We start from the raw sequence: 72089 nt of genomic DNA on the forward strand, positions 1-72089 counted from the left end.
AGATTGGGCAGAGTCAACATGGATTTATGAAATGGAAAACCTTTTTGACAAAACTATTGGTGTTCTTTGAGGATGTAACTAGTGGAGTAGACAAAGGGGAACTGGTAAATGTGGTGTATCTGGATTTTCAGAAGGTCTCACACAAGAGTTTGGTGAACAAAATTATGGCACATGGAATTGAACGTAATATACTAGCATGGATTGAGAATTGGTTAACAGACAGAAAACAAAGAGTAGGGATAAATGGGACATTTTCAGGATGGCAGGCTGTGACTAGTGGGGGACCGCAATGATCAATGCTTGGACTCCAGCTATTCACAATCTATATCAATGATTTGGATGAGGGGACTAAATGTATCTTTTCCAAAATTGCTGATGATACAAAGCTAGGTGGGAGTATCAATTGTGAAGAGGATGTGAAGAGGCTTCAGGGGGATCTCGACAGGCTCAGTGAATGGGCGATGAAGTAATCAAATTACGATTATACTTTAGTTTTGTATGTTAGAATATGTATAATGTTGCACCAATGTACAAGGTGGAGGTAATGAGTTAATTTAGACCCTGAGTTAAAATGATATATAGGTCTGTATATAGCATTTACCCAGCTAAGCTGCAAGAACATGATTAAGTGACTTCAAATTCTGAGAAATTATACTGCAGAGCAACTCGTGGGAAGATTGGGGAGGATGTCTGTTTGGCCAAGCAAGGCAACACATATACAAGAAAACATACCTAAGCATTAGATTGTTGTAAACTCACAACAGGGTTCCATTCTTCAAAGTATGTTGGGACTAATCAGAATGTGCTTGCTTTGCTGAAGTAACCCAAGAACAAGGCCAAAAGTCTGTGCTTTGAACAGACTTAACGAGGACTGTTATCTTAAAGAAAACATGTAACAAGTAAACCACCTGGTCAGAGACGAATGGATGGTTGTAAAGTCATAGATTAAGATGAGGCCCCAGTCACAGAAGGTGACAGGACCAACTGATAACAGAACTGCGAGTTTGTAGGCGGCAGGAAGGATTAAATGTCACGGTTTATAACTGCCATTTAGCTATAACTCTGTATATGCTGATAAGCTTTGCACCCACCCCACGGCAGGGGTTTGATTTTTGTATAACTGTTAATGTTGCTAGGATATCGGTGGAGTCGGATTCAGACAGCAATCTGAAAGGTTCTCCCCAGGCCTGCGAGTAAAGACCGTTTTGAACCATAACGCTGAGTCTGTCATCTTTTCCGGGGATGGTGTGCGCGTCGTCTTTGCATATCACTTGGTCCGCAAAACACTAACAACAATTGGCGTAGTTGGCAGGATCAGCAACCATCTCTGAGTCGCAGTATCGTCGGGTTGAGAAGGGTAAGTACATTTTACCTTACCACCCCTTGGTAGAGTTCAGACATGCTGTAAGATTCAGAAAGGCGGTGAAATAAGAACTAAAAGAAACAGACGAGGAGGAACTGGTGCGATCTCGTAAAAGGTTGGCGGGGGCGGCAAAATCCCTAACCTGGAGGGCGGGAAATCCTCTTACGCCAGGAGGCTGCAAATCCTCAGTAAAGGAAAAGGTCAGCGGGGGTGGCAAATCCACTAACCCGGAGGGCGGGAAATCCTCTTAAGCCGGGAGGCGGCAAATCCTCAGTGAAGGAAAAGGTTGGCAGGGGCGGCAAATCCCCTAACCCGGAGGGCGCGAAATCCTCATAAGCCAGGAGGCGGCAAATCCTCAGTAAAGGAATGAATGATTTTACAATCGTGAGTGAATGAAATAACCCAATAGTCACAAAGATACAGACCCCACAGAATTAGAACCTCGTGACTAAAGGGTTGGTGTGTGTGTTCAACGTAACGGAGTGATTGACAGGAAGTAAAGAAGGAAATCTGAGAAGAGATATATAAAGTGAGACGAGTGAATTTAGAATCATGGAAACAACAGGAGATGGAAAGAAGGATTCCCCACTGTGGGGGGATCTGGATTCTATAACCCGATTCCTGGCAGATAAAAATAAAAAAATAATTGAATCAATGAAAAGGAAAGGATGGGACCCAGAAGACAGTGCCGGAAAGCAAAGGGCTTGGTGGAAACGACAAACAAAGGATAAGGAAGAAAAGGGGGAATCGTAATCTTAGCTTGTTACCAGAAACAATGTAAGGAGTTGAAACAGAAGGGAGAAATAAAGAATGAGAAAGATCTAATTTGCAGGCTAACCAATTTGAAAACTCTGCGAAGGAAGGAAAAAAAACAGGGATTTGGAAAGCCAGGGAAAGCTGCTCAGTCACCGATTTAAAAAGGAAAAAAAGATAAACTTAAAGCGTTACCAACATGGAAGTTATGAACATCTGTAACGAGACAAATAAAACACAAGATTTGCTGAGTGAAAGGAACCTTAAAAATATGCTCGTTTTCAGGTTGTATGAAATTGTGTGTTAAAGTGTGAATGTATTCCTGACTATGAATGTTTAAGAAGTTACAATATTCCTTTGTCTGAAATTCTGTCCTGAAAAAAGGAAAAATGTCTGTTGTGTGTTTTAGCTCCACCCACTTCTCTGTGATAAAAAAAGACATTTATCCCTTTTGTCTTGTCTTGGATTTTGGAAGTTTTAAGAATGTGCGAAATAGTTGTGCCCCCAGAATGAAAAAAAAGCGACTACAATTTAAGTTAAGCTGGTGTGTAAAAACTGAGAAGAGCAACAAAAAGTGTGTTTAAGAAAAGATTAAGTTTCAGTCTAAGATTTAACCTTGGAGTTATGAGGTAAATTAACCTATTAAAACCAGACTTTCATTGTGGCCACAGTGAAATTCTGGTTGGTGTAAATTGGTTTAGTCTGAATTGAATAAGATAACTCCGCTCTACAAGAACGTCTGATAGTGGCAGGTCCCGCTAGAATATTTAATTGACTGTGGTACTGGGAGCCCTACAGAATGCGGGACTAAAGTTAAACCCTAGAAAGGTACAGGTAGGGAAGGATGAAGAAATCTACCTAGGATACATACTAACACAAGGGAAGAGACAAATGCCCGAAAACAGATGGTAGTGGCATTAGGACCAAAGGGAACAGCACGCAATCACTGGCTGCGTGCTTTGATTTATCACAGTCCCGTACTTACAAGCAGCTAGAGATGGCAGCAGGAAGGGAGCGTGGCAGAGAGGGGAGGGGGACAAGCAGGTATTAGGATTATTTAATTATTGCCGGAACTTTATACCAGAATATGCAGAAATGGCCCAGCCTATACAGGATTTTATCAATGTGGGGGTACCCTTACAAATAGATTCCGACCAAGGAACGCACTTCACGGGCAGCTGAGAAAGGGAATCTGACCAAAGAAGCCCAAGTGTTTGTGTTTAGTTAAAGTGTGAAAACACAACTGTCTTTTTCGATCGGGAATGTTTTTTATTTACGTGAAGTGACACAATATTTTGCTCCACCTATTACTGAATAAAATTTAAAGATATTCGACATTATTAAATTTAAGTTTCTTAATGTTAAGTTAATATTTCCCCACAGTGATAGAAGGCAAATTATAATTCGATAAATGGAAGTTATCTTGTAAACTAATTGCAGCACCATCTCAAACGGCCGGAAGGCTGCTTGGGAGGCTGTCCTGTTACCCAAAGATAAATCTATACAGATAGTTAGAGACATGAGCCAAAACCCCGCAGCTATGATGGAAATGGAAGGGGAAGCACACTGTTGCACCAGTGAAGAGGAATTAGAGTATGGAGACAGGATCAGGGAATTATCTTTGACAGAGGCAGACCTAGAGCTATATATGGACGGGTCCCGTAAATATGTTAACGGAACACCACAAACAGGTTGGGCTGTGGTGAAGGGAGCCGGCATCGTCCAGAGGAAAGGAAGATTACCAGGGGATAGTCCAGCTCAAGTTGCCGAGCTAACGGCATTGACAGAGGCGTTGAAATTGGCAGCAGGGAAACGGGTGAATATCTGTACCGATAGCCGCTATGCCTTTGGCATAGTACATGATTATATGGCAGCTTGGAGTAGAAGGGGGTATATTGCCTCGGGGGGGGGGAGGGGACAAACACATACAGCATGAGGATTTAGTAAATCAATTGGTAGCCACCTCGGGGCTACCCATGGAAACAGCAGTAGTAAAGGTAAAAGCCTATCAGCGAGGGGATTCCCCCACAGAAAAGGGAATTAGAGCCACAGATCGTGCAGCCAGAAAAGTGGTAGAGCAACAGATTGCAGCGGCAAAGAAGAGCAACACAGAACCAGAAACACAGATAGACATAGCTGCTATAGCTGCATTGCCAGAAGATATAGATATATCCAAATTACATAAGGAAGTATCCCAGGAGAAGAAACAGCTGTGGGAACGAGGGGGCACAAGAGAAAGGGCGGGGGGAATATGGAGGAAAGAGCAGCAAATATGTACACCAAGCTGTATACAACAAGAAATAATGAAAATGTACCATGGTAGACAACACACAGGTAGATCCAATATGTTAAACAACCTCCAGCGATGCTGGTGGTGTCCCGGAATGAAACAAGCTGTGGACAGATTCTGTCGACATTACTCCATATGTGCACAGTATAACATCGGGAAACCTGTCAAGGTAAAGTCGGGACATCAGCCGAGACCAAGAGGCCCATGGGAGAAGTTGCAGATAGACTTTACTGGACCTCTACCGAAATCAAAGGGGAAAATGTACTGTTTGGTAATAATAGATCACTTTACTAGATGGGTTGAAGCATTCACCACTAGAGATTGTACGGCAACAACAGTAGCACGAATAATGGCAGAGGAGGTCGTACCATGATGGGGGGTCCCGCTGCAGATTGATTCAGACCAGGGAACACACTTTACAGGGAAGGTTATAAAGGAAACATGTCCATTATTAGGTTTCAGACAAAGGTTCCAGATACCATACCACCATCACAGTTCAGGGATAGTGGAGAAGATGAACCAGACTTTGAAATTATCCTTAGCTAAAGCAATAGAAGACACGGGGAAGGGATGGGCAGAGCTACTCCCGAGTATACCGATGAGACTTAGATCAACTCTGAATGGAACCACAGGGCTGATACCTTTCGAACTGATGACCAGACGAGCAATGACACTGCCGGAAGGAGTCGCTACCGGGGGTGAGGATGTAGTGCCCCTGAAGGATAGAATTAGGAAATTTATTAAACAATTGTGTATGCAATTACACTCTCTCAGACATGAGGCCAAATACCAACAGATTATACGGGATCTAGAACAGGATAAACAGGATGACCAGAAGGAGGTCCCAGCAATAGGTAGCAAGGTGATGGCAAAAATAATACCAGCCAAACCAGGGCTAGCACCCAGATGGTCAGGAACTTACGAAGTATTAATGAACAGTGACACATATAGATGAGTCCGGAACAGGTAAAGGAAGATGGAAGCACTGGACTCAGTTAAAAATATATAACAAAGACAATGAGTAAGCCAGAGATGGTGCCTTTTGAGGAGAGTGAGGTGTATGCTAGAAGGTATAAAGAATGGGAAGGGGAGCTTCTACATATATCAATGATAGGGCTGTGTATGATGATAATGTTATATGCCATAGTTTGTATCTTCAGGTATGTCTGGAGACAGAGCCACAGACCAAGAAATGAACAAGGTGTACAGCAGTTTGAACTGATAGAACGGATAAGAATAGAATAATTCTAATTGGCTGGTGATGACCAGCCCCCTTTTTGTAATTACAGAAACACTGGATGTCCGGAATGAGGTTGAACGTCCTCGCCTTGATCCTAGGGATGAACATAAGTGTTGTAGCTAATTTGGGGCTAAGTGGACCAGGTGATATTCTAGTTCGACACGATCCCAACAGAAGCTTTTTCGAGTCAATTAAAACTCTGACCACGATTGAATGGCAAAGTAAAAGAATACTTTATTACAGAGCTCTGGGAGAAGCTGCTGTGCACCCCGTGTGCAATCGCCTCACTTCTCGTTTTGTACATGCAAAGCACCTGCCTTTATACAGGGGTCAAAACAAATGACCTCATATTACTAATCACCGTGACAGTTATAACGGTTAACTATTTTAAGCAAGCGACAGACCCTATGTCTAAAAGACCTTGGGACCTTTGACCGCAGACAGGATAAGCAGAAGTAAAACGATTGTTTCCAGACTGTCCGTCCTTGCAAGGTAATCACAATCGTTCAAAAACAAGATGCAGTTGGCAATTACCTCATCCTGCGTACGTGCGAACCCAAGCCCCTGGTTTAGCCAGTTTTAATGTCAAGTATCCCGACAGTCTTTGCAAAGTCCTTAGTCTTGAAATTCTCCTTAACAATCCCTCCTTTTGGTCATGGATCACGATCTTCTTGGTCCAGCTGACCATCAATCTTCTTTCTTCACAGTGTTGTTCCTACAACCACTGCCTCCTCCCGGGGACATCAGGCGGCTCGGATTCGTCCGCCTTGTCCTTTTCCATAAGCGATAATTCATCCGCCTGAATCGCACTGACTGGCATTGTCGATGTCATTGCCATGTTGCAACAAGCTCGCACTATAGTTAGCAAACAGCATATCGCAACACATATCGCGACAATGATAACCAATGCATGCATTTTCCAGGGACCCCATCCCGTTAGTCCTAGCCACTCCAACCATCCTTCTCCCGGATTGGTATGGAATCTTTTCACTTCATCCTTCATGTGGTCTACTAAGTTTGTGATATTTTCCGAACTATCAGGGATATAAGTACAGCTCTCACTTCCTATCAAGGCACAGGTTCCTCCTTGTGCTGCAAGGAGGTAATCTAAGGCCAATCGATTCTGGAGGGTTACTGTTCTGATGGCTACCATTTCGGCACTCATTTCTGTTAAAGCTTCCCCAATAACATTGGCAACTACCTCTATTAGCCTTGCCAACTTCCGTGTTTCATCCATTAAGTTCATTATTCCATAGGGAGGGTTTATTACACCAAAAAATCTTTGATAAGCTCCTAGCTCTCTTTTAGTCCGGTATTTCTTAAATTCGTGGTGTTCCCGAATCTCATTCAAGAGGTGAATGTAGGGTACTACATAACCTAAGTAACACGAACCCGTCCAATTCTGGGGTAACCATGGATAGGTTCGGTGGCCACATATAAAATATGTACCATTATAGGCCTTTAGACTATCTAGCCCAGGACTTGGGTTACTTGGATCCTGCTCTTGGTTGAATGTGCTGGGTCCCGTTAGGATAACGGGCTCCGTGTACCCTGGCCGGGGGGGAATCAGAATCCTATTTGCTTGGGACGTCCCATTCAACCCGGTGGTACAGTTAATGATCTTATAGCAACTACTGTTTCCTACCGGGACCCCACCGTTCTTTAGGTTATGCATAATACACACTCCCGTACGTGGGTTTCCCATTCCACTGGATTGGTTAATATCAGATAAGGGGGGTTTACACTGGTATTATAGGATGGATAATACCATTCCTCAAACTCGGTTGTTTCATAACCCGCCGTCCTGAGGGTGGAACAATTCATTCCAGTGAAAGGGTTCTGTCGGATCGCACCCCTGGTGGCAGTACGGTTTCCGACTGCCTCCTCACATGGTACGTTAGTTTGGTTCTGGTGGTGCATCCATAGCAGCATTTGAGTCACATTAAAGGCCACCGGACGAAGGGGTATTCCACCCCTACTATGTATCGGGATGTGGATACAGACCCAAAAACTGGACTGCCCCCTTTTCTTAGCATACTCATAAGACATATAGACAAAGGTATTTACGTGTAAATCACGCTTACATCACGGTCTGCCCCGGGTTACCGTAACAATGCATATTATCGCAACTAAACATATTACGGTCTTCATCCTCAATTTTAAGTAAGTACTGCCTGTCTGAAACTGGCTTATGTTTTCTCTGGCCCTCCCGATAACACTCTTGTATTAACACATTTAAGTAAAAGCACACAAGCACAACCGATGCAATAAGCCACAAAATAAATGCCCACACAGGCAAACAGATCAAAGTATCAGGCATTAATCAGCTGATGTTGACCTGGAAGATAATACAAGGGTGTATCATTAGTAACTTCTATGCACACCCCTTTTTAGATAGATTCAAGCTTAAAACTTAAAATGGGTGTTGGATGTCAGCAGGCCAGAACGATCCAAACACCATACCAGATCTCGCATAACCGCAGTCACCTTTCCAAGGCCAAGTACGAGTTCTGTAACCCCGAGGCGTAATCCTTATGCTTTAACTAAACAGTATCAATTCTCAATCTGCGTTGTACGCCCCTACAGATTGAGTCCTTAACACAATAATTTAACAACTTTAATCTTAATTTTATGCCGGTTACATTCATTTAGTCAGTCTCTTCTTTCGTGGTTACACTCTCCCCGGTAGTCTCCATCTCAGGAGGCTCCAGGGGTGACTTTGGCTCATATATCTTTAGCTGTGTCCAATGTTTCCACACTCCCTTTCCCCGTATGTCTAGACAGGCGCAAGTATCTCCGCTAATAATAACTTCGTAAGGCCCATTCCATTTGGGCGCAAAGCCTGATTTGGTTGGTAATACCTTTAGCATTACCCTAGTTCCCGCTGTAGGGACTTCTGGTAACGGGAAGGGGAATTCCTTCTCATCCTGCTCCCTCTGGCGGTACCTTACCTGCGTCCGCATTTTTTTAATGGTTTACTCATTTCTTGGACATATCGCCGTAGCTTGTCCTTTAAGGGGCCTTCATCCACCCCTCCCGTAATTATGCCTTCTGGCAATTGCATTGCTCGTCCTGTCATAAGTTCATACGGGGCAAGGCCTGTGGTGCGATTACAGGTGGCTCGTAACTTCATCAGAATAATAGGTAATACTTCCACCCATGTTTTTCCCGATTCCTGTATGGCCTTGGCCAACGCATTTTTTAGTGTTCGGTTCATTCTTTCTACCATCCCTGAGCTCTGGGGATGGTAGGGTATATGAAACTTTTGCTTAATTCCCATTAACTGGCACATATGTTTGACCACACCTCCGGTGAAGTGGGTCCCTTGATCGGAATCTATCTGGAGCGGCATTCCCCAACGTCGGATTACCTCCTCCGCCAAGATACGAGCGACCGTAGTGGCAGTACAATTTCTGGTGGGGAATGCCTCCACCCATCTTGTGAATTGATCAATAATTACCAAGCAATACGTCTTACCCTTTGACATGGGTAGGGGCCCCGTAAAATCAATTTGCAAGTGCTGCCATGGCCCTCGGGGCCTGGGTTGGTGTCCTAGTCTAATTTTAACTGGTCTTCCTGGGTTATGCTGAGCGCACACGATGCATCGTTGACAATACTTAGCAATATCCCGTCCCATACCCTTCCACCACCACTCCTTACCTAAGGTCTGTTGCATCGCCTCCTTTCCAGAGTGGCTTAATCCATGGTGTATTTCGAGTAGGGTATTCTGCATACACTCGGGGGCCATTACCTTGTTATTTATTCACCATACTCCGTCTGCTGTTGGTCTGGCTCCTTGTTTTTTCCATCTTTGCCTTTCACTAGGTAATATATCCTCGTGTAGCTCGGCAATACTAATTTCATTTCCTGGGCTATCCACACTGGCTACAGGTTCCTCGGGTTCCCATTCGAAGGCTAACTCTGCAGATTGTTTCGCTATCTGTTTTCCTTCCTTCCGTTCTAGGTTTGCTTCTTTCCGTTCCAAGATCAGGGCTGCCTGAGCTGCCCTGTCAGCTGCCTGATTGCCCATATAACCCGTCCATTCTGGACTGTCCCTGGCTGGTTCTTTTTGGTGCGCTTTAATCTTTATTACTGCGACCTGTTTAGGCTTATTACTAGCTTCCAGGAGGGCTTCGATCCTTTCCTGATGTTTTATGGGGGTTCCTCCGGTCGTTGTAAATCCCCGTCTGCCCCATGCAGTCATGTAGTCATGGACTACTCCGAACGCATATCGGCTATCCGTATATATATTTACAATTTTATTCTCGGACTCTTCTAGTGCTACTGTCAGAGCCACTAGTTCTGCTACTTGGGTTGACAAGCCTCCTTCAAGTCTCCCTGATCGTACAGTCCTCATCTGACTATTTACTACAGCCCAGCCCGTACGAGGCTGTCCGTCTATATATTTTCGGGACCCGTCCACGTACAGGGTCTCTTCAGCCCCTGGTAATGGAGTGTCTTTTATCTTTTCTCCCTCTAAGTCAGCATCTACATCTCCACAATCATGGGAAATTCCCGACCCCAATACTCCTTCAACTGTTTCATTTGCTTACAGTCTCTAATAAAGTGTCCTACCTTACCACAATTGTGGCAAGCGCCTTTAGGTTTTGTCCCTGACCCAACATTGCTGGATTGGGCTGCACTTACTCTTTCCTTCTTCACTTGCACCTCCTCTTTCTCCTTATTTTGGTGTCCATCGACACCACATGCCCATTCAACTATCTCGTCATATACTCTGGTAGTCAGTACTCCAAGTTTTAGGATTGCCTGATGGGGGGGAGACAGCCCATCTTTAAATGCCTGGACAAAGGCTGGGTCTGTTCTCACCGCATTTGGCTGGCCAGAGGATTCTTCATTGACGGTGAACAATCGTTCCCTGTATTCTGAGGAGCCCTCGCCTTTTCTTTGTTTACAGGATGTTATTTTATTCCAATTCGTGGGGGCCTCTCGTTACACCCCTTGTACTGCTATTTTATATAACTGGAAGACGGCAATCATTTCTTCCTTATTCATTTTTAGTGGACATTGATTCACCCATCTCCCATTGCGGTAGTCTGTGTTGGCATTGCCAGCGCCTGGGTTTTCAGGCACCAGTCGCCATCTGTCTACGGGGCATGCTGCCTGCACTAATTGGTGTATGTCCCTAAGGTGGAGGGAGTGGCCCTGCCAGACTGAATCCAGCTCCGCCCAAAATTTAGTGTTAAAACTCCGGGTCTGTAGTTTACCCAGACGACTCATAACGGCTTCCTTCTCCCCTGGGGTGAATGCTTTCCAATTCGCTGCCCCTCTTTGAGCAAGCGCTCCATCTAATGGGTCTTGCCTCGTTACTGGTGCCACATTATATTCTGGGGGTGCGCTGGGGTTGATATATGGGGGCAGAACTTCTTCTCTCCCTGTCTCTCCCCAGTTTTATCGGTTATAGTCTCTCAGACATTGCTGTTGTTCTTCATTAACTCCTTTGAGGACTTCTATTGCTTTTAACATCCCTCACACTCTGTCCGGAGGTTATCTATCTGAAGTTGTTTTCCCTTAAGACTTATCGCTGCCTTTTCTGCCTGTTCTATCAATCCTGCCAATTGATGAACCAACAGTACTCCTGCTTTCTTAGTTCTTCCCTTTTTCTGTGTGCCCCACCATGACCGCTGTTGGTCCAAACCTTTTGATACGTCCCAACCCGTCTTTCTGCATTTTCTCAATTAGGGCACTTCTATCCGTCATAAAAGTATCGATAAGGGAGCCCGGGGGCCCCCACTTCAGATCCTTACTCGACATTATGTCCCTTGGCCACTGTCTTCGGCCCCCGATTCTGAGAACACAATACCTTTCTCTTGGGGTCCGTCACGTGTAAGTAAAGGTTGGTCCGGCTCCTTCACCTCTCCTCCAGTTCTCCTCCTAGGCTATACCTAGTTTCCCTGGAATCTCCAGTTCTCCTCCTAGGCTATACCTAGGTTCCCTGGAATCACAAGAAATAATGCAGTCTCACGGTTGTTAGTATCCTAGCACAATTTTACATATGCCATCTCACCTCTCTTTTGTTCTTTTAGATCACTCGAGCAAGAGTCTGCTTGATCAGAACAGCCGCTCACTCGGTGACCCTGCTCGCAGCGCCAATTTGTTGTAGCTAATTTGGGGCTAAGTGGACCAGGTGATATTCTAGGTCGACACGATCCCAACAGAAGCTTTTTAGAGTCAATTAAAACTCTGACCACGAGTGAATGGCAAAGTAAAAGAATACTTTATTACAGAGCTCTGGGAGAAGCGGCTGTGCACCCCGTGTGCAATCGCCTCACTTCTCGTTTTGTACATGCAAAGCCCCTGCCTTTATACAGGGGTCAAAACAAATTACCTCATATTACTAATCACCGTGACAGTTATAACGGTTAACTATTTTAAGCAAGCGACAGACCCTATGTCTAAAAGACCTTGGGACCTTTGACCGTAGACAGGATAAGCAGAAGTAAAACCATTGTTTCCAGACTGTCCGCCCTTGCAAGGTAATCACAATCGTTCAAAAACAAGATGCAGATGGCAATTACCTCATCCTGCGTACGTGCGAACACAAGTAACTGGTTTAGCCAGTTTTAATGTCAAGTATCCCGACAGTCTTTGCAAAGTCCTTAGTCCTGAAATTCTCCTTAACATAAGTATTGCTGTTGTCAAGCAAGCTAAGCTTGAATAAAGGAGACTATGAAGGCATGAGAGCGGAATTGAGTAGAGTGGATTGCGAAAATAGATTAAAGGGTAAGACGATACATGATCAGTGGTGTACATTTAAGGAGTTATTTTACAACTTCCAAAAAAAAAATATTCCACTGAGAAGAAAAGGGTGTAAAAGAAATGACAGCCATCCGTGGCTAAGTAAAGAAATTGAGGATAGTATTTGACTAAAAACAAGGGCAAAAAAGGTTGCCAACTCTAGTGGGAGGGTAGAGGATTGGGAAAACTTTAAAAGACAGTAAAAAATAACAAAAAGATTGAATAAGAAAAGGAAGATAGATTATGAAAGTAAATTAGCAAAAAATATAAAAACAGACAGCAAGAGATTTTATAGTTAGATAGAAAGAAAAAGGGTGGCTAAAGTAAATGTTGGTCCCTTAGAGGATGAGACTGGGAGATTAATGGTGGGAAATATGGAGATGGCAAAAACACTGAATGAATATTTTGTATCAGTCTTTATAGTAGAAGACACTAAGAATATCCCAACACTGGACAAACAGGGGGCTATAGGGGGGGAGGAGCTAAACACGATCAAAATCACTAAGGAAGTGGTACTCGGTAAAATAATGGGACTCAAGGCGGTTAAATCACCTGGAACTGATGGCTTACATCCTAGGGTCTTGAGGGAAGTGGCGGTAGGGATTGTGGATGCATTGGTAATAATTTTCCAAAACTCCCTGGACTCAGCAAAGCTCCTGGCAGACTGGAAAACTGCTAATGCAAAGCCCTTATTTAAAAAGGGTAGTAGACACAAGGCTGGAAACGATAGACTGGTTAGCCTAACATCTGTGGTAGGTAAAATATTGTAGTCCATTATTAAGGAGACAGTAACAGGACATTTGGATAATCATAATTTAATAGGACAAAGTCAGCATGGTTTTATGAAGGGGAAGTCATGTTTGACAAATGTCCTGGAGCTCTTTGAGGAAGGAAAATATAGGGTGGATAAAGGGGAACCAGTGGGTGTAGTGTATTTTGACTTCCAAAATGCATTTGACAAGGTGCCACACAAAATATTATTGCTTAAGATAAAAAATCACGGGATTGGAGGTAATATTCTGGCATGGATAGAGGATTGGCTATCTAACAGAAGGCAGATAGTTGGGATAAATGGTTCATTCTCAGACTGGCAATCAGTAACTAGTGGTGTTCCGCAGGGGTCAGTGCTGGGTCTCCAACTCTTTACAATCTATATTAACGATTTGGAGGAGGGGACCGAGTGTAAAATACCAAAGTTTGCAGATGATACTAAGATGGGAGGGAAAGTAGTGAGTGAGGAGGGCATAAAAAACCTGCAAGGGGACATAGACAGGCTAAATAAGTGGGAAGAGGTTTGGCAGATGGAATACAATACTGGAAAGTATGAGGTTATGCACTTTGGCAGGAAAATCGTAGAGCAAGTTATTATCTTAATGGCAAGAAACTGGAAAGTACTGAAGTGCAAAGGGATCTGGGGGTCCTGGTGCACGAAACTCAAAAGGTTAGTATGCAGGTGCAGCAAGTGATTAAGAAGGCCAATGGAATGTTGGCTTTCATTGCTAGGGGGATAGAATATAAAAATAGGGAGGTATTGCTTCAGTTGTACAAGGCATTGGTGAGACCGCACCTGGAATACTGCATATAGTTTTGGTGTCCATAATTAAGAAAATACATACTTGCTCTCGAGTCAGTACAAAGAAGGTTCACTCGGTTAATCACGGGGATGAGGGGATGGACATATGAAGAGAGGTTGAGTGGATTGGGACTCTATTCATTGGAGTTCAGAAGAATGAGAAGCGATCTTATTGAAACATATAAGATTGTGAAGGGGTTGGATCGGGTGGATGCGGGGAGGATGTTCCCGATGATGGGTGAAACTAGAACTAGGGGGCATAGTCTTAGAATAAGGGGCTGCTCTTTCAAAACTGAGATGAGGAGGAACTACTTCACTCAGAGGGTGGTAGGTCCATGGAATATGCTGCCCCAAAAAGCTGTAGAAGCTACATCATTACATAAATTTAAAACAGAAATAGACAGTTTCCTAGAAGTAAAGGGAAAAAAGGGTTATGGGGAGCGGCAGGAATTTGGACATGAGTCTAGGTTCGAATCGGTCATGGCCCTGTGGGTAGTGGAGCTGGCCCAGGGGCCGTGTAGCCTGATCCTGCTCCTATTTCGTGTGTCTAATTCTGTTAGATTTAGGCGATGGTTCTATGATAGTAGATTGGCGGTTAGGATCAGATCAGCCGTGATCTTATTGAATGGCGGAGCAGGCTCGAGGGGCCGATTGGCCTACTCCTGTTCCTATTTCTTATGTTCTTATGTTCTTATGTAGTAATAAGGAAAAGACAGGATGAGGTGTATTTTAATGTGGCACATAGAGTTATTAAGCTTGCCATTAATTACGAGTACTTTTGGGATGCCCGCAATATGTAACAATCATACGAATCAAATATGGAACTCCCTGTGGGTAAAAATTTAGAGGGTCCACAGGGAAAATCTATCTTACAGAGACATAAGAAACAGGGAGTATTGAAAACGACCAGAGCAGGGTATGCGGCTGGGTTAGCAACAGTTAATAGCTTGGACATAGAAGGAGTAAACGAAAGAGAAGAAGAACTACAAGCAAAAATAGAGAAGTTACCAAAACAAGCCACTGGAAATAGCCAGCAATTGGCACTGGCAGGAAAAGAAACAATAATGCAATTGTTGGGGGTGGAAGAGATAGTAGTCCCTCATGCAGAAACAATCAATACAATTATTGATCGACTTAACAATGCTTCTCGCCAAACCCATAAAGAATTAATATGTGCCATGTATGGCTCATGGCTATGGTCGAATTCTCAGCATAACATGAGGCAAATAAATAATGGACAGATCCCTGATTGGATTACTAATAAGGATCTGGAACCTTGGATTGACACAAATAAAAGCTTAGGTAAGGGGCATAAAATGGGACAAGTATACTGGGCAGGCAATTGTCTGACCCCATGGACTAAGGTGATTGGCTTTGTACTGGCTATCCCACAAATCCCAGAAGAGGGACAGCCCCTATACGACGTGATTAATATAGGAGAGATACAAAGGGAAAGTGGGGTTAATTATCATGATGTCCCCACCAAGGCACTTTGGGAAAAGGATGAAGACAATAACCAGAGGAATGGAACCATATGGGGGGTGGTAATGGATGGGTGCCACCACAAGGGAAGGACATGGGCGTGCACACACCCACTCCCCCCACTGAGGGAGACATCCAAGTGTGGATTTACAAAAATCACCAATTGCACCCTTGAGGTACACCGGACAAGGGAAGCACCAAGGAACAATGGGACATTTTTTGCCACCACAACTGAACAGAAATATCAAATCAAAATCAAATCAAATCAATCAAATCAACTTTTATTTTAATTGTTAGTGCACAAGTGCAGTACAACGAAATGTAGGCTTGCGGCTCCCGAGAGTGTACATTTGGATTAAGACATTTAAACATTCAACATACATTTGGCTTGTAGTATATTAACATAAACATAACCGTAATAAAGTGCATTGGCAGATGTGCAGGCTTTAGAGTTTATTTGTGGAGTTCAGTAGGATGACAGCCCTGGGAAAGAAGCTGTTCCTAAATCTGGTCGTATGGGTGCGAATGCATCTGTAGCATCTCCCAGATGGCAGGAGGGCGAACAGACAGTGGCTGGGGTGGGTAGGGTCTTTGATGATGGACCGTGACCTCCGTAGACAGCGTTTCTGGTATATGTGCTCTATGGTCGGTAGCCGGGTGCCGGTAATGCATTGGGCAGTTTTGACTACCCGCTGCAGGGCTTTCCGGTCATACTAGCTACAGCTGCCATATCATACTGTGATACAGTTTGTCAGGATACTCTCTATAGTGCAGCGGTAAAAGTTAGAGAGGATCAGGGGTGACAGGTTACATCCCTTCAGCGTCCTTACGAAATATAGGCGCTTCTGGGCTTTCTTCACCAGAGAGGAGGTGTTGAGGGACCAGGCGGCGTCTTCCATGATGTGGACTCCGAGGAACTTAATATGAATATCAAGATCTGATTTGTCCCATTCCCCAACCAAACTTTTGTTTTGATCCAAATTATCTACACTGATAGGACACCAATATATACACCCACCATGACCACAGGAAACAAAAACCTAGTCACTTGATAATATGGGACATAATAAAGAGGTTGAAACTTATGTCACACCAGAGGCCAAGGCAATTTCTAAGTTAGAGTAAGAGGAAGCTTGGAAGAAATTATGGCAGGAAATGAAGGATGTTTTAAAGTATTATCATAAAATAGAGGAAGAATTAAAGAAACAACAAAAAGACATTGGTACAACATTAATGCAAACTCCTTGGTCCAATAAGTTCTGGAACTGGGGGCTAAATGTTGATATACACCCCTGGATAAGGATCATGTCACACGTGTTGGTAGTTGTGCAAGGCGTTGTATTAATGACCTTTTGTTCTTACGTTGTGGATATTGATAGAACCAGAACCTAGCACAAGCCATAACCAAACAAATAAAGAAGGAAGTAGAGAAATAAATACTGTTGCTAACCACCAAAAAACAAAGGGTAGGGCATGAGAAGCATTATTATGAAAACTGTGTTTAGGATTGTGGAAGTATGAGCACTAGACACCATGGCTTGGTACAACTAGGGCGACGGTACTCATAGCAACCAATCCTAAACTGTAGCATATTGGCCATATTGGATCAAAGTGACCAATGGGCCATAAGGGGGGACTGAAGTAACCAAATTACTATTATAGTTTAGATTTGTATGTTAGAATACATATAATGAAGCACGAATGTACAAGATGGAGGTAATGAGTTAATCCATACCCTGAGTTAAACGATATCTAGGTCTGTATATTGCGTTTACCCAGCTAAGCTTTAAGAACATGATTAAGTGACTTCAAATGCTGAGAAATTAAAATGCAGAGCAACTCGTGGGAAGATTGGGGAGGATGTCTGTTCAGCCAAGCAAGGCAACACATATACAAGATAACATACCTAAGCATTAGTATGTTGTAAACTCACAACAGGCTTCCATTCTTCAAAGTATGGTGGGACTAATCAGAATGTGCTTGTTTTGCAGAAGTAACCCGAGAACAAGGCCAAAAGCCTGTGCTTTGAACAGGCTTATGAGGACTGTTATCTTAAAGAAAACATGTAACAAGCAAACCACCTGGTCAGAGACAAATGGATGGTTGTAAAGTAACAGATTAAGATTAGGCCCCAGTCACAGAAGGTGACAGGACCAACCGATAACAGAACTGCGAGTTTGTAGGCGGCAGGAAGGATTAAATGTCATGGTTTATAATTGCCATTTAGCTATAACTCTGTATATGCTGAGAAGCTTTGCACCTGCCCCCAGGGGAGGGGTTTGATTTTTGTGTAATTGTGAATGTTGCTCAGATATCGGTGGAGTTGGATTCAGACATTAATCTGAAAGGTTCTCCCCAGGCCTGCGAGTAAAGACCGTTTTGAACCATAACTCTGAGTCTGTCATCTTTTCCAGGGATGGTGTGTGCATCGATCTTGCATATCACTTGGTCCGCAAAACACCTACAACAGGCGAGAACATAGCAGATGAAATATAACGTGGGTAAATGTGAAATTATCCAGTTTGTTAGAAAAAACAGAAAGACAGAATATTTCCTAAATGGTGAAAGATTGGGAAATGCAAATGCTGAAAGGGACCTGGGTGTCCTTGTACATGAGTCACTAAAAGTGAATGTGCAGGTGCAGCAAGCCATTAGGAAGGCAAGTGGTATGCTGACCTTCATTACAAGAGGATTTGAGTCCAGGACTAAAGATGTCTTACTCCAATTATATAGGGCTTTGGTGAGACCACACCTGGAGTACTGTGTACAATTTTGGTCTCCTTACCTAAGGAAGGATATACTTGCCATAGAGGGAGTGCAATGCAGGTTCACGAGGTTGATTCCTGGGATGGCGGGACTGTCGTATGAGAAGAGATTGAATAAACTAGGCCTGTATTCTCTTGAATTCAGAAGAATGAGAGGGGTTCTCATTGAAGCATACAAAATTATTACAGGGCTTGTTAGGATGGATGCTGGGAGAATGTTTCCCTTGGCTGCTGAGTCTAGATCCAGGAGCCACAGCCTCAGGATAAAGAGTAGGCCATTCAGAACTGAGATGAGAAGAAATGTCTTCACACAGAGGGTGGTGAATCTTTGGAATTCCCTACCCCAGAGGGCAGTGGAGGCTCAGTCATTGGGTATATTCAAAACAGAAGTCGATATATTTCTGACTAGTAAGGGCATCAAGGGATATGGAGATTGGGCCAGTGAATGGAGTTGAGGTCGTTGATCAGCCATGATCTTATTGAATGGTGGAGCAGACTCAAAGGGCCGAATGGCCTACGCCTGCTCCTATTTCTTATGTTCTTACATTCTAACAGAAGACAAACTTCAAACTGGAACTGGACAATAAACAAGAGCAGAAAATGGAATGGCTGCAGCCCCACCCCCCTCCTCCGTTTTCTCCAGAGAAATTGAAATAAATTCACGCGGAAAAAGCAAAGTCAAAGCAGAAATAGTTCAACACGGACAGTGATGTCCAATCCCCCTCTCCCCATTCAGTCAATTGCAGAAACCTCTTATGGTGCAGTGAGCTATTTACTTCATGTGTAGGTAATTAATTACAGATCTCGAGCACAATTATCCAGGATTTTCAGAATGCTGAATATTGCATTATTATTCTCAAATTTCAGGTCCGTATTTAATCTGGTCATTTACCAAAAAAGATGCACTGGTTAGTTTGATGTAGCTCTCCTCCTGTTTGTTGATTTGAATCGCATTGTAGGCATGGAGTCAGTGCAGGTTTTTTGATTTACTTTGCACGTCAACTTACATTGATATTTCATCTTAAATGTAATTTTACCTCCCAAGGCGCTTCAGAGTAGAGACCGTCGAAGAAAATTTGACACTGAACCACATAAGGAGACATTAGGACACGTTTTAAAAAGCTTTATTAAAGAAGTAGGTTTAAAGGAGCATCTTGAAAGAGAAGAGAGAGGTGGAGAGGTTTAGACATAGAGACATAGAAAAAAAGAAGCAGGAGTAGGCCATTCGGCCTTTCGAGCGTGCTCTGTCATTCAATATGATAATGGCTGATCCTCTATCTCAATACCATATTCCTGCTCTCTCCCCATACCCCTTGATGCCTTTTGTGTCTAGAAATCTATCTATCTCCTTCTGAAATATATTCAGTGACCTGGTCTCCACAGCCTTCTGTGGTAGAGAATTCCAGAAGTTCACCACCCTCTGTATGAAGAAAGTTCTACTCATCTCAGTCCAAAATGTCCTACCCTATATCCTGAGACTGTGACCCCTCGTTCTAGACCCCCCAGACTGGGGAAACATCCTCCCTGCATCCAGTCTGTCTAGCCCTGTCAGGATTATATACGTTTCAATGAGACCCCCTCTCATTCTAAACCTAACCCTAACCCTAACCCTAATGCTAACCCTAACCCTAACTCTAAACTCTAGTGAATATAGGCCGAGTCGACCCAATCTCTCTTCTTTCGACAGCCCTACCATCCCAGGAATCAGTCTGGTGAATCTTCGCTGCACTCCCTCTATGGCAAGTATAACCTTTCTTAGGCAAGGAGACCAACATTGCACACAATCCTACAGGTGTGGTCTCACCAAGGCCCTGTATAACTGTGGTAAGACATCCTTGCTGTTTGATGCGCTATCAACAACTCAAAAGACTGAGATTAAGCGAGTAACTAACAGGCTTTTATTAACAAGAGAATGAAGGTGTGCCTCGAGTGGTCGACCAGTCCAGAATACAGAGGGACTGTGGAGCAGTCACCTTTATACCTGGACTCTTGGGAGGAGTCAGCCGAGGCATGTACAGGCATGTACACAGTGGAATACAAACAAGGTTTACCACATTCACCCCTTGTTTAAAAATGAGTCCGGCGGGGTGAAGTGAATTAAAAGTTAGTGTATTGTAGTCTCTCCGGAGGTCTTGTCTGCCGCTGTGATCGACGTGGCGACGGCTGGGGTAGTGAAGCTTCCGGCGTTGAGTCCCGCGTAGGCTGGGGCACTGGTATGTAGTCCTTGTGGGTGTCGAGCGGGTCGCAGGGACCAGGCCTGCCGTCTGCTGGGGCTGGATATTGGATCGTGGTGGTGGTTGGTAGTGGGTTGTGGGTTACTGCGGCCCCCGAGGGTGCGAGGTCTCGTATAGAGACTGTGTCCTCCCGCCCGTCCGGGTACGCAATGTAAGCATACTGGGGGTTGGCGTGGAGGAGGTCGACCCTCTCGACCAGGTGGTCCATTTTATGGGTCCTCACGTGTCTTCTCAGTAGGACCGGCCCTGGGGACGTCAGCCATGGTGGTAGCGATGTCCCCGATGTGGACTTCCTTGGGAAGACAAACATTTTCTCATGAGGGGTGGTGTTAGTGGCAGTGCAGAGCAGTGACCGAATAGAGTGGATTGCATCGGGGAGCACATCCTGCCAGCGGGAGGTCAGAAGGCCCCTAGACTTTAAGGCTAGCAGGGCGGCCTTCCAAACTGTCGCAGTCTCTCTTTCCACCTGTCCGTTCCCCCGGGGGTTGTAACTGGTGGTCCTGCTTGTGGCAATACCCCTAGCGAGCAGGTACTGGCGGAGTTCATCGCTCATAAACGATGAGCCCCGGTCGCTATGGATATAGTTGGGGAAACCGAACAGGGTGAAGAGGTTGTTCAGACATTTAATGACCGTGGCACTGGTCATGTCCGGGCAGGGGATGGCGAACGGGAAACGGGAGTACTCATCAATAATGTTGAGGAAGTACACATTGCGGTCGGAGGAGGGGAGAGGCCCTTTAAAATCGACGCTCAGGCGCTCGAAGGGGCGAGTGGCTTTTATCAGGTGAGCCCTGTCTGGTCTATAAAAGTGCGGTTTGCACTCAGCGCAGACTTGGCAGTTCCTGGTCATGGTCCTGACCTCCTCAATGGAGTAAGGCAGGTTGTGGGCCTTGAGGAAGTGGAAGAACCTGGTGACCCCCGGGTGGCAGAGGTCATTGTGGAGGGCCCGCAGTCTATCGGTCTGCACGCTGGCGCATGTGCCACGCGATAGAGCATCCGGGGGTTCATTGAGCTTCCCGGGTCAGTACAAGATCTCAAAATTGTAGGTGGAAAGTTCGATTCTTCACCTCAAGATCTTGTCGTTTTTGATTTTGCCCCTCTGCTTGTTGTTAAACATAAAAGCAACTGAATGCTGGTCAGTGAGCAGGGTAGATCGTTTTCCGGCCAGGTAGTGCCTCCAATGACGCACGGCCTCCACAATAGCCTGGGCCTCCTTCTCAACAGCGGAGTGTCTGGTCTCCGGGCCCTGGAGGGTTCGTGAAAAGAAGGCCACGGGTCTCCCCGCCTGATTAAGGGTAGCGGCCAGGGCAAAGTTGGACGTGTCGCTTTCCACCTGGAAGGTGATGGATTCGTCCACTGCATGCATGGTGGCTTTGGCAATGTCTTCCTTGATACGGTGGAAGGCTAAGCGGGCCTCTGCCGTCACGGGAAAGGAGGTGGACTTGATCAGCGGACGGGCCTTGTCCGCATAGTGGGGGACCCACTGGGCGTAATAGGAGAAAACCCCTAGACACCTCTTCAGGGCCTTGAGGCAGTGGGGCAGTGGGAGTTCCATAAGGGGATGCATCTGGTCGGGGTCGGGACCGATGACTCTGTGTTCCACAACACAGCCAAGGATGGCGAGGCGGGTTGTGCGGAATATGCACTTCTCCTTGTTGTACGTCAGGTTCAGGAGTTGGGCGGTGCGGACGAATTTTTCGAGGTATGCGTCATGGTCCTGCAAGTCATGGCCGCAGATGGTCACATTGTCCAGATATGGGAAAGTGGCCTGCAACGCATTTTGATCGACCATCCGGTCCATCTCCCTTTGGAAGACGGTGATCCCATTGGTGACGCCAAAGGGAACCCTAAGGAAGTGATAGAGGCGGCCGTTTGCCTCAAAGGCAGTATACTGGCGGTCTTCAGGGCGGATAGGGAGCTGGTGGTATGCTGATTTCAGGTCAGTGGTCCAGAAGACGCGGTATTGCGCGATATGGTTGACCATATCATCTATGCGGGGGAGTGGGTAAGCATCCAGCAGGGTGTAGCGATTTATTGTCTGGCCGTAGTTGATGACCAGGCGCTGCTTCTCGCCAGTCTTAACGACCACAGGCTGGGCTCGCCAGGGGCTCGTGCTGCCCTCAATAATCCCCTCCTTCAGGAGCCGCTCCACTTCGGTTTTGATGAAAACCCTGTCCCCGGCACTGTATTGCCTGCTCTTTGTGGCGATGGGCTTACAGTCGGGGCTGAGGTTAGCAAACAGTCGGGGGGGGGTGACTCTGAGTGTGGAGAGGTTGCACCTGGTGCGCGGCGGGCAATTTTGTTGCTGCTGGCTGTGGACTGTGAGTGGGGGGAGGGGTCCACCATACGCCATCGTAAAACTTTTAAGGTGGCACTGAAAATCTAACCCCAGTAGAACGGCAGTGCAGAGGTGGGGCAGGACCAGAAGTTTAAAAGTATCGTACACAGTCCCGTCTACTACGAGTGTCATCACGCAGTAGCCGCCAATGTCCGCCGACTGGGACTCGAGGCCATGGAAATCCGCTGGTGTGCAGGCAAGACTGGGAGAGAGCAACGCCGCACCGTGTCAGGGTGGATGAAGCTCTCCGTGCTCCCAGAGTCAAAAAGGCAGATTGTTCTGTGACCATTTACCTTAATGTCCATTGTGGACCGGGCCAGTTGGTGCATAGCGGAGGCCAGCGTAGGGGTCGGTGTGTCACTGCGGGTATCAGATGACGCGGTGTTGGGGGCCTGTTGTGTCCCGGCTGTCATCCAAGATGGCGGTGTCCATGATCCCCATGTGGCTGGAGGCGTCCAAAATGGCTGCTGTTCCGGTGGTTCGCACATGGCTGGGGAGGCCCAAGATGGCAGCCCACACGGCTCACACGCGGTGCTGCTGGGGTTCGGGATGGCTTTGGCTCTGCAGATGCTGGCGTAGTGACCCTTCTTCCCGCAGCCCGAGCAGATCACACTTTTCGCTGGGTAGCGCGCTCTGGGGTGATTGGCCTGGCCACAGAAGCAGCATTTCTGGCCTTGGGGCACTGCTGTCTGGCCTTGGGACACTGCTGCGGCAGTTAGGCCGTTGCTGGGATGTGGCTGGGGTGGCACGGCGCTATGAGACGGTCCTACCGTGTCCCAGGCTGTCGTTCCCCGTGGCATCCACGGTGCAGAGGTGTAGGCATCCATGCCCCGGTAGGCTGTGTCCAATGATAGTGCGAGTTCAGAGGCCTTGTTGAGATCGAGGTCACTCTGCTCCAACAGTCGCTCTCGGGTGTAATTGGACCTGTGGCCTGCTACAAAAGCATCCCGGATAAGTTCCTCTGTGTACACGGTGGCCTTTACATCCTTACAACCACAGGCCCGGCCAAGCACAGACAGTGCCTGAAGGTATTCCTCGGTCGATTCCCCAGGTTGTTGTTTACGACTCCCCAGGAGGTGCCTAGCGTACACCTCGTTCACTGGGCATGTGTACTTGTCCTTGAGGAGCTTGATAGCATCCACGTACGAGGTCGCATCCTGGATGACCGAGTACACTCGGTGGTTCACTTTGTAGGTCAGGACATCCAGTTTGTCCTCGTCCGATTTGACCGTTGCAGCGGAGGCGATCAGGAATTTTTCAAAACACCTAAGCCAGTGAGTAAACTTGGTGGATGAGTCCGCCTCCCGATGATCTAAGTCCAGGCATGCTGGTGTGAGGATCGTCTCCATTATAAAAATCCTGTTAATAAAATTGATGCGCTATCAATAACTCAAAAGACTGAGATTAAGCGAGTAACCAACAGGCTTTTATTAACAAGAGAATGAAGGTGTGCCTCGAGTGGTCGACCGGTCCAGAATGCAGAGGGACTGTGGAGCAGTCACCTTTATACCTGGACTCGTGGGAGGAGTCAGCCGAGGCATGTACAGGCATGTACACAGTGGAATACAAACAGTGGTTTACCACACTGTTGTACTCAAATTCTCTTGCAATGAAGGCCAACATACCATTTGCCTTCCTAATTGCTTGCTGCACCTGCATGTTTGCTTTCAATGACTGGTTTACAAGGACACCCAGGTCCCTCTCTACATGAACATTTCCCAATCTATCACCATTTAAATAATACTCTGCCTTTCTGTTTTTCCAGCCAAAGTTGTTTCCTCCCACAGTCCAAAGATGTGCGGGTTAGGATGATTGGCTATGTTAAATTGACCCTTAGTGTTAGGGGGATTAAATACGTGGGGATAGGGAGGGATATGTGTCGGTGCAGGCTCGATGGGCCGAAATGGCCTCTATCTGCATTGTGGGGTTTCTGTGATTCTGTGATTCTGTGAACGTCACATTCATCCTTGTTATATTGCATCTGCCATGTATTTGCCCACTCACTCAACTTGTCTAAATCGCCTTGAAGCCTCTTTGCATCCTCCTCACAACTCACAATCCCACCTAATTTCTTGTGATCAGCAAACTTGGAAATATTACATTTGGTTCCCACATCGAAATCATTGATATATATTGGCCCAGAAATTTGGGTCGGGGGCTTCCCACGTGTTCAAGCCCCCGATCTGCACTTATCTTGCGCGCTGGCTGTTGAGCTGTGGGCCCCCATGGAATTCCGATCCTGGACCTGGTCCAGCTGCCGGCGTGCAGTGCTTGCATATCCCAGGGGCGCAGTTAGTTCGATGCGTCCCCTGGGATCATGTGGGCCATGGGGAGTCAATCGGAGCAGGGAATGCTCCATTCATAAGTCTGACAGGAAGTGCTGTCAAGACTTTTAAATACTACGGCCCCAAAGCAGCACTAAATCTTCAAATAATTTGTTTTTAAATCACATTTTTTAAATAACCTATAAATTACATGAAATAACTATTTTAAACAATAATTTAAATTTTTGAATAAAATAATTTTATTTTCTAACGGGGCTAAAAATAAAGTTACCTTGCTTTAAAGTATTTAAAAATAATAAACCTGTGGAAAAAATGTTTTAATTTTAATTAATTCACCACTTACCTTGTAAAAAGCAGGCCTTATGCCTGCATTTTGCATTTCTAAATTCTGCAGGCTTACCATCCCGGAGAAACCTGGAAAAACCGAAGTTCGATGCGCACACGGAGCCTCCACTGTGCAAGCATTCGATCTCTTAACCCCTCCTTTCAGGGGAACAGATTAACCGGTTTTCCGCGCATGCGCAAGTGCATGCAGGAAACCGGCCCTTCCATTGGGCCAACGGGTGAGTACCCCGTGCATACTCACCCGTGGAGACCTGAATTTCTGGTCCATTGTGAATAGCTGGGGCCCAAGCACTGATCCCTGCAATACCGCACTAGTCACCCACCTGATACCCCAAAAAAGCCCCATTTATTCCTACTCTTTGTTTAGAGAGGGAAGTCCAGAGCTTAGGGACCAGACAGATGAAGTCACTGCTACCAATGTTGGGGCGATTGAAATCAGGGATGCTCAAGGGGCCTGAACTGGAGGGGACAGAGATATCGGGGGTTTATCGAGCTGGAAGAGGTTACAGAGGTAGGGAGGGGTGAGGTTGCAGAGGGATTTTTAAACAAGGATATGAATTTTACAAGCGAGGCATTGCCAGACTGGGAGCTGATTTATCTGAACTCGCACAAGGGCAATGGGTGAACGGGACTTGATGCTGGACATGATGCAGGCTGCAGAGCTTTGGATGAGCTTAATTTATGTAGGGTGCAAGGTGGGATTGCGGCCAGGAGAGCATTGGAATGGTCCTGCCTGGAGGTTGAAAAAAATGCCTGGATGATGGTTTCAGCAGCAGATGAGCTGAGGCAGGGGCAGAGTCGGGCGATGTTACAGAGGTGGAAGTAGGCGGTCTTGATGATGGAGAGGATATAAGGTCGGAAGCTGTGCTCAGGCTCAAATATGACACCAAGAGTGGTTCAGCCTCAGACAGATGGCAGGAGAGAGATGGAGGCAGTGGCAAGGGAATAGAGTTTGTGGCGGGGATTGAAGACAACGACCTCAGTGTTCTCGTTATTTAATTGGAGGAAATTTTTGCTCATCCACTCCCGGATGTCAGAAAAGCAGGGTGACAGATCAGAGGCAGTGGAGGGATCTAGACAGGTGGTGGTGAGGTAGAGCTGGTTGTCATTGGCATGCATTTGGAATCAGAAGATTTTCTCAGATGATGTCGTTGAGGGGCAGCATGTACCTGAGAAATACGAGGGGCCAAATGTCTTGGGGGACTCAAAGCTAATGCTGCAGTCATGGGATGAATCATAGAATCATAGAAATTTACAGCACGGAAGGAGGCCATTTCAGGCCATCGTGTCCATGCCGGCCGACAAAAAATTATCCAGCCTAACCCCACCTTCCAGCTCTTGGCCCATAGCCCTGTAAGTTACAGCACTTCAAGTGCACATCCAAGCACTTTTTAAATGTGTTGAGGATTTCTGCCTCTACCACCCTTTCAGGAAGTGGGTTCCAGATGCCCACCTACCTCCCGGTGAAGAAATTTCTCCTCATCTCCCCATTAAACTTCCTACCAATTACTTTAAATCTATGATGCCATGGTTGTTGACCTGTCTGCTAAGGGAAATAGGTCCTTCATATCCACTCTATCTAGGCTCCTCAAAATTTTATACAACTCATTAAAGTCTGCCCTCAGCCTTCTCTCTTCCAAATAAAACAAACCCAGCCTATGCAATCTTTTCTCATAGCTAGAATTCTCCAGTCCAGGCAACATCCTCATAAATTTCCTCTGTACCGTCTCTAGTGCAGTCACATATTTCCTATAATGTGGTGACCAGAGCTCTAGCTATGGCCTTTGCCACAAGTGTTTCTCTGGCTATGACTGGATTGATAGGAATGGAACAAGAGGAGAGCAGTCCCACCCAGCTGGGCAATGGAGCAGAGGCATTGGAGGAGAATGGTGTGGTGCACCCTGTCAAAGGTTGCTGATACGTCGAGAAGGATGAGGAGGGATAGTTTACCACAGTCACAATCACATATGAATTTATGCATTTAGAAACAGTCATTTATGTAATGTGGCAGGGGTGGGCATCTGATTGGAGGGATTCAAACTTGGAGTTGTAGGAAAAATAGGCACGGATTTGGGAGGTGACAAGACTTTCAAGGATTTTGGAGAGGAAAGGGAGATCGGAGATGGTGCAGTAGTTTGTAAGGACGGAGAGGTCAAAGGTTGTTTTTTGAGGCTGGGGATGATGCTGGCAGATTTGAGGGAAAGGGGGCCAGTGCCTGAGGAGAGAGAGCCATTAACAATATCCACTAACATTGGAGCCAGGAAGGGAAGTTGGGTGGTCAGCAGTTTGATGGTAATAGGATCGAGGGAGCGGGAGTTGGGTCTCAGAGATAAGATGAACTCGGTGTAAGGAATGACCAAGACTCTGCCTCGCCTCGCCACCAGAGGGCTCCATGAACTCTCTTAATTGTGTCCATCTTTATTCATTATTGTATTCACCTGTGCATTGTTAGATGCCTACTATTTAAGTGGTGTTCACTTTATGTTCTTTGCTCAGTCTTGAGTTGCACTGCCTGGTGATACCTCTTGTTGGCTTGCTAGTCTGTTTTCTGTACTGTTGTTATTTTGTTCATGTCAAGTAAAGTCTACCTTTGTTTTGCAACCTAACCTCTGCCTCAGTTTGCCTTACTGCAGTTGGGTCCACCGAGTTCCGGTTCTTACAGCAAGACTGAGCCAAAACATGGACCCAGCAGAGAAGGACCAATGGCCAAGGCAAGTTTCTGAACAACTACAAATTATCTTGAACGAACTGCAGTGTCTCGCCACGGCAGTCTCCCGAAGCCAGATTCTGCTGGAGGGCCTCGTCATCACTTTCCATCAGAGCCAGAAACAGAGTCAGGTGATCCACACGCTCCTGCACCGTTACCCGCTCCTACGGTTTCGCCTTCTCCTCTGATGGAACCCCGATTACCTGCACCCGAGCGCTACGACGGTAACCCAGGAGGATGTCGAGGTTTCCTAATCCAGTGTTCCCTGGTTTTCCAACTGCAGGGTTCATTATTTCCCAGTTACTGTTCCCGAGTGGCCTACATAATTTCGCTACTTACCGGCAAGGCGCTTACCTGGGCTACAGCCATCTGGGAACAGCAAACGGCGGCATGTTCAAACTACCAACTTTTCTCGGAAGAAATGAGAAGGGTCTTTGATCACCCTGTCAGTGGTAGAGAGGCATCTAACAAACTGCTTTGGCTTCACCAGGGGGTTCGTAGCGTTGCACTCTCGCTGCAGAAAGCCAATGGAATTCGGAGTCGCTCATCGCCACCTTTCGCCACGGTCTCATGGATGAGATCAACGATGAACTGGCTTCCAGGGATCCGGTGAGTGATCTGGAGTCTCTTTTTGATATCTACGTTCATGTGGATAATCGTCTCCGTGAGAGGCGAAGAGAACGTCACTCCTTTTTCACTCCGTTTCCAGAGACCAGAGCTTTTCCTGCTTCGAAGCCATCTGAGAACCTCTGAGCCATCCCGAGTCCATCTTTGACCGATCCAGAGGAGCCCATGCAGGTGGGAGTAACCCGCCTCTCGCAGCCCGAACATGATCGCCGATTGAGAGAGGGATCTTGCCTCTATTGTGGGGAAGCTGGCCACTTTCGCTCTTCCTGTCCAGAGTTGGTGGGAAAAGCCAGGGCTCATCCAGGACAGAGGGACCTGAGATGAGCATAACCATTCCTTCCGACCCCACTGTTTCTAGGGTTTTGCTGGCATCCTCCCTTTTCTGGGACAATCAACAATATGGCTTTAAGGCCATGGTGGATTCGGGGTCTGATGGTAACTTCATAGATCTGGGGCTAGCCAAACAGCTCAAGATTCCCCTGACCCATCCTGATCACCCCCTCACTGTTGTTGCTCTGGATGGAAGACCCCTGGGCTCTGTAACCGTTCACCATCATACTGCCCCTCTGTGTTTGGGCGTGGAAGGACAACATTTCGAGACCATCCAATTCTCCCTTATCCACTCTTCCCAGTTTCCATTAATTCTGGGTTACCCTTGGCTGGCCTGCCATAATCCTCACTTGGATTGGGCCACCGGCCGGCTTACGGAATGGAGCTCCGCCTGCCATACTACCTGTTTTCGTGCTAAGTCTCCTTCCCAGCCGCAGGAGTCCCCATCACGCTCTGAATTGTCCCGAGTGCCACCCGAGTATGAGGATCTAAAAGAGGTCTTCAGTAAGGTTCGAGCCACATCACTTCCCCCTCATAGGCCATATGACTGTGCCGTTGACCTCCTGCCTGGGACATGCCCACCTAGGGGTAGGATCTTTTCCCTTTCTGCTCCTAAGACCGCCGCCATGGAGGAGTACATCCGTGACGCCCTCGCCGCTGGCTTCATCCGTCCGTCCACCTCTCCTGCTGGTGCCGGTTTTTCCTTCGTGAGTAAGAAAGATGGAGGTCTCCGTCCCTGTATCGACTACCGTGGCCTTAACCGGATTACTGTAAAGAACCGTTATCCTCTTCCACTCATGTCGACGGCCTTCGAGCTACTTCTGGGAGCCACGGTCTTCACAAAATTGGACCTCCGCAACGCCTACAACCTCATCTGCGTCCGCGAAGGGGACGAGTGGAAGACAGCATTCAACACACCCACTGGGCACTGTGTGTGCCTTTTGGATTGACCAACGCCCCTGCTGTGTTCCAGGCGCTCATCAACGACATTCTCCATGACATGCTGAATCACTTTGTTTTTGTCGACCTGGATGACATTCTCATTTTCGCCAAAACTCTTCATGATCATGTCCAGCATGTAAGACAAGTCCTGCAACTTTTGTTCAATCAACCTCTTGTTTATCAAGGCGGAGAAGTGTGAATTTCACGTTTCCACAGTTTCATTTCTGGGCTTCATCATCTCCAGCGGCAACATTCAAATGGACCCTGGCAAGACCCAAGCTGTCCGAGATTGGCCACCACCCACCTCTCTCAAACAGGTGCAACGTTTCTTGGGGTTTGCTAACTTCTATCTGAGGTTCATCAGAAACTTCAGCATCATTGCTGCCCCTCTTAACACCCTCACCAGGATCGCCTCTACATGGTTCAATTGGTCCACTGAGGCTGCGCAGGCTTTCGAAGATCTCAAGCAGCGCTTCACGTCTGCTCCTGTCCTCGTTATTCCGGATCCCTCACTCTCCTTCATTGTCGAGGTGGATGCCTCAGATATAGGAGTGGGCGCCGTTTTATCCCAACGGTCTAACGACAACAAACTGCACCCTTGCACTTTTTTTTCTTGCCGACTCACTCCCGCTGAACGAAACTACGATATTGGGAACAGGGAGTTACTGGCAGTTAAGTTGGCACTGGAGGAGTGGAGACATTGGTTAGAGGGGTGTAAACACCCGTTCATTGTCTGGACTGACCATAAGAATCTGGCCTATATCCAGGAGGCCAAACGACTTAACTCTCGTCAAGCTCGATGGGCACTGTTTTTTAATCGTTTTGACTTTGTCCTGTCATATCGTCCAGGTTCCAAGAATCTCAAGCCTGATGCTCTCTCCAGGCAATTTGATCCACCCGAGCGGGAGATACAACCAGAACCTATTATTTCTACTTCCCGAATTGTAGCACCGGTTTGCTGGGGAATCGAGACGCTAGTCATAAAGGCGCAACAGAGGGAGGCAGACCCTGGCAACGGCCCACCCGGTCGCCTTTTTGTCCCCAACACGACTCGCTCACAAGTCCTGCAGTGGGGGCATTCGTCGCGACTCACCGGTCATCCAGGCGCATCCAGGACACTGGAGTTTCTTCGCAGAAGGTTCTGGTGGCCCACCATGGAGAAGGACGTGAAGGCGTTCGTGGCAGCTTGTGCCATTTGTGCACGAAACAAGAACCCTCGATCTCGCCCCCAGAGTTTGCTGCATCCTCTCCCCATTCCCACTCGCCCCTGGTCCCACCTCTCGGTGGATTTCATCACAGGCCTTCCACCATCTCAAGGCAACACTGTCATTCTGGTATTCGTAGATCGCTTCTCCAAAGCCTGTCGTTTTCTGCCCTTGCCCAAGCTTCCCTCAGCCCAAGAGACAGCTGAGCTCATGGTCCAGCATGTTTTCAGGTTATTCGGTTTACCCCTTGACATCGTTTCTGACCGTGGTCCACAATTCACCTCCCGGTTTTGGAAAGCCTTCTACAAGCTCATTGGAGCTACTGTCAGTCTTTCCTCGGGTTTACACCCTCAGTCGAACGGTCAAAGAGAAAGGATCAACCAAGACCTGGAGACGACCCTGAGGTGTCTCATGCCTGCTAACCCTGCGACCTGGAGTCGTCACATCATCTGGGCTGAGTACGCGCACAACACGTTGCGCTGCTCCCCCACAGGACTGTCGCTGTTCGATTGCCAGTTCGGTTTTCAACCTCCACTGTTCCAGGAGCAGGAGCTCGAGGTGGGGGTTCCGTCCGCGGAGGGGTTTGTCCAGCATTGTCGGCGGACTTGGAGGAGAGCGCGGCTGGCCTTGCAATGAGCTTCTCGTCAACGGCAGATCCAGGCCAACAAGCGGCGCAGACCGGCTCCTTCATTCCATCCTGGTCAGAGAGTCTGGCTTTCTATGCAGGATCTCCCGCTGCGAGTGGAGTCCCACAAGCTGGCGCCCCGTTTCATCGGCCCCTTCATGGTGTTGAGGAAGGTCAACCCGGTGTCCTACCGTCTCCAGCTACCCCGCTCCATGCGGATTCATCCTACCTTCCATGTCTCCCGGCTTCGGCCAGTGGCCAGCAATTCCCTGGTTCCCACCACGAGGCCTCCTCCTGCTCCCCGCATCATCGACGGCCAGCCTGCTTACACGTTCCATCGCCGAATGGACTCTCGCCAGGTTCGCGGGGGCCTCCAGTTCCTGGTGGACTGGGAGGGATATGGTCCAGAGGAATGCCCTTGGGTCCCGGACCGGGACATCCTGTATCGCGATTTAGTACGGAACTTTTTTCGTCGTCACCATGGACCTTCTGGGGGAGCGTCAGGGGCCGTTCCTAGCGGGGGGTGTCCTGTAAGGAATGACCCAGACTCTGCCTCGCCTCGCCACCAGAGGGCTCCATGAACTCTCTTAATTGTGTCCTTCTTTATTCATTATTGTATTCAACTGTGCATTGTTAGATGCCTACTATTTAAGTGGTCACTTTATGTTCTTTGCTCAGTCTTGAGTTGCACTGCCTGGTGATACCTCTTGTCGGCTTGCTAGTCTGTATTCTGTACTGTTGTTATTTTGTTCATGTCAAGTAAAGTCTATCTTTGTTTTGCAACCTAACCTCTGCCTCAGTTTGCCTTACTGCAGTTATGTCCACCGAGTTCCGGTTCTTACACTCGGAGCGGGCATGAGGCTAGATAAGAGAGAAACGAGAGAGAGCTGCGAGTTCAGGGCTAGGCAGGGGGAGAGCCTTGGGGGAAGTTTGGCTTGGTGGGCCAGGGGAAAGGAGGGTAGCGACAGAGGCATCTGAAGAGATGGTCTCAATCTTCATCACAAAGAAGTCCATGAGCTCCATGTATTTGTTATTGAAGGTGAGGCTGCAGATCATTAGCCTTTAGGTACAGTGCATTTTAAAAAGATATTGATCAAATAACCATTCGGGGAACGACGGTGACCAATGTTCGCTCAATGGTCGGCCGTGCTCCGCTGGTCTCTTCTTCTTAGGCAGTCCCGCAGAACCAGGATGACTTGCTTCCACACTAAAAATGAGTTCTCAGGTGACTGATGACTGATGAGTTCATTGCGGGACCTACAGTCTCTGTCACAGGTGGGGCAGACGGTGGTTGAAGGGGCGGATGGCTGTGGTGCTTGGATTATGGCTCATTAATGGCTCTTGCACTTGAATGAAAGATGCAGCCTTTGTTTTAATTCCCCTCCCAACTTCGATATTGTCCCTCCTGAAGTCAATGCGATGTGCTCTATCACTTTCAGGTTTTTGTCTGGTTACCATGTACACTTTGACCGTGTAGTGCTAATGGACGGGGTCATATTTTATTCCCCCTTTTCCTTTATTTCACCTTTTAATTTAATAAGTGAAGCGGTGGAGCCTTTGGGGAATGAGTGAAAGCACCGTATCACCAACATGCGGCATGTATAACAGAGTGAGAGAGCGAGGGAATTAATTAACCTGGGCGCCCAGTGCCGCCCCGGATTTTGCTTTGCTTGAATCAAACAATCGTGGAGTGCACTTTTTTCATTGGTTTGGAAAAAATATATGTTGTAATGTGTTTGTTCGAAGGCCCGTAGCTAACGTGAGCCCTTATGTAAGAGCATGATCTCCCCGGGGGGATTGGCTCGTGTATAAAACACGACCGTTTCGATGCAGTGTCTTTGTGGCCATACCCAGAACTTTGCTTCCACGATTCTCTGGTTCATGCAGGAAATGGGACTCTCCGCCGTTCTCGACGAATCAGTGATTTGTTATCCCATTCTTGTGATTGTTGGTGTTCCTGGTAAGTATATATTATTAAGTGGACCGTCATTTGAATGTATTGCTGCTTTCTCCATGTGCGGTTTGTCTCCGTGTCTTCGTTCCTTGCTTTGCCAATTAATGGTCGCAATTTATTGAATAAAAATCTCTCACTTTTCCTCATTTGCTTTAAAATGACAACGTTGGTGCTAATCGAGTGCTCCCTGAAAGCGAGTTTTCTCCTTTGTGAGATGCCTTGCAATCTGCTGCCTGGACTAAGAGTGATGATCAGATCTAAGACGCCTGGGCCCACCACGCAAAACTTTAACCTGTCTTTTTTCTCTTACAGATGTGGACACAAATGTCATGCCTCTCTCCCAAGATTTGGTTTCCCCTGACTCACTAAACTTTTCTCACGCTGTGAATTGACTTTGTGGGCAACTTTAACATAACCCGGCCTTGGGGAAACAGACGGGAGCGGGTGCAACGCTGGTCTGACTCCCCGACCGATTGTACTCTTCATTGAAGTCGATGGGCTATAACACCTGCTCTCCAATCGATCCTTAGGTTAAAATTACACCTTCTGTGTCTGAATTTGAAATCAAAGAAGCGGCTTAGGGTCTTTTTTAATCAACGGTGTTCTCTACCTTAACACAATGATAAGGCTTCTGATCAGTAATGGGTCTCCCAAAAGATCATTGAACAAATCTTGAAGCTGTCACTCAAATCATGTGTGACAAATGAGCGGGCCAATTTCCAGCAACTCGTAAGCTGCAGTCATGGTTTTTTCTCTCGACTGAGGCCAGTTAAATGAGCAGAGAGCAGCGAGTGAACTTGGTTCTGACGAAGGGTCATCGACCTGAAACCTTAACTCTGTTTCTCTCTCCACAGATGCTGCCTGATCTGCTGAGTATTTCCAGCATTTTCTGTTTTTATTTTTGGTTCTTGTTGACTCAGAAACGCACCCAGGGAGACCCAGGGAGGGATCGGTTTCAGTAACCTGCCTTCGGTCTCATGATTCGACACAATCCAGGACAAAGCATCCCATTTGATTGGCACTCCATCCACCACCTTAATCATTCACTCCGTCCTCCAGCAGCGCACCATGGCTGCAGTGTGTACCATCTACAAGATGCACTGCAGCAACTCGCCAAGGCTTTTTCGACAGCTCCTCCCAAACCCGCAACCTCTTCCACCTAGAAAGACAAGGGCAGCAGGCACATGGGAACACCACTACCTCCAAATTCCCCTCCAAGTCACACGCCATTTAAAGAATCAAGGAGGTTGGGAAAGAGCGGGAATATGGTACTGCGATAGAGGATCAGCCATGATAAATTGAATGGTGGAGCAGGCTCGAGGGGCCGAATGGCCGACTCCTGCTCCTATTTTTCTCTGTTTCTTTCAGTGTTTCTGTGTTTCTACCATATTGACTTCGAAGTATATCGCCGATCCTTCATTGTCGCTGAGTCAAAATCCTAGAACGCCCGCCCTAACAACACTGTGGGAGTACCTTCACCATACGGACTGCAGCAGTTCAAGAAGGCGGCTCACCACCACCTTCTCAAGGGCAATAAGGAATGGGCAATAAATGCCGGCCTTGCCAGTGATGCCCAGATCCCATAAGTGAATAAATTCGAAAAATACACAATTCCGAGCGGGTGTGATTTTCTTTGAGTCCTCTGTTTTGATTTTCCATTGTTTACAGCGAACCTGATGTCAATTGTGATCCTGTCCTGGGGAAAGTGCGGCCTCTCCAAAGGAATCACTCGTTACATGGCGGCTATGGCAATAGCAGATCTCATGGTCTGTCTCTTCAATGTAAGCGTGGAAAGCATCTTTCATTATCATTTCCTGCATTCATTCTTGAGCTACAACATAACGTGTCATCTTATTGCCTTTATAGAAGTAGTTAGTAGCCAACTCTCTGTCTGGTCCACACTGTCGTTCACCTTTGACTGCTTCATAGCCATTTGTTGTCAGAAAGTAAAAGTAAAATTTTGCACCGAAAGAATTGCCACTGTGGTTCTAACTGTGGTGTGTTTGCTCAGCTTTTTGATAAACATTTCAGTTTATTTCCGTTATGAACCCTACTATATTGTTGGGGATATAGAGTGGGGCTGTCGTACAGTAACGGGATATGTCTCTTCGCCGAGATGGATAGCTTACAAGTCGATTAGCACCTTAGCTTCCCCATTACTTCCATACCCTGCGATGTTACTGTTGAACTCTCTCACTGCCAGGCACATCTTAGTGGCCAGTAGAGCTCGCAGAGCCCTGAAGAGCCGCAACACTGGGGAGAGCAGCAGTGATCCCGAGCTGAAGGACTGAAGAACATCCATCATTCTGCTCTTCACTATCTCGGGGAGCTTTATTGTGTTGACGACGCCAATTACTATAATACACTTTTTTGTCAGTGTCACGGAGACAATTACATTCACTGGTTCAAACTCACTTTATTTGGTGATCAGAATCACCATTCTGTTGAATTATTTGAGTTCCTGCACAAACACCTGCATTTATGCGTTGACCCAGAGGAGATTCCGGGAGGAGGTGAACAATATGGTGAAATACCCGTTTATTCTCATTCTTAAATTATGCAAGTAATGAAAGTAACTGCACATAAAATAAACCCTATTTCCCGGTATCCAGCTTGTTGTTGCTTGATCAGTTTGGCTGAGGCATGTTCTGCACGTTCTTTCTCATCCCACCACATCACCAGTTGTCCCACTTCCCTTATTTGCAAGGAGACAGTAGTTCTGCTGCTGTTGTGAAACACGCCACGGCGACTTCACAACCTTTCGCCATTCTTCATCTTGAGAGGAAAGCACAGCAGACAAGGATCCCCATTGGCCCTTGACATAATGTAGAAAATCCATTACAGACCCGATGGCCGAAGCTTTCAGAGATACAATGGGAACTTGCCGTCAGCCTCGTGTGTGAGGACATCAGGGATTCATTGTGAACATTGCTTCTGCATCCAGTCTGTAAGGAAACCAGTATGGTCTCTGTGTGTGTGAAGATATCAGAAACACGACGATAGGATATGTATTTCTCAAAGTGTAAGGAACAAAAAGTGTTTTTTATTCTCACAAAGCTCCAGACCATTGTCCTGACTGGAAATTGACAGACATAGGAAGTCACATCAATGGGTGCGCGCAACCATGTAGGAATTGAACCATGTTGTAAAATAATGGGAATCTGGACTATCTTTTAATTGAATTTATTCTTAGATTGTGGGCTTCGCTGAAAAGTGTTGGCTATCTTGTTGAGTTAAGGGTTAACAATCGAACCCCCTTGTATCTTAGAGCAAAAGACTTTCCACCATAAATAGGATTACGGTAGCATGGTGGTTATGTTACCAGACTAGTGAATCAAATGCCTGGAGTTATGACCTGGATTAGGTGTGTTCCAATCCCACCACAGATGCTCTTCTTTCCTCCTGCAGCTCAGAGCAAGCCTGAGGCAAGCTGCAGCACTCAGAGCAAGCCAGAGACAACCTGCAGCACTCAGAGCAAGCCAGAGAATGATTCCAGGCCTTTGGATTGCTAGTTCAGTATGGGTTCTGGCATCCTCTTTTGGTGAAACCATAAATTTAGACAGATAAAAACTGTAAATAAAACATTAAAACTGTAAATAAACCAATAAAACTGTAATAAACCAATAAAACTTCAAATAAATCTTAATAATCAAATTAAAATTTGGTTCTCCAGCCCAATTATGCACTCCAGTCCCCGCGGTGCCCACCAGTCACGAAAGTGATCTAGCGCGCCGGCGGACACCGCGTGCTCCAGCTCTAGCCAAGAGCGTGGGACTGAAGTGCAACCAAAATTTGAGGAGCAGCCCCTTCAAAGAATGAAAGAGGGGCTGCAACCTCTCACACTCGATATAAATATGAAATACGGACTCCTCCAGACCGCAGAACAAACATGCAGTCTGGGAGTCCGTGAACCTACTTAAATACCTATTGCACGGGACTGCCCTGTGCAACACCCTCCAGGCCAAGTCCCCAATAGAACAAGGGAGGACTCCCGCATAGAGAGCCCCCCATTGGGGACCTCCGCCTCCGTCGGAAGGTAAAACGGCACGCCACGGCGTGTCCGGATGGCAGGCGAAGATGGCAAAGTGGAAGGTGTGCAGGAGCAGCCCGTACAGGAAACCCCTCCGTGCGGAATGAAAAGGCACGGAGGGTATTTCCTCGAGACGGCTCAAGTTGTGAGGCGCCGGCTCCCGAGGGGGGGTTTGGGGCTGGGCGCCGACAAGGAATTCCGTCCGAAAGGGGGAAAGCTCAGACGGGATCGCCCCACATGCCTGAGCCGCCTTGATACATCTAGTGGTGCCGGGGTGCACTTTTGCCTTTATCGACTCGGTGGCATCGGCCGCGAGCCGGACGTTTACCCAAGACATGCGCCTTGCCAACTCCTCCGGCGCCATCCAGCCCACCCCTCCACCATCGAGCAGGTCCCCGACTCGAGTCACATTGCCAGCCACAGCTCTGCGCTCCGCCAGCCACCCGAACCTGCGGACGTGGAGGTGCGGATTCCTGAACAGTGGCTCCCGAAGGACAGCCACCATTCCTGTCGGGGGAGAGCTGCGCCTGGAAGCGACCCGGTTCCAAACCCATAGCATTTCCTGGTAGAAGACAGGCAGCTCTTGCAGGCTGGCACGCGTGCCACCCACTTCCACAAATAGGAGCTGCGTGTCATAATTGAGGCCACGCAGCTGGCGGAAAAAATACGTCGCCAGCGCGCACCATCTTGGAGTAATCTCAACGTACAGGTATCTCTGCAGCGTCTGAAGACGGAAAGTCGCAGCCTGGGTGCGAAGGCACACCAGCGCCTGACCGCCCTCCCTAAGCAGGAGACTCAGAACCGCGGCAGAGACCCAGTGCATCCTGTTGTTCCAGAAGAAGTCGACGAGCTTCTTCTGTATCTTGGCGACAAACGCAGGGGGAGGGATCAGAGTAACCAACCGGTACCACAACATGGCGGCCAACAGTTGGTTTATGACCAACGCCCGACCCCTGTAGGACAACACTCGGAGCAATCCCGTCCAGCGTCCTAAGCGAGTGGCGACTTTGGCCTCCAACTCGTGCCAGTTCGCCGGCCAGGCGTCCTCGGCCGGGCTGAGGTAGACTCCCAAGTAGAGGAGGTGCGTAGTGATCCAGGCGAAGGGCCTGAACTCCTCCGGCAGGGAGTCCACCTGCCACTGACCCACCAGGAGTCCAGAACATTTCCCCCAGCTGATCCTGGCGGAGGATGCGTCCGAGTAAATCTGCTGGCATTCCCGCATCCTCCGCAAGTCAACGGGATCCGTGACCATGAGGAGCACATCATCGGCGTAAGCCGAGAGGACCACCTCCACGCCCGGCCCTTGCAGGGCCAGTCCCGTCAACCTCTTCCGCAAGAGGCGCTGGAAAGGCTCCACGCAAATGGCATATAACTGGCCGGACATGGGGCATCCCTGACGCACCCCCCTCCCGAAGCGAAGGGGCGCCGTCGAGGACCCGTTAACGTTAAACAGACACTCCGCTGCAGCGTACAGGAGTCGGATCCGGGCGACAAAATGCATCCCGAACCCGAATGCACGCAGAGTCCCGAAAAGATACTCGTGATCCACCCTGTCGAACACCTTCTCCTGATCCAGGGAAAGGAAGGCGACCGACAGACCAGCCCTCTGGGAATGGTGGACCAGGTCCTGGACCAGATGGATGTTATCATGGGTGGTCCGGCCCGGGACCGTGTAGGGCTGGTCGGGGTGGATCATGTGGGCCAGCACGGTGCCAAGGCGAGCAGACATGGCCCTGGCAAACATTTTGTAATCTGTGCTGAGGAGGGAGACCGGGCGCCAGTTCTTAAGGAGGCGGAGATCACCCCTCTTAGGCAGCAGGACAATCACCGCCCTGCGCCAAGAGAGGGGCATCTCCCCGTTCGCCAAACATTCCCCCAGGACCCGCGTGTAGTCGCCCACCAGGACGCCTCAGAACGCCCTGTGGAACTCCACGGTCAGCCCGTCCAGCCCCGGGGACTTCCCCCTAGAGAGCTGGCGGAGGGCGCCGGACAGCTCCTCCAAACTCAGAGGAGCGTCCAATTTTTAGCGCCCTCCAGGCCGACCTTCGGCAGGTCCTCCCACAAAACTCTGCGCGCGTCCTCGCTGGACGGATCCGATGAGAACAGAGCCACATAATAGGCGCGGATTCCCTCCGCATCCGAGACCAGAGATCCGTCGTCGGCCAGCAGCTCCAAGAGCTGCTTACGGACATCCCGTCTTTTGTCCAGCGAGTAGAAGAAGGGGGAGTCACGGTCCAGGTCCCGCAGGAACTGGATCCGCGACCTCACGTACGCGCCTCGGGACCTGATGAGCTGCAGGTCCTTCAGCGCGCCCTTCTTCTCTTCGTACACCAACCGCAAGGCCGGGTCCTGGACGATTTGACCGAGACGGGACTCCAGGTCGAGCACCACCTTCTCCAACTGCCCGACACGGGCCTCCCGCCCCTTGGTCGACCCCTTCGCGTACTCCTGACAGAAGAGATGGATATGAGCCTTGCCCACATCCCACCATAGCCTCAAGGAGGGGAAGCCCCACCGCTTCCTTCTCCAGCCGGCCCAGAACCGACTAAATGAATCCCGGAACCGTGCATCCTCCAGCAGCAGATTGTTAAAGTGCCAATACGCGGACCCCCCCTCTCGTGCGCGCGGCAGAACGAGCTCCGCCCACACCAGGTGGTGGTCCGTGCATGGCACCGGCCGCATGGAAGCCGCCGGAACGCAGGAGACGTATGCCCAGGAAATGTAGAGGCAGTCGATCCTGGACGCTCCTGCCCCAGACCTCACCCAAGTGAAGGCGCTGGAGTCGGGATGGAGATTTCGCCAGACGTCCACCAAGTCGAGGGAGCCGACCAGGTCCCTCAACTTCCCCGTCGCCGCCGGGCATGGCAGGGCGCCCGTGCAGTCCCTCTCCTCGAGGGTACAATTAAAATCCCCCCCAAGGATAACGCACTCGCCCGCGTCGATGGAGACCAAAAGAGTGGCACGGTGGCATAGTGGTTAGCACTGTTGCCTCACAGTGCCAGGGACCCAGGTTCAAATTTGGCCTCGGGCGACTGTCTGTGTGGAGTTTGCACATTCCCCCTGTGTCTGCGTGGGTTTCCTCCGGGTGCTCCGGTTTCCTCCCACAGTCCAAAGATGTGCAGGTTAGGTTGATTTGGCTATGATAAATTGACCCTTAGTGTTAGGGGATTAAATACATGGGGTTACGGGGATAGGGTGGGATATGTGTCGGTGCAGGCTCGATGGGCCGAAATGGCCTCTATCTGCAATGTAGATTCTGTGATTCTGTGATTCTGTGATTCTTCAAAGAAGCACGCATGCTGCGCACCGGCCCCAGGGGCGTACACGTTCACTAGATGGAGCGACACGCCCCCCAGGCGAACAGTGACCTGGAGCAAGTGGCCCGGCACGAGATCCTTGACCCCCAAGATCTCCGGCTGAAAATGCGGGGCCAGCAAGATAGCCACCCCACTGGAAACACTGGAGAGGTGACTCATGTTGACCCCTCCTTACCATTCCAGGAGCCACGTGGCCTCATCTCCCGGAATGGTGTGGGTTTCTTGCAGGAAGCACACCGCATACTTCCCATCCCGAAGGACCGAAAAGTTATTAAATCAGCGGCTAGCTTCCCTGCTGCTGTTGATGTTGAGGCTGGCTATGGTTATCTTCATTTCAGAACCATAAACCAACCCCTACTTATATCTAACGGGGGAAGGGAGGGGGGCCGCTAGTCAACCGTCACTTCCTTAGCAGCCCAGTGAGGAAGGACCGGAACTGACGCAGCTCGAGCGGGTTCACGCCCACGTCCGCGTCCATGGTCTTGAGGGCGACGCGGGCCGACCCGAAGAACAGCGCCAGCCCCGACCATCTATCGAGGGCCTGCTGGGTCCTGTGACGACCCTGGCACGTGGCCACAAAATCCCAGAGTTCCTTACTGGGAATGAGAATGAGGGGGGTCCCGGCGTGGGGCGCGAGGTCATCCATCGCCTCATCAGCGATGGAATCCAAGTCCTCCTCCGCCCCCATCACCAAGTCCCCGTCCTCCTCCGGGGGTCGCCACCGGCGGCCGACCCGTCCACCTCGCAATGCGCAGCGAGCGGTCCGGCCGCGACGGCCGGCCCCGCCTCCACCCGGATCCCAACCCCAGGATCGGTAGCAGAGGATCCCTCCCTGGGCTCCTCTAGGGGGGCCGGGCAAGAAGACGGTGGCGGTTCAGAGACCCCCTCCGCCCCAGGCACCAGAACGACCGGAGAGACTGGAGAGACTGGAGATTATGAAAATCCGAACTCCTCCAAGTCATCCGGCGCCAGGGACACAGACAGAGGGCCCTCTTCTACCACGCCACCGGCCTCCGACCCAGCAGAAGGGGTATTTCTTGTGCAAACCTCGACGAAGTCGAGCAGCAGCTGGGAAAGGTCCGGGCCGCTTTGGCGAGCTTATCATCCGTGAGCTCGCCCGACCCAGACTCCAAGCCGCCCGACTCATCGAGTGGTAAAGCCACCGATAAGGGATCAATTTCCGCCGTGGGTTGTTCCGCGACCCCCCCCACGGGCAGGATCTCATCCCCATCCTCGGGAGGCACGAGCTGGGCAGACACCTCTGCCTCAGCCTCCCCAGGGACAGGCGACCCCTGCCGATCGCTAATGAGGTTAACAGCGGTGGGGTGGGGCGCAGTACCCGTGGTGGGCGACGACTCCCCCTGACCAGAGGGTCCTTCCTCCACCCGGTCCTCCTCCTCTTCCAGGGGGTCGCGCCTTCTTTTAAGTGCGGAGGGGTAGAGGGAGACCTCCATTTCTGCAGAGGCCTCCCCCGCTCCCTCCGGTGGAGCGGGTTCTTCGGGTCCCTCAGGCCCAAGCCCGGCCGCAGGTTCTGGCGCTACCGCCTCGGCGGTCATGGCCACAGGCTCGGGCACGAGGTCCTCCCCGCCGCCGCACTCCACGATTAACGCGGCGACGCTCTCGGGCGTCAGGGGCTCCATGTTATGGGGCACACCCTCCACGGGGGCCGTGCCCTACGGTTTTTGGTTTTCCACCGCGCCTTCTTCCCGACCGGACACCCTTCCTCCCCCCCACCGGAGGCTTGGATGGCATTGACCTCCGACGACGACCGCACCCCGGTAGTATTTGTGTGGGGGGGGCACAGCTAGAACCGGGGGCAGGAGCGGTGGCGGCGCCAGCCTCGGCCCTGCCAGACGACCTGGCGGCCTTGGAGGCGGGGCAGTTTTTTCGTACATGCCCCACCTCCTTACAGACGTGGCACCGCACGCCGTCCGTCGTCCAGAAGATGCGGTATGGGGTCCCCTTGTGGAGGACCGTAAAGGCCCCGTCTGTCTCCCCCTCCCGCGCCAGCTGAATAAAGGCCTGGCGCCAGAAGGAGAAGATATGGCGAAGGCTGGCCTCCCGGAATCCAAGCGGGATCGGCGAAATCCCTGACCTCACCTCCCCAAGTTGGTGCAAGTGGGGGAGGAGGAGCTCACCGGAGATAAAGGGTGGGACGTTGGATAGTACGACCCTCTGTGCGGTGGCCTCAAGAGGGTCCACCGGCAGGCAGGTCCCGCCCACGGTGAGCCCCACGGCGATGGCCAGGGCCACCGCCCGCTCGGACTCCAGGAAGAACACAGCCTTCCCATACATCTTCGAGGCGGCGAGGATGCCTGAAGGGCCGACAACCCCAGCCATCGCCTTCACACAAGCCTCGATGGTCATGTTGGGGTGGGTGTAGCTCTTCACCCCATGCTTCTTCATTATCAGGCGGAACGGCGACGGGGCAGCAGAAGCGGGAGCAGCCGCGGCTTTCGTTGCCACTGCCGCATACGTTCTCGCCGGCCCCGCTACCGCCGCAGATGTGGATGCCATAATGGGGTGGATCATCAAAGAGCTACACACACCCCAAAAGTCACAGGCCTAAAGGTGTTAATGGCCTTGGTTATATAAGTCTTCCCCTGAGCAGAGGGAGTGTAAAATAACTGGCCCGCCTCTCCCCTTGATGGCATTAATTGGGAGAGGGGCCTTCCTTCCCTCTGCTCAATTGGCAATTAGTAAGTATAAAAAGAGGTGCCTTTTAGAGAGGCAGAGAGAGGACAAGGAGAGAGAGAGAGAGAGAGAGGGGGTGGGAAGGAGGGGGGGCCGCAAAGGCAGGGTCCCCACTCAAGATGTTATTCGGTGGGTGGGTGTCGGCAGGGTGCACTTCCCCGATGGAAAACAAAGTCTTAAGATGGCCTTCGGGCAGGGGGAGAAGATGTCTTCGCCTGGGTAGGCTGGAAAAACCCCAGGCTCAGCCCACACCAGGTCTTCTCGATGTGAAGGAAACAAGCTTCACCTGGGCAGGCTCCAGCCAACCCAGGCCAGGCTTTCCGGCCCGTCTTCTTTCCTCCCCCCGCCTAGAATGCAAAGTCTTTAGGGGGAATGCACAAAGACACCCACCTGCAGATGTTGAAGATGCAGCAGCTCCTCCCCTCCTTCCAAGTTGTAGTGGAGTGGTATTCTCTCCCCTCTCTCCTTCTCCTGGGCTGGAGGCCAAGTTGGGAGGCAGTGCTGGAAGGCCTCTCCAGTTGAATGCTGGCCTCCTCCTCTGTCCTCTACTCCTCCCTCTACAGGCACCTCTGTAGATGATGTTGGTTGGTTGGTTGTAGGTAGCTAGTAGTGGTGGCCTGGGGTCACTCCTTCTCCCAACTCCCAGGCCAAGGCAACCACACACTCTCCCCACAGCAGCAACAGCAGCTCAGCAGCACAACCTGCTCCTCTGAGATCAAGGTCCAAACTGAGGTCCTGTGACGGTGCCAGTCAGTTCTTTCCCTAGCCTCTAGATAGCACCTTCACTTGTTTGGATCTCTTTTTGTAAGACCAAAAAACAAGTTAAACAAGAAAAGTGTAACTAAAACTCTAATAAACTTTTAAATAAAATTCAACAATCAAATTAAAATTTGGTCATTTAAACTGATTATGCACTCCAGTCTCCGCGGCGCCCACCGGTCACGAAATTGCTCGAGCGCGCCGGCGGACACCACGTGCTCCATCTCCAGGGGCACTCGGGCGTGAACATGGCCGCGGAAGCGAGGGAGGCAATCTGGCTGGATGACCCCCTCGACCGCCCGCTGCCTGGACCAATTAATGGTTTTTTTCGCCAGGCCCAGGAGCAGACCCACGAGGAGGTCCTCCAACCTGCCAGCTCCCCTCCGCACTGGGTGACCATAGATCAGGAGCACGGGACTGATGTGCAACTAAAACTTGAGGAGCAGCCCCTTCAAATAATGGAAGAGTGGCTGCAACCTCTCACACTCAACATATACATGATATATGGACTCCTCCAGACCGCAAAACAAACAGGCGTTCTGGGAGTCCGTAAACCTATTTAAGAAACTATTGCACGGGACTGCCCTGTGCAACACCCTCCAGGCCAAGTCCCCAATAGAACAAGGGAGGACTCCCGCATAGAGAGCCCCCCATTGGGGACCTCCGCCTCCATCGGAAGGTAAAACGGCACGCCACGGCGTGTCCGGACGGCAGACGAAGATGGCAAAGGGGAAGGTGTGCAGGAGCAGCCCGTACAGGAAACCCCTCCGTGCGGAATGAAAAGGCACGGAGGGTATTTCCTCGAGACGGCTCAAGTTGTGAGGCGCCGATCCCCGATGGGTGTTTCGGGGCAGGGCGCCGATAAGGAATTCCGTCCGAACGGGGGTAAGCTCGGACGAGATCGCCCCACGCACTTGAGCCACCTCGATACACCTCGTGGCGCCGGGGGGCAGCATCGCTTTCACCGCCCCGATGGCATCGACCGTGAGCCGGACATTGTCCCAGGACATGCGCCGCGCGAAACCCTCCGGCGCCATCCAGCCCGGTCCCCCGCCATCGAGTAGGTCCCCGACTCCAGTCACCCTGCCAGGCACAGCCCTGCGTTCCGCCAGCCACCTGAACTCGCAGACGTGGAGGTGCGGATTCATGAACAGCGGCTCCCGGAGGACAGCCGCCATTCCTGATGGGGGAGAGCTCCGCCTGGAGGCGACGTAGTTCCAAACCCATAGTAGTTCCTGGTAGAAGACAGGCAGCTCCCGCAGGCTCTCACGCCTGCCGCTCACTTCCAAAAACAAGAGCTGCATGTCGTAATTGAGGCCGTGCAGCTGGTGGAAAAAATACGTTGCCAGCGCACACCATCTCGGAGGATTCTCGGCGTACAGGTTTCTCTGCAGCGTCTGAAGACGGAAAGCCACAGCCTGGGTGCGGAGGCACACCAACGCCTGACCGCCCTCCCTAAGCGGGAGACTCAGAACCGCGGCAGAGACCCAGTGCTTCCTTTTGTCCCAGAAGAAGTCGACGAGCTTCTTCTGTATCTTGGCGACAAATGCAGGGGGAGGGATCAAAGAGACGAACCGGTACCACAACATGGCGGCCACCAGCTGGTTTATGACCATCGCTCGACCCCTGTAGGAAAACACTCAGAGCAATCCTGTCCAGCGTCCTAAGCGTGCGGCGATTTTGGCCTCCAACTCTTGCCAGTTTGCCGGCCAGGCGTCCTCGGCAGGGCTAAGGTAGACTCCGAAGTAGAGGAGGTGCGTAGTGCTCCAGGCAAAGGGCCTGAACTCCTCCGGCAGGGAGTCCACCCGCCACTGACCCACCAGGAGTCCGGAACATTTCTCCCAGTTGATCCTGGCGGAGGATGCGTCCGAGTAAGTCTGCTGGCATTCCCGCATGCTCCGCAAGTCAACGGGATCCGTGACCATGAGGAGCACATCATCGGCGTAAGCCGAGAGGACCACTTCCACGTCCGGCCCTTGCAGAGCCAGTCCCGCCAACCTCTTCCGCAAGAGGTGCAGGAAAGGCTCTACGCAAATGGCATATAACTGGCCGGACATGGGGCATCCCTGACGCACCCCCCTTCCGAAGCGAAGGGGCGCCGTCAAGGACCCGCTAACTTTAATCAGACACTCCGTGGCAGCGTACAGAAGTCGGATCCGGGCGACAAAATGCGTCCCGAACCCGAATGCGCGCAGAGTCCCGAAAAGATACTTGTGATCCACCCTGTCGAACACCTTGTCCTGATCCAGGGAAAGGAAGGCGACCGACAGACCAGCCCTCTGGGAATTGTGGAGCAGGTCCCGGACCAGATGGATGTTATCATGGATGGTCCGGCCCGGGACCGTGTAGGGCTGGTCGGGGTGGATCATATGGGCCAGCACGGCGCCAAGGCGAGCAGACATGGCCCTGGCAAAGATTTTGTAATCCGTGCTGAGGATGGAGACCGGGCGCCAGTTCTTAAGGAGGTGGAGATCAACCCTCTTAGGCAGCAGGACAATCACCGCCCTGCGCCAAGAGAGGGGCATCTCCCCGGTCGCCAAACATTCCCCCAGGACCCGCGCATAGTCGCCCCCCAGGATGCCCCAGAACGCCCTGTGGAACTCCACGGTCAGCCCGTCCAGCCCCGGGGACTTCCCCCTAGAGAGCTGGCGGAGGGCGCCGGACAGCCCCTCCAAACTCAGAGGAGCGTCCAATTTTTCAGCGCCCTCCAAGCCGGCCTTCGGCAGGTCCTCCCACAAAACTCCGCGCGCGTCCTCGCTGGACGGATCCGGAGAGAACAGAGCCCCGTAATAGGCGCGAGTCTCCACGCGGATTCCCTCCGGATCCGAGACCAGAGATCCGTCGTCGGCCAGCAGCTCCAAGAGTTGCTTACGGACCCCCCGTTTTTTTCCAGCGAGTAGAATAAGGGGGAGCCGCAGTCCAGGCCCCGCAGGAACTGGATCCGTGACCTCACGTACGCGCCTCGGGACTCGACGAGCTGCAGGTCCTTCAGCGCGCCCTTCTTCTCTTCGTACACCAACCGCAGGGCCGTGTCCTCGACGACTTGACCGAGACGGGACTCCAGGTCGAGCACCTCCTTCTCCAACTGCCCGACCCGGGCCTCCCGCCTCTTGGTCGACCCCTTCGCGTACTCCTGACAGAAGAGACGGATGTGAGCCTTGCCCACATCCCACCATAGCCTCAAGGAGGGGAAGCCCCCCCGCTTCCTTCTCCAGCCGGCCCAGAACCGACTAAATGAATCCCGGAACCGTGCGTCCTCCAGCAGCAGATTGTTAAAGTGCCAATACGCGGACACCCCCGTGCATGCGGCAGAATGAGCTCCGCCCACACCAGTTGGTGGTCTGTGCATGGCACCAGCCGCATGGAAGCCGCCGGAACGCAGGAGACGTATGCCCGGGATATGTAGAGGCAGTCGATCCTGGACGCTCCTCCCCCAGACCTCACCCAAGTGAAGGCGCTGGAGTCGGGATGGAGATTTCGCCAGACATCCACCAAGTCGAGGGACTCGACCAGGCCCCTCAACTACCCCGTCGCCGCCGGTCATGGCAGTGTGCCCGTGCGGTCCCTCGCCTCGAGGGTACAATTAAAATCCACCCCGAGGATAACGCACTCGCCCGCTTCGATGGAGCCCAAAAGAGTGGACACTTCTTCAAAGAAGCGCGCTTGCTGCACACTGGCCCCAGGGGCGTACACGTTCACTAGATGGAGCGGCACACCCCCCAGGCGAACAGTGACCTGGAGCAAGCAGCCCGGCACGAGCTCCTTGACCCCCAAGATCTCCGGCTGAAAATGCGGGGCCAGCAAGATAGCCACCCCACTGGAAACACTGGAGAGGTGACTCATGTTGACCCCTCCTTGCCATTCCAGGAGCCACGTGGCCTCGTCTCCCGGAATGGTGTGGGTTTCTTGCAGGAAGCACACCGCATACTTCCCGTCCCGAAGGACCGAAAAGTTATTAAATCTGCGGCTAGCTTCCCTGCTGCCGTTGATGTTGAGGCTGGCTATGGTTATCTTCATTTCAGAAGCATAAACCAACCCCTACTTATAACTAACTGGGGAAGGAAGGGCGGCCGCTAGTCAACCGTCACTTCCTTAGCAGCCCAGTGAGGAAGGACCGGAACTGACGCAGCTCGAGCGGGTTCACGCCCGTGTACGCGCCCATGGTCTTGAGGGCGACGCGGGCCAACCCGTTGAGCAGCGCCAGTCCCGACCATCTATCGAGGGCCTGCCGGGTCCTGTGACGACCCTGGCACATGGCCACACAGTCATGGATTTTCCTACGAGGAATGAGAATGAGGGGGGTCCCGGCGAGGGGCGCGAGGTCATCCATCGGCGATGGAATCCAAGTCCTCCTCCGCCCCCACCACCGAGTCCCCGTCCTCCTCCGGGGGGGTCGCCACCGGTGGCCGACCCGTCCGCCACGCAATGCGTAGTGAGCGGTCCGGCCGCGACGACCGGCCCCGCCTCCGCCCGGATCCCACCCCCAGGATCGGAAGCGGAGGATTCCTCCCTGGGCTCCTCTAGGGGGCCGGGCAAGAAGACGGCGGCGGTTCGGAGACCCCCTCCGCCCCAGGTGCCGGAACGACCAGAGAGACCAGAGAATATGAAAATCCGACCACCTCCAAGTCGTCCGGCGCCAGGGACACAGACAGAGGGCCCTCCTCTACCACGCCAACGGCCTCCGACCCAGCAGAAGGGGTATTTCTTGTACAATCCTCGACAAAGTCGAGCAGCACCTGGGAAAGGTCCGGGCCGCTCTGGGAGAGCTCATCAACAGCGAGCTCGCCCGACCCAGACTCCAAGCCGCCCGACTCATCGAGGGGTAAAGCCACCGATAGGGGATCAATTTCTGCCGCGGGTTGTTCCGCAAACCCCCCCACAGGCAGGGTCGTGTCCCGATCCCCGGGCGGCACGAGCTGGGCAGACACCTCTGCCTCAGCCTCCCCAGGGACAGGCGACCCCTGCTGATTGCTAACGATGTTAACAGCAGTGGGGTGGGGCGCAGTAGCCGCGGCAGGCGACGACTACCCCTGACCGGAGGGACCTTCCTCCTCCCGGTCGTCCTCCTCATCCAGGGGGTCGCACCTTCTTTTGAGTGTGGAGGGGTAGAGGGAAACTCCATTTCTGCAGGGGCCTCCCCCGCTCCCTCCGGTGGAGCGGGTTCTTCGGGTCCCCCGGGCTCAAGCCCGGCCGCAGGTTCTGGTGTTCGCGCCTCGGCGGTCACGGCCACAGGCTCGGGCACGAAGTCCACCCCACCTCCGCACTCCGCGATTAATGCGGCGACGCTCTCGGGCGTCAGGGGCTCCATGTTATGGGGCACGCCCTCCACAGGGGGACCTGCCCTACGGTTTTTGGTTTTCAACCGCGCCTTCTTCCCGACCGGACGCCCCTCCTCCCCCCCGCCGGAGGCCTGGATGGCGTTGACCTCCGACGACGACCGTAACCCGGCAGCATTTGTTTGGGGGGGGCACGGCTAGACTCGGGGGAAGGAGCGGCGGCGGCGCCACCCTCGGCCACGCCAGACGACCTGGCGGCCTTGGAGGTGGGGCAGTTCTTTCGTACGTGCCCCACCTCCTTACAGGCGTGGCACCGCACGCCGTCCGTCGTCCAGAAGATGCGGTATGGGGTCCCCTCATGGAGGACCAAAAAGGCCCCGTCCGTCTCCCCCTCCCGCGCCAGCTGCACAAAAGCCTGGCGCCGAAAGGAGAAGACATGGCGAAGGCTGGCCTCTCGGAATCCGAGCGGGATCGGCGAAATCCCCGACCTCACCTCCCCAAGTTGGTGCAAGTGGGGGAGGAGGAGCTCACCGGAGATAAAGGGCGGGATGTTGGATAGTACGATCCTCTGCGTGGCGGCCTCAAGAGGGTCCACCGGCAGGAAGGTCCCGCCCACGGTGAGCCCCACGGCGATGGCCAGGGCCACCGCCCGCTCGGACTCCAGGAAGAACACAGCCTTCCCATACATCTTCGAGGTGGCGAGGATGGCTGAAAGGCCGACAACCCCAGCCATCGCCTTCACACAAGCCTCGATGGTCATGTTGGGGTGGGTGTAGTTCTTCACCCCATGCTTCTTCGTTATCAGGCGGAATGGCGACGGGGCAGCAGAAGCGGGAGCAGCTGCGGCTTTAGTTGCTACTGCTGCATACGTTCTCGCCGGCCCCGCCACCGCCGCAGATGTGGATGCCATAATGGGATGGATCATCAAAGAGCTACACACACCCCAAAAGTCACAGGCCTGAAGGTGTTAATGGCCTTGGTTATATAAGTCTTCCCCTGAGCAGAGGGAGTGTAAATTAACTGGGCCACCTCTCCCCTTGATGGTATTGATTGGGAGAGGGGCCTTCCTCTTTGTTTAAACCAAAAAAAACATTAAACAAATAAACTGTAACAAAAAGTCCAATAAACCCCTAAACAAAACTTAACCAATCAAATTTAAATTTGTTTGTTTAAACCGACTATGCACTCCAGTCCCCGCGGCGCCCACCGGTCAGGAAAGAGCTCGAGCTCGTCGGCAGACACCGCGTGCTCCATCTCTAGGGCCACCCGGCCGCGAACATGGCCGCGGAAGAGAGGGAGGCAATCCGGCCGTACGATCCCCTCGACCGCCCGCTGCCTGGACCAATTAATGGCTTTCTTGGCCAGGCCCAGGAGCAGACCCACGAGGAGGTCCTCCAACCTGCCCGCTCCTCTCCGCACCGGGTGACCGTAGATCAAGAGCGTGGGACTGAAGTGCAACCAAAATTTGAGGAGCAGCCCCTTCAAAAAATGGAAGAGAGGCTGCAACCTCCCACACCCAACATAAACATGGAACACGGACTCCTCCAGACCGCAGAACAAACAGGCGGCCTGGGAGTCCGTGAACCTACTTAAAAGCCTATTGCATGGGACTGCTCTGTGCAACACCCTCCAGGCCAAGTCCCCAATAGAACAAGGGAGGACTCCCGCATAGAGAGCCCCCCATTGGGGACCTCCGCCTCCGCCGGAAGGTAAAACGGCACGCCACAGCGTGTCCGGACGGCAGGCGAAGATGGCAAAGTGGAAGGTGTGCAGGAGCAGCCTGTACAGGAAACACCTCCGTGCAAAATGAAAAGGCACGGAGGGCATCTACTCGAGATGGCTCAAGTTGTGAGGCGCCAATCCCCAAGGGGAGCTTTGGGGCAGGGCGCCGATAAGGAATTCCGTCCGAACGGGGGTAAGCTCGGGCGGGATCGCCCCACGCGTTTGAGCCACCTCGATAAACCTCGTGGCGCTGGGGTGCAGCCTCGCCTTCACCGCCCCGATGGCATCGACCGCGAGCCGGACGTTGTCCCAAGACATGCGCCGCGCCAACTCCTCCGCCGCCATCCAGCCCGCTCCTCCACCATCGAGTAGGTCCCCGACTCTAGTGACCCTGCCAGGCACAGCCCTCCGTTCCGCCAGCTACCCGAACTCACGGACGCAGAGGTGCAGATTCCTGAACAGCGGCTCTCGAAGGACAGCCGCCATTCCTGACGGGGGAGAGCTCTGCCTGGAGGCGATGGAGTTCCAAACCCATAGTAGTTCCTGGTAGAAGACAGGCAGCTCCTGCAGGCTGGCACGCCTGCTGCCCACTTCCACAAACAGGAGCTGCATGTCGTAATTGAGGCCGTGCAGCTGGCGGAAGAAATATGTCGCCAGCGCACACCATCTCGGAGGATTCTCAACATACAGGTATCTCTGCAGCGTCTGAAGACGGAAAGTCGCAGCCTGGGTGCGATGGCACACCAGCGCCTGACCGCCCTCCCTAAGTGGGAGACTCAGAACCGCGGCGGGGACCCAGTGCATCCTGTTGTTCCAGAAGAAGTCGACGAGCTTCTTCTGTATCTTGGCGACAAACGCAGGGGGGGGGATCAGAGTAACCAATCGGTACCACAACATGGCGGCCACCAGTTGGTTTATGACCAACGCCCGACCCCTGTAGGACAACACTCGGAGCAATCCTGTCCAGTGTCCTAAGCGAGCGGTGACTTTGGCCTCCAACTCGTGCCAGTTCGCCGGCCAGGCGTCCTCGGCCGGGCTGAGGTAAACTCCCAGGTGGAGGAGGTGCGTAGTGCTCCAGGCAAAGGGCCTGAACTCCTCTGGCAGGGACTCCACCCACCACTGACCCATCAGGAGTCCGGAACATTTCCCCCAGTTGATCCTGGCGGAGGATGCGTCCGAGTAAATCTGCTGGCATTCCCGCATCCTCCGCAAGTCAACGGGGTCCGTGACCATGAGGAGCACGTCATCAGCGTAAGCAGAGAGGACCACCTCCACGCCCGGCCCTTGCAGAGCCAGTCCTGCCAACCTCTTCCGCAAGAGGCGCAGGAAAGGCTCTACGCAAATGGTATATAACTGGCCGGACATGAGGCATCCCTGACGCACCCCCCTCCCGAAGCGAAGGGGCGCCGTCAAGGACCCGTTAACTTTAATCAGACACTCTGCGGCAGCGTACAGAAGTCGGATCCGGGCGACAAAATGCGTCCCGAACCCGAATGCGCGCAGAGTCCCGAAAAGATACTCGTGATCCACTCTGTCGAACGCCTTCTCCTGATCCAAGGAAAGGAAGGCGACCGACAGACCAGCCCTCTGGGAATGGTGGACCAGGTCCCAGACCAGATGGATGTTATCATGGATGGTCCGGTCCGAGACCGTGTAGGACTGGTCGGGGTGGATCATGTGGGCCAGCACGGTGCCAAGGGGAACAGACATGGCCCTGGCAAAGATTTTGTACTCCGTGCTGAGGAGGGAGACCGGGCGCCAGTTCTTGAGGAGGCGGAGATCACCCCTCTTAGGCAGCAGGACAATCACCGCCCTGTGCCAAGAGAGGGGCAGCTCCCCGCTCGCCAAACATTCCCCCAAGACCCGCGCATAGTCGCCCCCCAGGACGCCCCAGAACGCCCTGTGGAACTCCACGGTCAGCCCGTCCAGCCCCGGGGTCTTCCCCCTAGAGAGCTGGCGGAGTGCGCCGGACAGCTCCTCCAAACTCAGAGGAGCATCCAGTTTTTCGGCGCCCTCCAGGCCGACCTTCGGCAGGACCTCCCACAAAACTGTGCGCGCGTCCTCGCTGGATGGATCCGGAGAGAACAGAGCCCCGTAATAGGCGCGGGTCTCTGCGCGGATTCCATCCGGATCCGAGACCAGGGATCCGTCGTCGGCCAGCAGCTCCAAGAGCTGCTTACGGACCCCTGTCTTTTTTCCAGCGAGTAGAAGAAGGGGGAGCCGCGGTCCAGGTCCCGCAGGAACTGGATCCGCGACCTCACGTACGCGCCTCGGGACCCGACGAGCTGCAGGTCCTTCAGCGCGCCCTCCTTCTCTTCGTACACCAGCCGCAGGGCCGGGTCCTCGACGACTTGACCGAGATGGGACTCCAGGCCGAGCACTTCCTTCTCCAACTGCCCGACCCGGGCCTCCCGCCTCTTGGTCGACCCCTTCGCGTACTCGTGGCAGAAGAGACGGATGTGAGCCTTGCCCACATCCCACCATAGCCTCAAGGAGGTGAAGCCCCCCTGCTTCCTTCTCCAGCTGGCCCAGAACCGCCGAACGAATCCCGGAACTGTGCGTCCTCCAGCAGCAGGTTGTTAAAGTGCCAATACGCGGACTCCCCCCCGTGCGTGCAGCGGAACGAGCTCCGCCCACACCAGGTGGTGGTCCGTGCACGGCACCGGCCGCATGGAAGCCGCCGGAATGCAGGAGACGTATGCCCGGGGAATGTAGAGGCGGTCGATCCTGGACGCTGCTCCCCCAGACCTCACGTAAGTGAAGGCGCTGGAGTCGGGATGGAGATTACGCCAGACGTCCAGCAAGTCGAGGGACCCGACCAGGTCCCTCAACTTCCCCATCACCGCCGGGCACGGCTGGGTGCCCGTGCGGTCCCCCGCCTCGAGGGTACAATTAAAATCCCCCCCCGAGGATAACGCACTCGCCCGCGTCGATGGAGCCCAAAAGAGTGGACACTTCTTCAAAGAAGCGCGCTTGCTGCACACCGGCCTGAGGGGTGTACACGTTCACTAGATGGAGCGGCACCCCCCCCAGGCGAACAGTGACCTGGAGCAAGCGGCCCGGCACGAGCTCCTTGACCCCCAAGATCTCCGGCTGAAAATGCGGGGCCAACAAGATAGCCACCCCAATGGAAACACTGGAGAGGTGACTCATGTTGACCCCTCCTTGCCACTCCAGGAGCCACGTGGCCTCGTCTCCCGGAACGGTGTGGGTTTATTGCAGGATGCACACCGCATACTTCCCGTCCCGAAGGACCGAAAAGTTATGAAATCTGCGGCTAGCTTCCCTGCTGCCGTTGACGTTGAGGCTGGCTATGGTTATCTTCATTTCAGAAGCGTAAACCAACCCCTACTTATCACTAACGGGGGAAGGAAAGGCGGCCGCTAGCCGACCGCCACTTCCTTAGCAGCCCAGTGAGAAACAACCGGAACTGACACAGCTCGAGCGGGTTCACTCCCGTGTCCTCGCCCATGGTCTTATAGGCGGCGCGGGCCGACCCGATGAGCAGCGCCAGCTCCGACCATCTGTCGAGGGCCCGCCGGGTGGTGTGGCGACCCTGGCATGCGGCCACAAGGTCCCAGAGCTCCCTGATGGGAATAAGAATGAGGGGGGGCACGGCGAGGGGCGCAAGTTCATCCATCGCCTCGTCGGCGATGGAATCTAAGTCCTCCTCCGCCCCCACCACCGAGTCCCCATCCTCCTCCGGGGGGTCGCCACTGGCGGCCAAACCATCCGCCACGCAGTGCGCATCGGGCGGCTCGGCCGCGACGGCCGGCCCCGCCTCCGCCCGGATCCCACCCCCAGGATCGGTAGCGGAGGATTTGCCCCTGGGCACCTCTAGGGGGGCCGGGCCAGAAGACGGCGGTGTTTCGGAGACCCCCTCCGCCCCAGGCGCCGGAACGACCGGAGAGACCGGAGAGTATGGAAACCCAACCTCCTCCAAGTCGTCCGGTGCTGGAGACACAGACAGTGGGCCCTCCTCTGCTACACCACCGACCTCCGAACCAGCAGATCGGGTAAAGTTTTTGCAAACCTCGACGAGGTCGAGCAGCACCTGGGAAAATTCCGGGTCGTTCTGGGCGAGCTCATCCTCAGACGACTCGCCCGACCCGGTCCCCTGGCCGCCCGACACGTCGAGGGGTAATGCCACTGTTACAGGATCTATCTCCGCCACGGGTTGTTCCGCGACCCCCCCCCCAGGCAGGGTCTCGTCCCCATCCCCGGGAGGAACAAACTGGGCAGACGCCTCTGCCTCAGCCTCCCCAGGAACAGCCGACCCCTGCCGTTCACCCGCGATGGTGTTGGCGGTGGGGTGGGGCGCAGTACCCATGGCGGGCGACGACTCCCCCCGACTGGAGGGACCTTCCTCCTCCCGGTCCTCCTCCTCGTCCAGGGGGTCGTGCCTTCTCTTGAGTGCGGAGGGGTAGAGGGAGGCCTCCATGTCTTCAGGGGCCTCCCCTGCTCCCTCCGGTGGAGCGAGATCTTTGGGTCCCCCGGGCCCAAGCCCGACCGCAGGTTCTGGTGTTTCCGCCTCGGCGGTTGTGGCCACAGGCTCGGGCAGGAGGTCCCACTCACCTCCGCACTCTGCGATTAGCGCGATGACGCACTCGGGCGTCAGGGGCACCAAATTAAGGGTACGCCCTCCGCGGGGGGACCCACCCAATGGTTTCTGGTCTTACCCCGCGCCCTCTTTCAACCGGACCCTCCTCCTCCCCCCTGCCAGAGGCCTGGATGACGTTGACCTCCGACGACGACCGAGCCCCGATAGCGTTTGATTGGGAGGGGGCACGGCTAGACCCGTAGGGAGGAGCGGCGGTGGCACCAGCCTTGGCCACGCCAGTCACCCTGGCAGCTTTGGAGGTGGGGCAGTTTTTCCGAATGTGCCCCACCTCCTTACAGGCGTGGCACCGCACGCCGTCCGTCGTCCAGAAGACGCGGTATGGGGTCCCCTCGTGGAGGACTGTAAAGGCCCCGTCCGTCTCCTCCTCCCGCGCCAGCTGAATGAAGGCCTTGCGCTGGAAGGAGAAGACATGGCGAAGGCTGCTTTCCCGGAATCCGAGCGGGATAGGGGAAATCCCCGACCTCACCTCCCCAAGTTGACGAAGGTGGGGGAGGAGGAGCTCACTGGCGATATAGGGCGGGACGTTTGACAGAACAACCCTCTGCGTGGTGGCCTCCAGCGGGTCCACCAGCAGGAAGGTCCCGCCCATGGTGAGCCCCCGGGCGATGGCCAGGGCCTGCGCCCGCTCGGACTCCAGGAAGAAGACAGCCTTCCCATACATCTTCGAGGCGGCGAGGATGGCTGAAAGGCCGACAACCCCAGCCATCGCCTTCACACAAGCCTCGATGGTCATGTTGGGGTGGGTGTCGCTCTTCACCCCATGCTTCTTCGTTATCAGGCGGAACGGCGACGGGGAAGCCGAAGCGGGAGCAGCTGCGGCTTTAGTTGCTACTGCCGCATACGTTCTCGCCGGCCCCGCCACCGCCGCTGATGTGGATGCCATAATGGGGTGGATCATCAAAGAGCTACACACACCCCAAAAGTCACAGGCCTGAAGGTGTTAATGGCCTTGGTTATATAAGTCTTCCCCTGAGCAGAGGGAGTGTAAATTAACTGGGCCACCTCTCCCCTTGATGGTATTGATTGGGAGAGGGGCCTTCCTTCCCTCTGCTCAATTGGCAATTAGAAAGTATAAAAGGAGGTGCCTTTTAGAGAGGCAGAGAGAGGACAAGGAGAGAGAGAGAGAGGGGATGTGGGAAGGAGGGGGGGCCGCAAAGGCAGGGTCCCCACTCAAGATGTAATTCGGTGGGTGGGTGTCAGCAGGGTGCACTCCCCCGATGGAAAACAAAGTCTTAAGATGGTCTTCGGGCAGGGGGAGAAGATGTCTTCGCCTGGGTAGGCTGGAAAAAGCCCAGGCTCAGCCCACACCAGGTCTTCTCGATGTGAAGGAAACAAGCTTCACCTGGGCAGGCTCCAGCCAACCCAGGCCAGGCTTTCCGGTCCGTCTTCTTTCCTCCCCCCGCCAAGAATGCAAAGTCTTTAGGTAAATGCACAAAGACACCCACCTGCAGATGTTGAAGATGCAGCAGCTCCTCCCCTCCTTCCAAGTTTTAGTGGAGTGGTATTCTCTCCCCTCTCTCCTTCTCCTGGGCTGGAGGCCAAGTTGGGAGGCAGTGCTGGAAGGCCTCTCCAGTTGAATGCTGGCCTCCTCCTCTGTCCTCTACTCCTCCCTCTCCAGGCACCTCTGTAGATGATGTTGGTTGGTTGGTTGTAGGTAGCTAGTAGTGGTGGCCTGGGGTCACTCCTTCTCTCCACTCCCAGGCCAAGGCAACCACACAGTCTCCCCACAGCAACAACAGCAGCTCAGCAGCACAACCTGCTCCTCTGAGATCAAGGTCCAAACTGAGGTCCTGTGACGGTGCCAGTCAGTTCTTTCCCCAGCCTCTAAATGGCACCTTCACTTGTTTGGATCTTGCCCTTTGTTAATTGCTCCTTGCTTCCTGTGTTAATTCTTAACTGCCTGTTATCTGTTCATGAGTTTCACCTGGTTTTGTGGATCTATAAGTTCTATTGTTGATTCCCTCTTTGCTCAGTCCTCACTAGGGTGGACCAGGGAGTTAGTCTTGACAATGTCCTCTGTCTTGACTAGGTGCTCTGTGTGACTAGCCTGTTCTCTATGGCAGCTTGCCTTCACTAGCTGGCTGCCATAGTTCTCTCGAGCTATGTATCTAAGTCTGTGTTCTTGTCTCTGGATTTAAGATGTATTTAAGTCTGTTGTTCTGTTAAGTTGCTTGTCTTGGTAAGGTTCTGTTTGGACAAGCGTGTTGCTATGTGGGAGCCGTTGGGATCTTGTCTTGAGCTTTGCATTGATAAGCCGATTACCCTTGGGGTAGCTTGTCTGGAGTTGTGCCTCGGCAAGCCGTTGGCCCCTTGTGGTAGCTTGTTGCAAGCTCAGTATAGACAAGTGGGCTTCCTCATGGAAGCTGTCCGGAGTTCCTATCTTGACTTGCTGTCTGGTAACTTGTCTCTAGTTCTTATGTATGTTTGTTGTGTTTCTGTCTCGAGTTCTCTTGTCTCTAGTTCTTATGTATATTGCTGTGTCCCTTGTGTTAAACTAGTTATAGGTTAATCTAGTAAAGTTCAAACAAAGTACGGTATATTTGTCTCTTGTCTGGTTTCTGCACTTGGGTCCAGAACCTACCTTGCCCGGAGAGCACGGCCTCGTATTTATACGGCCCCGTGGCTCCCCAACCCTGACAGGATCAGGCTACACGGCCCCTGGGCCCACTCCGCTACCCACAGGGCCATGTCCGATCCGAACCTAGACTCATGTCCAAATTCCTGCCCGCTCCCCGTAACCCTTAATTCCCTTTACTTCAAGGAAACTGTCTATTTCTGTTTTAAATTTATGTAATGATGTAGCTTCTACAGCTTTTTGGGGCAGCATATTCCATGGACCTACCACCCTCTGAGTGAAGTAGTTCCTCCTCATCTCAGTTTTGAAAGAGCAGCCCCTTATTCTAAGACTATGCCCCCCAGTTCTAGTTTCACACATCATCGGGAACATCCTCCCCGCATCCACCCGATCCAACCCCTTCACAATCTTATATGTTTCAATAAGATCGCCTCTCATTCTTCTGAACTCCAATGAGTAGACTCCCAATCTACTCAACCTCTCCTTATATGTCCATCCCCTCATCCCCGGGATTAACCGAGTGAACCTTCTTTGTACTGACTCGAGAGCAAGTATGTCTTTTCTTAAGTATGGACACCAAAACTGTATGCAGTATTCCAGGTGCGGTCTCACCAATACCTTGTACAACTGAAGCAATACCTCCCTATTTTTATATTCTATCCCCCTAGCAATGAAAACCAGCATTCCATTGGCCTTCTTAATCACTTGCTGAACCTGCATACTAACCTTTTGAGTTTCATGCACCAGGACCCCAGATCCCTTTGTACTTCAGTACTTTCCAGTTTCTTGCCATTAAGATAATAACTTGCTCTACGATTTTTCCTGCCAAAGTGCATAACCTCACACTTTCCAGTATTGTATTCCATCTGCCAAATCTCTGCCCACTTACTTAGCCTGTCTATGTTCCCTTACAGGTTTTTATGTCCTCCTCTCTCACTACTTTCCCTCCCATCTTAGTATCATCTGCAAACTTTGAAATATTACACTCGGTCCCCTCCTCCAAATCGTTAATATAGATTGTAAAGAGTTGGGGACCCAGCACTGACCCCTGTGGAACACCACTAGTTACTGATTGCCAGTCTGAGAATGAACCATTTATCGCAACTCTCTGCCTTCTGTTAGATAGCCATTCCTCTATCCAGGTCTAGATCACTTCTGAAGGCAGTTAAAGAGTCAACCGCATTGCTGTGGGATGGAAGTCACTAATAGACTAATATAGAGGGCAGGTTATTTCCCTATAGGACACCAGCGAATCAATTTGCTTTTTACAATGGGCGAGCTTCGTGGTCACCTTTACTGCTTTTTATTTCCAGATTCGTTCCATAAACAAAAGTAAGATTTTCAAACGGCCATGGTGCGATTTGAACGCAGAGGCTCTGATATTACCAGTCCAGCAACATGGTCACTACACTAGCTGACCAATCCGTGAAGCTGAGCTTTGGTTGTAAAAGAGTCGTTCAAATTGGAGGTCATGGTTTGATTTTTGGTGGTAGGAGTTCAGCAATTAGATTCAAAGCTCAAGGATTGGTGGGGAGGGGTGGAAATATTGGGCGGGGTCCACTCTCCTGGTCAAATTCAAATGACCCCTCTTCGAAAGTTTCATTGGCTGTGCATATGATATCTTCATTCATAGGGTCCAAAGGACATCTTCCCCTTGTGTGTATAATATCATCACTCATCAAGACCGAAGGGAATATTTCCTTGTGTAGATAATGCATACACTCATAAGGACCAAAGTATATCTACCCGTTGTCCATTGGATATCTTCACTTTTAGGGAAAAGAGGAACTGTCTGCATTTTTGTCAAGCACCCATGGGAATATGATTCCCCTGTGTTTTCGAAGAAAGATGAACAGTTGCGAAACGTTGTAAAGTTTTAGCTGTTACAAAGCACTCTATCAGTAACATGTTTAGAAGCTGAGGAGGAGATTGAAACTGGGAAATGAAAAGATCAGAACGACATTAGCAGAGTGTGACTAGTTGTGAGCCCAGGGAGCGGTATTGGGGCACACCTTTCCACTATATTTATAAATAACTTGGATAAAGCAATTAGAGAGCTGTATATATAAGTTGGCTGATGAAACCAACTTAGGTGGCACACTAAATAGCATAAATCAGTGCACAAAATTCGAAACGGGCATTGATAGTTTAATTAATTGGGTAAAACTGTGGCAGATTGTGTTCAAGGTAGGAAATTGTGAGGTCTTCCATTTTGGACCTAAATGAAGATAGATCAAAGTATTTTATAAATGGCAAGAAGCTAGGAGCTGTGGAGCAGTAGAGAGGATTAGGGTCCCCAGTACAGAAATCAGTAAATGCTATTGGACAGGTACAAAAGATTTTTGGATATTAAGGGAATCAAGGGATATGGGGATAGTGCAGGAAAGTGTGTAAGAATTCGCAATAATTTACAGTTCTGAAGATTAATTTTTTTTTTGATTAAAGAATCCCTGGGCGTTGTGCTTTTTAAATTTCCAGGGATAAAAATGGCTGTCACCACATAGCCGAAGACAAAGGGCAATGCTTTGTTTACAAAGCAATTGAATGCTATTAGCATTTGTTTGTATATCGAGTGGATACATCTAAACTGCAGAAGAAACTTTTGTATCTTGAATGGGATCCGTTTAAGAATTGAATGTGTTTTTAAATCACCCAGCACTGGACAATAGAGCAGTTATATTTCCCTTTTGTTTCAGCCCAGGGATCTCCGGAAGACACATTCAGAGTCATAGAGTCATAGAGTTTTACAGCACAGAAAGAGGCCCTTCGGCCCATCGTGTCTGCGCCGCCCATCCCTCCCTGTCCAGTCTAATCCCATTTTCCAGCATTTGGTCCATAGCCTTGTATGCAATGGCATTTCAAGTGCTCATCCAAATGCTTGTTGAATGTTGTGAGGGTTCCTGCCTCTACCACCCTTTCAGGCAGTGAGTTCCAGCTTCCAACCACCCTCTGGGTGAAAAAGTTCCTCCTCAAATCCCCCCTAAATCTCCTGCCCCTTACCCTGAATCTGTGCCCCCTTGTTATTGACCCCCCTACTAAGGGGAAAAGTTCCTCTTTATCTACCCTATCTATGCCCCTCATCATTTTGTACACCTCAATCAGGGCCCCCCTCAGCCTTCTTTGCTCCAAGGAAAACAACCCCAGCCTGTCCAGTCTCTCTTCATAGCTGAGGCGCTCCATCCCATGTAACATCCTGGTGAATCTTCTCTGCACCCTCTTCAAAGCAATCACATCCTTCCTATAGTGAGGCGACCAGAACTGCACACAGTACTCCAGCTGTGGCCTCACCAGCGTTTTGTACAGCTCCATCATAACCTCCCTGCTCTTATATTCTATGCCTCTGCTAATGAAGGCAAGTATCCCATAAGCCGTTTTAACCACCTTATCTACCTGTTCCACTGCCTTCAGGGATCTATGTACATGTACTCCAAGGTCCCTCTGACCCTCTGTACTTCCTAGGGTCCTACCACTCATTGTGTATTCCCTTGCCTTATTTATCCATCCAAAATGCATCACCTCGCACTTTTCCGGGTTAAATTCCATTTGCCACTTTTCCGCCCACCTGACCAACCCGTTAATATTGTCCTGTAGCCTGAGGCTTTCCTCCTCGCAATTTACCACCCCACCAATTTTCGTGTCATCCGCGAACTTACTGATCATACCCTTTACATTCTCATCCAAATCATTAATGTAGATCACAAACAGCAAGGGACCCAGCACCGATCCCTGAGGTACCCCACTGGACACAGGCTTCCAGTCACAAAAGCAACCTTCGACCATCACCCTCTGCCTCCTGCCACTCAGCCAGTTTAGGATCCAACGCGCCAAGGCCCCCTGGATCCCATGGGCTCTTACCTTCTTGACCAGTCTCCTATGCAGGACCTTGTCAAAAGCTTTACTGAAGTCCATGTAAACCACATCCACAGCATTTCCCTCATCCACTCACCTAGTCACCCCCTCGAAAAATTCAATCAGGTTGGTCAGACATGATTTACCCTTGACAAAGCCATGCTGACTATCCCCGATTAATCCTTGCCTCTCCAAGTGGAGACTAATTTTGTCCCTCAGAATTTTTTCCAATAATTTCCCTACCACAGATGTTAGGCTCACTGGCCTGTAATTCCCTGGTTTATCCCTGCTACCCTTCTTGAATAATGGTACTACATTAGCTGTTCTCCAGTACTCTGGTACATCCCCTGTGGCCAGAGAGGTTCTGAAAATTTGTGTCAGAGCCCCTGCAATCTCCTCCTTTGCCTCACACAACAGCCTGGGATACATCTCGTCCGGGCCTGGGGATTTATCCACTTTTTGGCCTGCTAAAACCGCTAGTACCTCCTCCCTCTCGATGCTAATATGTTCAAGTGTGTCACAGTCCCCTTGCCCGACTTCTATGTCTACATCGTCTTTCTCCATAGTGAACTCTGAGGCAAAAAATTCATTTAAAACCCCACCTACTTCATCTGGCTCTACACACAGCTTGCCACTTTGGTCCCTAATGGGCCCTACCCTTTCCCTGGTTATCCTCTTGCCCTTAATATACTTATAAAACATCTTAGGATTTTCCTTTATTTTGCTCGCCAGTGTTATTTCATGGCCCCTCCTCGCCCTCCTAATTTCCTTTTTAAGTATGCCCCTGCACCTCTTATACTCCTCTAGGGCTTCCACCGTCTTTTGTCTTTTGTAACTGCCAAAAGCCCCCCTTTTTTCCCTAATGCATTTTTGTATATCCTTTGTCATCCAAGGTTCCCTTTGCTTGTTGGTCCCACCCTTGACCTTTACAGGAACATGTTGGTGTTGTACTCTCTCTATTTCCCTTCTGAAAGCCTCCCACTGCTTTGATGTGTATTTTCCTACAAGTAGCTGCTCCCAGTCCACTTTTGCCAGATCCTGTCTTATCTTATTAAAATCGGCCTTCCCCCAATTTAGAACCCTGATTTCCGGGCCGTCTTTGTCTTTTTCCATGAACACCTTAAATCTCACCGAATTGTGGTCACTATCGCCAAAATGCTCTCCTACAGACACTTCCACCACCTGCCCGGCTACATTCCCTAGAATTAGGTCCAGTACCGCCCCCTCTCTTGTAGGACTTTCTACATGTTGGCTCAAAAAGCTTTCCTGGATGCACTTTAAGAATTCTGCTCCCTCCCAGCCTTTCACACTCTGACTATCCCAATTTATATTGGGGAAGTTGAAATCCCCCACTATTACTACCCTATTATTTTCACACTTTTCTGATATCTGCCTGCATATCTGTTCCTCTATCTCCCCCTGACTGTTTGGGGGCCTATAGTACACTCCCAGCAAGGTGCTTGACCCCTTTTTGTTTATAAGTTCTACCCATATGGCCTCATTAGAGGAACCCGCTAATATATCATCCCTCCTTACAGCAGTAATAGAGTCCTTAATTAATATTGCAACACCCCCTCCCCTTTTACACCCCCCTCTGTCTCGCCTGAAGATTCTATACCCCGGAATATTTAGCTGCCAGTCCTGACCCTCCCTCAACCATGTCTCCGTGATAGCAACAATATCGTACTCCCATGTGTTCAACAACAACTTCAGTTCATCCACCTTATTTGCAAGACTCCTTGCATTAAAATAAATGCCTTCCAGCCCTGCCATATTCCCTTTTGCCTTCACATCTTTGCTCTGCCTTCCCTGCTGACTTGTTTTTTCCACCTTATTTGGCTGTACATCACCCCCTACTATAGCTCCACTCTGTATCCCATCCCCCTGCCGAATTATTTTAAACACCCCCCAGCAGTGCTAGCAAACCTCCCCGCAAGGATATTGGTTCCCCTCTGGTTCAGGTGTAAACCGTCCGACTTGTACAAGTCCCACCTGTCCCAGAAGCAGACCCAGTGTTCCAGGAAACTAAAGCCCTCCCTCCTGCACCATCCCTTTAGCCACGCATTCATCTGTTCTATCCTCCTATTCCTATACTCACTAGCACGTGGCACCGGGAGTAATCCAGAGATTACAACCTTTGAGGTCCTGCTCCTTAATCTTGCCCCTAGCTCCCTAAATTCTTGCTGCAGGACCTCATCCCTCTTTTTACCTATGTCGTTGGTACCAATGTGGACCACGACCTCTGGCTGTTCACCCTCCCCCTCCAGAATGCCCTGCAGCCGCTCAGTGACATCCTTGACCCTGGCACCAGGGAGGCAACAAACCATCCTGGATTCACGTCTACGGCCACAGAAACGCCTATCTGTTCCCCTTACTATAGAATCCCCTACGACTATTGCTCTCCCACTCTTTTTCCTCCCCTCCTGAGCAGCAGGAGCGCCCCCAGTGCCAGGAAGCTGGCTGCTGCTGCCTTCCCCTGGTGAGTCATTCCCCCCAACAGTATCCAAAACGGTATACTTGTTTGAGAGGGGAATGGTCACAGGGGTTTTCTGCACTACCTGCCTACTTCTATTGCTCCGCCTGGTGGTCACCCATTTCGTTTCTTCCTGTGCAGCCCTTCCCTGCGGTGTGACCAACTCACTAAACGTGCTATCCACGATCTTCTCAGCCTCGTGAATGCTCCACAACCCATCCACCCGCAGCTCCAGCTTCTCAATGCGGTCTGCTAATAGCTGCAGATGGATGCATTTCCTGCACACGTAGTCACCAGGGGCAGTGTCCCTGAATTCCCACATGGAGCAGGAGGAGCACATCACGTGGCTGGGCTCCCCTGGCATGACTTTCCCCTTAATTAATTTAAATTAATTTACTATCACCAATTAAAGATATCTCTAAGGCTCTTGTATAGTCTACCAACAGTACCTGCTACACCAGAAAAGACCCTAGTAACGATAAACTACAGAGTTAAAGATTAAAAAAGAGAAATACTCACCAACCAATCACTTACCTGCTCCCTGGTGACGTCACACACTGATTATTTTTTTACCTCTCTCCCCGCTGCGGAGTTGGTAAGCCTCGCTGGTCGTGGGTTTTTATACCTGGCTGCTCCTCCTCTGCTCCCGCTGCTCCGAGTGCTCTCGGGCCTCGCTGGTCGTGGGTTTTTATACCCGGCTGCTCCTCCTCTGCTCCCGCTGCTCCGAGTGCTCTCGGGCCTCGCTGGTCGTGGGTTTTTCTCCCCGCCTGCTCCTCCTCTGCTCCCGCTGCTCCGAGTGCTCTCGGGCCTCGCTGGTCGTGGGTTTTTATACCCGGCTGCTCCTCCTCTGCTCCCGCTGCTCCGAGTGCTCTCGGGCCTCGCTGGTCGTGGGTTTTTATACCCGGCTGCTCCTCCTCTGCTCCCGCTGCTCCGAGTGCTCTCGGGGCAGCTGGTCATGGGTTTTTATACCCGGCTGCACCTCCTCTGCTCCCGCTGCTCCGACATTAACCCAGTCTAACCACTCTGAGTTAGCCAATCACAGCTTTCTCTTCTGTGTTGGATCCTTTGGGCGGGGAATTTTGCACACAGCCCTTGCAGGGCAGAACGGCAGGACCTCACCAGGTATAAAGATAGCTGCTGAGAAGCTATCTCGCTCTTTACTTCGCTGGACCACAGGTGAGCAGGGTGCTCTGACTCCTCGGCAACGCAACCTAGCAGGAGTTTGGGGTGGTGATTTAAGGGAATTGCTAAGATTGTTTAAATAACATTGTAGCCATTGTATCCCTCGTTTTCGCCGTCTGCAACCCCCTGTTATGTAGTTTTACTGTAATTACTGTGTTCATGTGGTATAGATTATTCTTTTGATTGTAGTTTATTTAGGTAATAAAACTTGTTTCTCTCATCCAAACCACGTGTCCGTTTTAATATCATTAATTATAAGTTCCTCCACTGAGAACTGAAGGAGGGGTAGCGATTCAACACCGCTGTTTGTAAATTGGTTTAGAGTGCAGCAGCAAAAGGCTGCTGGCCAGGTAAATTAGCATACACCAGTTAAAAGATGCCCCCCTTACAAATGGCGAGCCAGCCATGAGCGGAGGCAGTTTTTGAGTTAATAAGTGGTCTGGACCTGGAGAAAGTACCAGCTTTTGTGTCTCTCGTTTTCAGTATGTGGGTAGCCCTGCGAATTTTAGTGGCAGTGTATAGGCTGACCTATCAGGGTATAGGTGGCTGGGTTAAGGAGGAAGAGAAGACGGTGCAGGAGGAGGTTGAAGAGGCCAAGAATCGAGAGTCCCAGCTTGAAAAATGCCAGGCAGAGGTAGAACGCCTCAGAGAGGTGTATGAGGCCAGAGCTAGTGGAATGAGGGTGCGGGAAAATGCACGCCTCAAATTAGGGGTCACGAAATGCCAGGCATTTATAGAGCGCATTGTGCAGGAAGTAGCAGAGGCTAGGAACAATGAGATGAGGCTACAAGAGGAGAATGCACACCTCACCCAAGAAGCTAGTGAGGGAGAGAGCCATGCGAGAGACAAGACAGAGTTCCTAAGGTATCAAATCATAGAAGCAAAGAGGAGCGAGATGAGACTGTGGGAAGAGAATGCCCGCCTCACCTCAGAAGTAACAGAGCAGGAGGAGAAGGTTAGGGAGGAAAAGGCAGCTTATAAGCTGGCCTGTGCCCTACGGTTTGAGGAAGCAGATCATGGCCCCTGTAGGGCAGAGATAGAAAGCTTTAACACGGCTCTAAATGCGTCAAAGGGGATGATTTGTCTGATCAGCCCGAAGGCAGGTCAGCTGGACTTTACTGGTAGCTGAAGTAGAGCCATACCACAGGCAGCACCCAGAGCGGAGCTGGATTGGGAATTAGAGACCCCAAGACCGCAGCCCACAGCTCCAAGTCTTGAGGAGCTCTGGCAGCGAGGAGTGGTGGACAATGGGGTGGTAGGAGAACACCAGCAGGCCCCTCTAGGCAGGCGGGGACCAGGATCAGTGTACCCCCTCCAACAATGGAGGTACGGTCCGCCCGTGAGGAGTGAGCCTGAGAATAGGAATCCTCAGCCCACCCCAAGTTCGAGTTCACAGGCAAGCACTATGGCTTGTGTCGGGGGAGGAGCCATTCATGTTCAGAGTAAGCTGTTTAAGCCAGGGAACAGGGAAGGAGAGTTCTGGGACCCGTGTAGAGCAGGTCCAGTAGCAGAAATTCGGGACAAGGGAGGCACACGGGATAATTTTGGACGCAGAAAAAAGGTAGGTCCAAGATTCCCCAGTTAATGCCACCTGGGTGAGGGAACATGAGTTTGCTGTCCATGCAAGTTCAAATTCACCGCCTGTAAAAACAGGCACTGTGGCCTGTTTAAAGGGACCAGCTTCTCAGCCAGCTTCTAGAGTGGTCCCCCCCATGATGTGGGACCCTGGGGGTCGGCAGGACTAGCAATCCATCTTGCAGGACACATTGGGAGGGAGCGAACACCAGGTTTTAAACATGGGGAGGAAAATTTCCAGCCACCAGCAGCGGGTGGTGAGAGTATACCTGCCCCCAGCACAGGAGTGCTACTGGACTGGATAGCATCCCTGGACGGGTACTCAAGGAATGTGCTGATCAGCTGGCTGATGTCTTCACCGCCATCTTCAACCTGTCATTGGCCCAGGCAGTAGTCCCTACATGCTTCAAGACCGCCACCATCATTCCTGTGCCTAAACAAGCGGCTGTGACGTGTCTGAACGACTATCGACCTGTCGCACTCACACCCATCATAATGAACTGTTTCGAGAGACTGGTCTTAGCCCACATCAAAGCCAGTGTTCCTGCCTCCCTTGACCAACACCAGTTTGCCTATCGGACAAACAGATCAACAGAGGATGCAATCACAACTGCTCTACACTCGGCACTGAATCACCTAGATGGTAAGGAGACCTAGATCAGAATGATGTTTATAGACTACAGCTCAGCATTCAACACTATCATCCCCAACAAGCTGGCCACTAAAATCCAAACTCTTGGCCTGAACACTTCCCTCAGCAACTGGACCCTGGACTTCCTAACAAACAGACCCCAGTCTGTCAAATTAGGTAACCACACCTCCCCCCCGCTGACCCTGAACACGGGGGCCCCACAAGGATGTGTGCTGAGCCCCCTCCTCTAATCCCTCTTCACCTACGACTGTGTGGCTGTTAATGGTTCCAACACCATCATCAAGTTTGCAGATAACACCACGGTGGTAGGCCAGATCACCAACAACGATGAGTCAGCCTATAGGGAGGAGGTCCAGCATCTCGTGAAGTGGTGCGCTGACAACAACCTGGCCCTTAACACCAAGAAAACAAAGGAAATAATCGTGGACTTCAGGAAGTCCAAAGGCGGAAGTCACACCCCCATCCACATCAATGGGGCGGAGGTGGAAAGGGTGGCCAGCTTTAAGTTCCTCGGAGTCCAAATCACGGAAAACCTCTCCTGGTCCCTCAACACCTCCTCTCTGGTGAAGAAGGCCCAGCAGTGCCTATATTTCTTGAGGAGGCTGAAGGGATGCAATCTGTCACCCCCGATCCTCTCTAACTTCTACCGCTGCATTATAGAGAGCATCCTGACGAACTGTATCATGGTATGGTACGGCAGCTGTAGCTCCCATGACCGGAAAGCCCTGCACCGTGTAGTCAAAACTGCCCAACGCATTACCGGCACCCGGCTACCGACCATAGAACATATATATCTGAAACGCTGCCTACGGAGGGCACGGTCCATCATCAAAGACCCTACCCACCCCAGCCACAGTCTGTTCGCCCTCCTACCATCTGAAGATGCTACAGATGAATTCGCACCCGTACGACCAGATTTAGGAACAGCTTCTTTCCCATGGCTGTCATCCTACTGAACTCCACAAATAAACACTAAAGCCTGCACATCTGCCGATGCACTTTATTATGGTCATATTTATGCTAATATATATGTGCAAATGTATGTTGAAATGTTTAAGTGTCCTAATCCAAATTGTACACTCTCAGGAGCCGCAAGCCTACATTTCGTTGTACTGCACTTGTGCACTAACAATGACAATAAAAGTTGATTTGATTTTGATTTGAGTGGGCAGGGAAGAGCAGACAAACCCAGAGAGAGATTTGCACAGGCAGGCTGCCCGGTACATTATACAGTGCGGGCTATTTGGACATGGGGGAGAAGGTTCCCAGCCAGGTGGGGCTGTGACCCAAGCTCAGGGTCCGCCAGCCAAAGTTTCCCCCATACAGACACTCCTCAGAAGGTCTCAGCGGGTGCCCCAGCCCAAGAAAGCATAGTCACCCACTTTACAGTGGAGTAGGGCAGACTCCCGAGCCAGGGAGAAGCCAGAGAACAGAGGCCCCCACTCAACAGCCATAACCTGCGAGGGACCAGAGACAGCAGGCAGTCCAGCTTTGCTGCAGCCAGCAGCAATCTGCGACGGTGCCAGAGATTAGCCTGGCCGTCCGGAGACGGGCGGCATTTGTATTATAGCTATGTGCACAGCGTGCTTTTAAGGTGTATTTTAAGTTTTGTTGATATAACTAGGTTTAAGTTTATGTTTAAAGAGTTTAAGTTTACATGTGTGCCAAATGTTTGCATTTTGGTCCGAGGTCGAGGGACCCGACCATGTCTCCACCTAAGGCAACTGGTCAGTGAGACCTGGCTGCGTGTCCTTTTAAGTTTTTGCAGGAGATTGGAAAATGAAGTAGCCCCGTTCGCCCAGCCCGAGCTGGGCACCGAATGAAGATATGGAGACAGTATGTTGGGGATCACCTCGCCACCGGTCGAATCCAGGAGACCCTGCAGCGATCTTTGGGAAAAACTGGACAGTGTCCAGAGGAATTTGCCTACTCCTGCTATGGGGCAAAGATGGCCCCAGCTGGGTGGGGCACGGCCCCCAACCCAGCACTATCCTGACCGAAGTTCACTTGCGGGAGACCTCGCTGTTGAGGAGTCACGATGGGGAAGCGCGGGCGCCTTGTGATAGGGACGCGTTCCTCGGGGGTGGGTGGTGATGGCCCGGGAAAGATCATACAGAGGAGGGGGAGACCGAAAAGTCACGTGGGTGCCTTCGGGGAAGGGAGGAACTCACCCGGGGGCCCACGGGCAAAGTTAGTGTGTGTGGCTGGGGAGGATGAGTGGGTGGCCGGATCTGGGATCCAAGCTTGTGTGGGGCCAGGGAGAGCAGCCACACAGGCACCCATCATCTTTCTGCAGCCAGTCGATGGAAGACAGGAGGGGGAAAGACTGGGAGTCGAGATCCCATGCTACCCAGTCTCGGTCTGTGCTAAGATATATTTTATAAATGAGGGGTACCCCACCTCCACAAAGGGAAAAGGGAACGGCTCAGGGCTGGTGGAGCAGACTGGTCTGTAAATCCATTCTGCCTGTTTTAAAGTTTAAGACGATTAAAGGGGGGTGGAAGGTACTTTTACTGCCCGAGTGGGAGGAGCAATACCCACTCGAATTTTGTGACCCATCATCGGCACGTGATGGTCGGGGTTCATTTAAGCATGTTATTTAATTATTTTTTGTATTTTGTTTTGCAGCCCCAAGTTGAGCATAGGCGTAGGATCCTCTCCATGCTTGGGAACAGTTTGTGACAACTCCAAGTTGAGCAGAGGTGTAGGACCCTCTCCGTGCTTGGGATCATTTTGAGTACATTGTGTAACTAAGATTGCAACATTGTGCAATAACTTATGATGTAAAAAAGTGATTGTAAATTTGGTTTACACTGTATAATTTTACAAGCGTGTAGGGGTACGATACCGCTTATTGAAAACGGAAGTATCTGTAAGATGCCTACCATACCATGGTTTTTTTTTTCTTGAATTTAAGGGGAATAGACGGGATGGGGATCAGTGGCAGCTAGCTATTAGGTAAATACAGGGGATGATTGTTTGTGAGGTGTCAGAAATCATTGCTCATTTCTTCAAGAGGATACTACAAGCAAGCTGGAAGTATCCAAGGGCGGACTGTAAGAATTCGTAATAATTTACAGTTCTGAAGATTATTCCTTTTTTTGATTAAAGAATCCCTGGGCGTTGTGCTTTTAAATTTCCAGGGATAAAAATGGCTGTCACCACATGGCCGAAGACAAAGGAAAATGCTTTGTTTACAAAGCAATTGAATGCTATTAGCATTTGTTTGTATATCGAGTGGATACATCTAAACTGCAGAAGAGACTTTTGTATCTTGAATGCGATCCATTTAAGAATTGAATGGGTTTTTAAATCACCCAGCACTGGACAATAGAGCAGTTGTATTTCCCTTTTGTTTCAGCCCAGGGAGCTCCGGATGACACATTAACCCAGTCTAACCACTCTGAGTTAGCCAATCACAGCATTCTCTTGTGTATTGGACCATTTGGGCGGGGAATTTTGCACACAGCCCTTGCAGGGCAGAATGGCAGGACCTCACCAGGTATAAAGATAGCTGCTGAGAAGCTATCTCGCTCTTTACTTCGCTGGA

The sequence above is a fragment of the Somniosus microcephalus genome, unplaced genomic scaffold (genome assembly GCF_052327205.1).
Source record: "Somniosus microcephalus isolate GS21.2 unplaced genomic scaffold, FLI_Smic_1.0 unresolved_chr1, whole genome shotgun sequence".
Classification (NCBI taxonomy): domain Eukaryota; kingdom Metazoa; phylum Chordata; class Chondrichthyes; order Squaliformes; family Somniosidae; genus Somniosus; species Somniosus microcephalus.